Source organism: Conger conger, chromosome 14 (genome assembly GCF_963514075.1).
Source record: "Conger conger chromosome 14, fConCon1.1, whole genome shotgun sequence".
Taxonomy (NCBI): Eukaryota; Metazoa; Chordata; class Actinopteri; order Anguilliformes; family Congridae; genus Conger; species Conger conger.
The window spans coordinates 12,749,285-12,810,232 of NC_083773.1; the positions used below are offsets into that span (position 1 = coordinate 12,749,285).

General features: G+C 44.4%; 1 protein-coding gene across 1 annotated transcript; it reads left to right on the plus strand.

Annotated features, from left to right (window-relative positions):
• The first annotated feature begins 19,621 nt into the window (after positions 1-19,621).
• lrig1 (leucine-rich repeats and immunoglobulin-like domains 1) lies at positions 19,622-60,706 on the plus strand. Its single transcript, XM_061219420.1, has 18 exons — positions 19,622-20,841; positions 36,495-36,566; positions 37,757-37,831; positions 43,704-43,841; positions 44,290-44,433; positions 45,430-45,573; positions 47,123-47,266; positions 48,032-48,175; positions 49,973-50,053; positions 52,399-52,470; positions 52,933-53,004; positions 53,616-53,779; positions 54,093-54,413; positions 55,379-55,660; positions 57,894-58,331; positions 59,060-59,191; positions 59,685-59,966; positions 60,403-60,706. The coding sequence occupies exons 1-18, from the start codon at positions 20,639-20,641 to the stop codon at positions 60,630-60,632; spliced, it is 3,138 nt and encodes a 1,045-aa protein (XP_061075404.1). The 5' UTR covers positions 19,622-20,638; the 3' UTR covers positions 60,633-60,706.
• Positions 60,707-60,948: the final 242 nt, after the last annotated feature.

Genomic DNA, 60,948 nt, shown 5'->3' on the forward strand with positions numbered 1-60,948 from the left:
ATTGAATAGCGAAATACACAAGGACGAATTATTGTGTAATTGTAGCACGTCATTCTTCTGTTAGCATCTGTGACTAAATATGGAATACATATACAATCTTACCATTGGCTTGACAGGTCCCTTTCAAGATTCAGTGGTCATTTATTGTCTTGAACAATCTGATCGATAAAGAGACATGGCAATAGGAAGCAGGGGCATTAATTCTAACCCAACTTAATTGTTATATCTGCATTGGCCGTGATAGATAACTCTAAGCCTCTGCAAATAATACAAGGCTTATTCTTCTATTTAAGGACACAAGTATCACAAGTATCTCAAGTGACGCTCAACTCTGGAGTTTTAAAGCCTCAAAGCTGAACACTGGAAAATGGGGTTGCCAGATGGCAGAACTGGCAAGCGACATTCCCAGACCATAAGTATAGATACAACATCACTAAAGCACCAGTGCAACTTAACTATGCTAAACAAGAACCAAACTACACTTGTCATCATCGTTTAAAGCTTCCTATCTCTGCACTCTGTTTACGTGGGATTGTGGTCGGAACGTCGGCAATAACATATGACCATAATACAAATGTAGTGAGAGAACGGAATGTGAGGTTCACCACACATTCAGACCAGAGGAGTTCTGTCAGGGAATGACAACACCATCAATGGGCTGTAGTGCTGCTACACTGCATTTCATATCCACGCTGACATGCCTCAGATATGTATAGATCTGATTGGTCCATTGGCAGGGAAGATGTCTTATCTATTGGGAGCTCCCATGTAGTTTTTTGACAATGTTTTGATCGTGTACATACGATCTGGGTAGACCTGAGAGGACACATAATTGATTATTGTGGAATAAAGATTATTCAGATGTTCAACAACAACCAGCAGAGCTGAGGAATTCACCCAAACCTACACCTGCACCTATGCCAAGAGCTAGAACAAAGCTTTAAAAATATTTAGAGAAATACTGGCCAAACCCCACGCAGCAGGGTTTTTAGAAGCATAGATTGCTTATATTATGTACTTTCACTCATTCAGGCTAATTCAGATGTATACTTGCAAACTTAAGTCACTTAATTATTTACCTCTCCCCAGCCCACTACATTATTTATTCATGCAGTCATCCGACTGAACAAGTGAAACTAGCTGGGCTGTGATTTATTTTGGCTGTGGTTGCTAGGCTGGACCCCTACTGTGTACCACATTCATGGTAGAAAGCACTGTCATGTGAATTCAAAAAATGTGTGTGTGTGTGTGTGTGTGTGTGTGTGTGTATGCGTGTGCCTGGATGTGTGTGTATGTGTCTGTGTGTGTGTGTGTGTGTGTGCCTGGGTGTGTGTGTGTGTGTGTGTGCGTGCGTGTGCCTAGGTTTGTGTGTGTGTGTGTGTGTGTGTGTGTGGGTGTGTCGGTGTTTGTCTGTGCATCACGGGCTTGCATTGGCTGCATAGGTATGTTTTATTAATAGAATACCTGAATCTTCAAATTCTTTGAACATAAAGTGTTATAAAAGGATAATGCATTGTAGATATCATGGGATCCGTGATTATGATATCATGGGATAAACTGATTATGTTTTCCCATGGTTTCTCGCAGTGCTTCTCTAATCATGTCATGTTTTGCTTACAGGCATTGGAGATGCTTGTGTTTTGTTTGTCGTCATGTTTTTGGGCCTGTAATTGAAACAGCAATTGTGGACAGCCAGGCAGTGATGCAAGGGCTGGCAGGTCCAGTGTCCATGCTGCAAACCCTCAGGTAGGTAGCTCTTATCCAGCCTCTGAGAAACATGCTGGTCGGATTCCTTTCTGGTTGTTCGCTAATGTCATGATTTTCAAGGGCAATTATTATATTCCTAATGTCCTGTATGTGCTGAAATGTTAGAATTGTGGAACATTATTAATCAAATTTCTCGGTTAAAACTGACACAAGCCAGCAAACATTTTTAAATTCAAAGGACTTTTGAACTGAAAAAAAAGGATATTATTCTAGGGTAACATTCCTCTGCCCGTATTGTCTGGGAATCTTCTGCGAACCAGATATTGTTAGCAGGGTATAAAGTATCCACTTGTATCCTAGTATTCCTTCTTTGTTTAGATCTCATGTGTTTATTTCTTTTGTTTGTTTTTTACAATTATCATTTCATCTTATCAGTGCATGTTTATTGGACAATGCAAAAACAACTTCCATTAAAAAACAGAAAAAGAACAGAAAATGAAAGTATCCGTAAAAAATAAAATTTCCTGAATCAACTATGACAAATCAGGCCCTTGAAACAGAAGAAGCCATATCATATGAGCGCTTGCAGGAGCCGGTCCTCAGCATAGAGCAACACAAAAAGCAGGATGATTTGTGATGCAGGGGTGAGGAAGGTGAGAATTCCAGTTGAGTTTTAGCTGAAGGATTGACCCACAGGTGTTAAATCCATAAGCGTCTTAGTCGCTTATAGGAGGGTGTTATTGAACCAGAGTCTTCACAAATTCACTGCCTCTGCAGTCCGCCTGAAAGCAGGGGTCAGAGGTCGACTACAGCCCCGATTGTAGTGATTTGTTTTGCTGTCAGGGCTCAACAGGTGAGCCCAGGAGCCTTCTCAAAACATATCAGAGGGCAGAAAAAACAGGACGGGTCTCAATGTCAAGATCTCCCGCACCACAACGTCACTCACTCGCCAAGCTCATGACAGCAACCACTGTTGATCCTTTCAACATCAATGGAGTTCAGGCTTGTTTTGTGCCTTTGAAGCCAACATTACCCATAAGCTTTTAAAAAAATAAATAAAACAACCACCTCCATTTTGGGTCAGTGTTTGTTTTTCTTTGAATGTTAAGGATCTTTTTTGCGGGTGGGGGGAGGGGGAGGGGTTGGTTAAATTTGCACCTGTGGTGGACTGGGGAGACAAAGCAGTTTGTCAGAGATGAACAGATCCTGCTGGGTGTGGCTGTGAAAGCCACACACCGATCCAAGGCCAAGGTCACAAACACACTCCCCCTCTTCTGTCCAAATGGTACAGTCCAAAACACAATGGGACAAGAAAAAACAAATCAAGTGGAATGTACTACAATGCATCAAAATAGGATGGACTTTTTTGAAAATGTTATGGTAAATATATTTCACATACGGTATTATACTGCAATATATGAAAGCAGTTATTGTGTGTATAGATATTGTGAAGTGACGCAATCTTGATAATATACTTAATTTAAACATTTCAGCATATTTCCTTTCTGCAAGCAATTGCTAAGTAAAAAAGTTTGAGTAAAACTTTAGGTTCCATTAATTAAGTTAATTAGATAATGTAGTAACTAACCTGAACAAAGAATGAATGAATCTATTAACCAGGCATTTTCCTATGAACAAATTAACAAATAATTTATTTGAATTTCATCAAGTCATGTACCATTCTCTTTCATATTTCATATGTAATTTAAGTATAATGTGTTCCCTTTTTTGTCATCACAAATAATATTTAATGCTGATTTCAAATGATGTTAAGAAATACTTATTTCCCAACATTGACAAACTGTTCACTAATTTTACACATGCATGAATGCCTCATTATCTACACATACTATAAGAAACCTATTTCTTCAACATCTAGTTCCTATTTCACCTTTGCTTATGTTAGTTAATGGAACCTTATTGTAAAGTGTTACCTAAGCTAAGACTGTTTAATTTTCCTTCTGTTCTATCTATGGTACTTGTAGAGCAAGCGTCAAAAAATATCTCAGCTTGCTTATAATCTGTTTATTGTTCATGATTACTTTGTTGAACCATTTTTGCCTTTGATTTCTGAATGAACATGATTAAATAAACCATTGGTAGGTAAATATCTGTCACAGTCATTCATAGCACCGCTGGGACTTTAAGGTTAATGGGGTTGCTCTTATTGCTCCAGTGGTCTTGGGGTAAATATTGTTGCCTGTTGAGGTTTGAAACCACCAGTTGAAATCAGTTTCTTTCTTCTGTTCTTCTGCCTCATTTTTGGGCAATGTGCACATTTACAGCAATATCACAGCATTTGTCATACAACTTACATTTTGAATGGACTTTAATGACCAGCTCTAAAATCTTGGCTAGGTTATATGGCTTCTTAAGTAATAAATGGGCAGAACATTTAGCGTACTTGGCCTAACGATATTTAAACTGAAATCAGTTATTGAGAATGACTTTAAAATACCTGTAATGAGATGTGAGAATTGAGTCTACAGCATATCCTATAGGTGAATGGCTTTTACATTTGCTTAGGGCATATATACAGGTCCTTCACACATGGCCACACACAGATGTCCCATGTAATCCTAGCTCGCACAGCCATAAAGATAATTGCATTTAAATGCGACCGTTTAAACATAAATGAGTAATAATAAGTAATAATGACTTGTTTCCCATCTGCCTTTGTATGAAGATGAAGCTGCAGCTAACCACACTGAATGGAATGTGGTGTTCTGTCAGGCATGCATCTGCACTAGTGCAGGACGTCGTAGTTCAAACAGGACATTGCTTCAAACAGTGGAGGATTATTCAACTACATGTCATGTAGCCATCGTCATTCATTACAGTTTGCAAAAATTTTAGTTCCACTTTTAACAGGATATCTCTACAAGTTCACAAAAACACTATTCCAATTTTGTAGTGATATGTTGCTCTGTGTTCTAGCCAATACAATACTCCCCATATAAACACATAGGTATTATATTGTAATGGGGTGGGGATGAGTGACTATGCATCCCATAATTCTAAAGTCAGCATACTGTAAATAGAGGCAAGGTGACATCTTGTTTTCTTTTAACGTTGTGCACCTGGTGCACATAAAGCCGGTAAACTTCAAGTCGCCTGCTCGTGTTTGATTAAGAGTGCAATGCACGCAAGCGCTGAACTGCATTGCAGAGAGCCTCCATGCTGGTGGTTGTTGGTGGAGTAACACAGCCTCAAAACTCAAGAGAGCGTGCCTTTAGAAGATATCATGTGTTGAAGTGCAGTGGGACCTTTGTGTGTTGTTGTGCGGCACCTAACCTCTTTTTTATAGATTGCTGTGCAGCCTGGTTGCAGTGTGTGTCTCACTGTGTATGCACACTCTTCCCAACTCTCACTACTGAGTTGCATTGCTGACCTATCCCCCTCCGGTTTTTATTTTTTATTCACCTTTATTGAATGCAACCTTTAACCAGGCATCACAGGTTTGATACACTCGTGAGCAATTTATTAGGTAGACCTGTTCAACAACTTGTTAATACAAATATTTAATCAGCCAATCATGTGGCAGTAACTATATGCATAAAAGCTTGCAGACATGGTCTAGAGGTTTGGTTGTTGCTCAGACCAAATGTCAGAATGGGGAAGAAATATCTCAGATAATACCTCATACTGAGTTTTCGATGGGAATGCTTGTATCTTTTGTTTGCCTTTTTTACTTACTTATCTGTATCGTACATGTATCTTGCTGTATAGTCTGACTTGGGCCAATCTTTAGCAGGGTTTCTGGTGCTTCTGGAAAGGTCTTTTGAAGAGTAACTCCTGCTAAAGTCTGTTTTGTCCACAGGCCGAGCTGTAGAGATAAAAGGGATTTCATCATTGTCTGGCAAACTGATAAAAGGTTTTTCTTTTCAAAACTTGGGCACATCCAGTGCTTCTGCATTTCAGAAGGATGAGGAATCTGTGCTTATCCCTCTTTATTAGTCAAATGTGCAGAGAGTGGGTGAGAAGGTATCATTAGTATTGGTTGGAGGTTATTCACCTCTCACACTGCAGTGATGGAATCTCAGATATTGGTGCTATAGGGTGGAAATAAGGTAGCCTTTACTGCTACGTGTATGAGCTCAGAGCAAAGCAACTTTCTCCAGGATGCTGCCATCATCCTCCACATGGGGTTGGTGTCCCCAAAACAGGGAAAGGTGTGTGTATGTGTGTGCGTATGTGTGTGTGTGAGTGTGCGTGTGTGAGTGTGTTTGTGCTTGTGCACGCATGCGCATTTGTGTATATGAGAGCGTGGTTTTGTGTGTGTGTGTGTGTGTGTGTGTTTGTGTGTGCTTCACAGGCCCACATTGGTTGTATGAGTGTGCTTCAACTAACAAAATATCTGAATCTTCCAGTTCTACCCACTTTATACGAATACAAATTGTTTCAATTATATATGAACTTATAATGCATCTTATATGCATATCATATCTTGTGATCCTTTGAAGTTGATTATATTTTTCCATGGTTTCCATAGCGAGTGTATGATGTCATATTTGATTAACCTTTATTTATACAAGGTAAGTTGACTGAGCATACATGCTCTTTTGCAGCGACGGCCTGACTAAACCGACTAAACTGACTAAACTGACTAAACTGACTGAATTGACTAAACTGACTAAACTGACTGAACTGACTGAACTGACTGAACTGACTAAACTGACTAAACTGGTGAAACTCCTCACTTCACACAGCCGTGTTTCACACGGGGAGATGTCGCTGGCGTCGGCGGTGGGGAGGAGGGCGATTAGCTCTCGCCGGTGAAGAGTTAACGGCCTCGCAGCGGGGAGCGCATCATCGCCCCGCTCTGCCTCCGCGCCCTCTCCTCAAACAGCTGCCAGAATCTTCACTAATCTTCTCAATTAGTCAGGCATTTCCTGTCCGTTCTGCTCCTAGAGGACATCTGCCAAGCAACCGGGCATTGGGTGCATCGCCGCCTGGTCCGACTTACACAGGAACCGCACCACCTGACCGCCACATCAGCAGTAAGAACTCCGGGATGAGCGGAGGTCCAAGTCATCTACAGATTCTGGCACTGAATTGAAAGAACTTGCGCGGCAAGCAAAAAAAAGGTAACGGCAGAAAAGTACACAGTACTGCAAAATGGCTGGAGGCAGGTTATTGATACAGGATACCTATACACATATAAGCGCGTACTAGCACACACACAAACAAACACATATGCGCATACACACACACACATATGCGCACACACACATGCACACACACACATATGTGCACACACACGCGCATGTGCACATACACACACACAGACGCACACACACACGATGGCTGTTTACACTCAGAGAACTGGGTGTGCTCCCAGCCGGGCTGACTCAGGTGGTGCGCAGACAGCAGGGGCCTGTTGGAAACGCAGGCAGCAGCCTGTTGCAGTTAGACATGCGGAGCTGGAGCGCATCTGCTCTGTCACGCTTCCAAAAGCCGCGGCGCGGAGACACGGAGCGCCCTGCAGACCCTCCGGATAAGAGCCTGAACCAATCCCAGGATCCTGGCCCGCTCCTCAGCCTCCTGATGTCCCGCATTCGTTCCTCATCGCAGCACACAGATGATGAATAAGTTCTGCTCAGAAATCTCAACTCCCTGTCTGATTTTCTTTGCCGCCGTGAAGGATGCGTATAATGCGCTTTAATTCATAAGCTTAAAGATGACCTAGAAATGTGTGACTGGACATCTTTGTCTAGGGAAGCCTGTATTTAGCGCATTATCCATTTGTACCTGCGGATTTGTCCTGGACCAATTCAGGTCAGCCTGAATGGATGTGGCAGCAGCGTTCAAGCAGGAACTCGAACAACCCCCTTCATCGCAGAATGTGCGCGCTAACTAGGCTAATGCACAATTGATAAGCCAGCAGTGGTGTAAACGTCAATCAGAGTGAGCATGTTTTATTGCAATAGCTATGCTAAAGGCCACTGTTCAGGGGTATAGTAAGTTTTGTATTGAATGTAAAGTATAGCAAAGCAAAGCATGTTTTTTCTGTACTGCTAGATGCTAAATGATCCTATTTTGTGGCATGGTGAAGTTCAATTTAGGAAACATTTACACTGGAATTCAATTAATCTGAGTTAGTTTGGAATTGTAATTTGGGTGAGGAGGAGACTATCATGCATACTCATAAGGTATTCTGATTCAGGACATCTGAGTAGCTCAAAGCTTAACTTACAGTGCATGGATCGGGGTGAGGCCTTGTGGGTTTCTGTGAATCTGCCTGCCCCCTGTTATGTTGACTCTTCAGTGACTCTGAGTGTCAAACGATAGCATCGTATTTGATTTCTATATGTTCAGCATTGTTTGTGGTGCAGCTGCAAAGACCAAATCTGAATCTAAATGTAAAATATCCTGAGTATCCACAGCAGAATGCAGAACCAGAAACAGAAACCTGCAGCGCTTTCATTCCAGGGTAGAGCGTAGACTTGCTATACAATACCCAACGTATTTTTCAGAGATAAAATATTTCTCTTGACAGGATAAACTTTCAAGAGCCGGAATAATTACATTTGTGTTAGATTCCATCCCCCGGCACCCAACAAAGGCGGGCTTCTGCAGGAACGCTCGAAGCGACCTCGAGGCCATGAACACCTGTGAAAATGCAATCTTTGTATTTGCTTTAAAAGACTAATGGGCGTGTGCTGCAGGACAAAGTGCTCTCTGAAACACATCAATCATTTCAGCACAGCTCCTCTCCAGCTTGCCTCCTCATTACACTGCGCTATGTCTTTTCTTCCTATTTTCATTCCAGACAGGAATGGAAAAGTCTTTACCACCAGCAGTTAGGTATTTCTCCACTCATGTAGAATATGTCTGTCAGTCAAATCCCCTATTTTGGACAGCAAAGACTTTTATACTGGTACTAAGTCAGGCAACAACATGTTTGTAATTTTCATACATTATCTCTCTAGTAAAACTGTGCAATATGTTGTATTTTTATCTGAATAATTCATATGCAGACATAGAATGGTGGCTGTCTATTATTTAATGGCCACATCCTCCTTCATTGTTCTTTGAATATGAATTATTGATTATGTGCACACTTCCTGTGAAGCAGTTAAACACAGCAGTTAAATTTTTAAATGCAGCATTATAGACCAGCAACAGTTGTTGCTGTTGACTATCCAGTGACCAGATGTATTTGCTGCATCCATGAAGCTTAATCACTATTTAAATTTTTTTATTTTAATGTCAGAAAAGATATTGACTTACAACATGTTACTAGTGTCTATTTCCATATTCTCAGGTTATGGCATCACGATATGATGAAATATAATGCCATATAATATCTCATGATATTATAAAATATTAAAACTCTTTGTCCAGTGCTTATGTGTGTGTGTGTGTGTGCGTGTGTGTATGTGTGCGTGTGCATGTGCGAGTGTGTGTGTGTGTGTGCACGTGTGTGTGTCTGTGTGTGTGTGTGAGTGTGATAGAGCAACAGAGGAAGAGAGAGGGGGAAAGCATGTGTGTGAGCATGTTTCTCTGTTTTCATTTGTAAACGCAAACAGAGTCTGGGAAAAAGTGGAGCGTTTTTATCATTATTAAAAACAGAGGAGCCTTCATCTGTCCCGCACCACTGAAGATTGATGCCTCCGGTATACCTTCCTTTGTTTGCCAGTATTTATCACAGTGTTAAATGCTCTGGCAGGGCTCAAGTGCTTACAGCTGGCCCTAGTGCTCTGTGCCCCAGCCTTCCCTGTCTGAATTACCCCTCTGCATGGGCTTCAGACAAACCTGAGCAGTGTCTGCTTCTTTTGAGCTCCTGCTATGGGACACACATCCAAAACCCTAAAACCCAGCCACATCCGTCACCTTCTGCACACAATCACACTGACTTATCGTCATGCTCGCTTTCCTCGGGTTAGAAAGGGTGTCAGTACATGTTAACTGTGGTCTTACTTCAAGGAAACCACCGGAAGGAAAGCATAAAAACCTCATGAGAAGCATTGTACTATAGCATTTCAGAGGAACAAATCAAGACTAAGCCACAGTGGCTGACAGTGGAAGCGTCACCTGTAGGTACAAACACAAAGTAACACTAGCTCTTATTTTGAGCCACTGTCATTTAAACTGACTGAAATGGCTAAAGCAGAGATTCTGAAAGTAGTGATAAGAGATTAGACTTTACCTGAACGGGAAAGTTTGAAGTTTGAAATTTGAATTAAAAATTTCTTCCATAAATGTAGTATATTTGTTATTTGTTTTAGTTCACTGTACCACTGTAATAACTCAGGAAAACTGTAGCAGGTTTTACAAATTGCCTTGTATTAGGGAATTATATCAATAGTCTTTTTATAGTTGTGCTATTTTGACAAGTTAGCCTAACATACCAAATGAATAGCAATATTTAATTCATAACCTGAAAACAAATATCGAGTTGATTTCTATACACATTTTCTTTTCTTTGTCAGGAGTCTGGTCCCGGTCTCCCGGACCAGCATACCCCCATCATTTCCATAGGCCGTGTGCGTTCAGAAGGTGGCAGCCATTATCCCATTACCTCCCCCTGGGGCCCGAAGGCACACAGCCATAAGCTGCACAGCTGCAGCGGTGAGGGGTGAAATCACCGCAATTTTGGGGTGAGCAGCAATCCGGTGTCAGCAGGTTAGCTAGGTTTAACTAGGGATGAGGAAGGGGAGACAGGCCCCTTGTCTGTCAGATGAAGCCGATTATGAACCGCCAACCAAACTGGGAATTTAAGCCTTCAGCAGCAAACTGTCACCCTGAGAGCACATTCCAGTGAATGAAGATTACCGACAATCCATTACGGACAATGGGAAACATCTCTCAGACTTTTAAACAACGGTCACTGATAGGTAATTTATTTCATTAGATGCCATTTCATAAATGCACCGCATTTGTTTCAGAAGGAAGGAATTGTGAAGATACATGACATTTCATGACATTTTATGCATAGCTGTCATAACAGCGGTTGAGTGCAATTTCTGTTCACATACATAATTCAATTGGCTGGAAAATCACAGTATAATGAACATTCATATTTTTGAAGCTCTTGCCCCCTTGAACCCTATCCCCTTAGTCCAAACCCAAACCCAAACCCCCACACGCACTACCCCCTTCATAAATCAAACCCTGATCACTTCTATTCTGAGTGATTAACCGTGGCTCTCGCTCCTTGGCATGACTAACCTGATGAGCCCGGGTTTTGGCGAGAGCTCCAGTTCCCCCCCACACCCCCTCCATTCAGGGCTGGGGCATTCATCTGAGGGAACGGGCTCTGTAGCCGCAGCTGGCCCGCTTTACCTCGGGAGGACAAACTGTGAGGACGCTGCATGAGTGAACCCCAGCCATTGACTACCGGCTGCCTTTCTCACCCGCCATTCAGGGGCTGCTCTTTGTGAGCCCTGAGTGCAGAGAGAAAAGAAGGAGCAACTCTTTTTTCCCCCTATGGTTACGCAAGACAAGTTTTCCAGGCCAGAGCTCCCTGGAGCTTTCCGCACGGGCTTCAGATCCGCTGCTGTTCTCCCACAGGCCTTTTCGAGGCCTTCGCTTTTATGTTTGTTGGTGGAGCCACCTCCCTAACCCTACCCTTCAGATAGCAGCCTGCCATTTGCATTTGTAGAGGAAGGAACATTATATAGACTATGAGCTGAATGAGGAGATATAGAACACACAACAGATATGGGCTGTTTCAGCTCAGCACTTCTGTAGCAAAATATTCACACTCATCAGCGCTATGAATTAAAATGCAGAGAGATAGATTGATTGATAGAGAGAGAGAAGAGAGAGAAGAAAGATAGGGTAGAGAGAGATAGAGAGAAGAGAGAAAGGGAGATGGACTGGAGGGATAGAGAGAAGATAGAGAGAGAAAGGGGACAGAGATAGAGAGAAGAGAGAGAAGAGAGAAAGGGAGAGGGAATGGAGAGATAGAGAGAAAAGAGAGAAAGGGGAGAGGGAAGGAGAGACAGAGAGAGGCAGTAGGTTGCAGGTGTGGGATCTGTCTGTGTAGTCAATCTATTCCCCCAGGGTGGAAGGTGAATCACTCAAGTGCTGCAGGAGACTCACTTCAGCACATGTGCAGCAACGCAGACACACACACTAATTGCCCACTTTTCACCATTAATCATATGCTTGGATAATGCAATAAAGTGGGATTATTTGTCTATAAACATTCACAATACAGAGAGAAGCCATGCACCCTTTCATGGAGAGAGGGATCGCATTACTGCAAATAAATTGAATTTTCCACGGTGGGTTTGTATATTCATTGGCCTCTTTTGAAGATCTAATTCAATTTATACAAGCAGCTCACTCTGAATCAGTGTGTCTCATTAAGCACTTGGATGTTTTAAAAATACTCAGTATTTGTTTAGTCCTGGTTTGTTAGCATACCCACAATGGCTGAACGATTTTTAATTCCTGAAGAGAAGCAGAGGTATACCCCAGGTGAAAGAAACACAAAAAAAGAAATTCAATTTGAAACAAGTCAATATAAAGAGCCCATATAATCTAAATTATTTTTGAAAACAGAATTAGTTTTAACACTACATTTATTGAGGATCATTACCACCATATGCCTCTCAGTAATTAGCCGTAATTTAATGTAGTATAACTTTGATTGGACCGATCCTTTTTGGCAACCAATAGGGGAATTTGAAAATAAACTCACACGTAAAATAAACCCACTTGGTGGTGGACATTCTATTCAATGAACAGCACAACACATTAACGGTGTAGCTCCTATTATGCGCCATATACTTTCAGAAATAATAACATTTTCATTTATTTACTGTATGTGCCAGCCCCTTTACCAATCGGAATGCAGTGTTTGCCTGTGACTGTACTAATGGTTTACCTAATTGGTAAACCAACTAAAATTGGTTAAAATATAATCAATACTTTTTTGGATAAACAGACAGGCTTTTGGTTGTATGATAACTTTAAGTGATTTTTATGATTAACAGGGCTCAGATATAACAATGGTCAACTGTAACACCTTCAACATTCTCTAATCAGAGAACCCACCTCTCATTTTTTTTTAGTTTTTTTGTTAACACCATTTCATGAATTTGTCATACAGGCCATCAAGGACATAATTCACCCTTTGGCCAAAACCTAAAATGGAAACTGTTGAGTAAAAACACAAGCGTGTGGTATAACAGGTCGATTCCGGTTGTGTGCAGTGTGCTCCCCAGAAGAGAACGAAGCAGGCTGACCTGTGGGGAAGCTAATGCTCCAACGCTAATGCATTCACATTAAAAACACAGAACAAAGAATGCTGCCTGACAAAAAGCTGGCTCAATGATTCAGCCACGTTACAAAAGGCCCACCTTTCAAAGGAGAGGGCATTCCTCGGCTCGTAGGGAACAAAAACATTCCGAGCCATCGCTGTTTTTATGAAATATTCCACAGCCGAGGTTTATCAAAACAATCGCGGTCAAATAAACAGAGAGTCACCTGACTCAATCAATTTTTGTTTCATCGACTGAAGGTTGGTTTAACACGGCGAGTTGACTTTGTCTCTGGGTGAGGACGTGGGGCATGTACAAATTGGGTAAAAAGCTGAAAAGAAGTGGAAACAAACTGTTGACACAGCCTTCTTTCAACAATGCATGCCTTCAGCGCTGCCAATGTCTGAATGTGAATGTGTATAATAGGCCGGGAATAAAGAAATACAGCACCCACCTTTGGCTGAGAGGCAGAGAAGAAGCTTCTTTCAACATGCTCAGGTCGGACGCCCAACAGATAATGCTTAGAAGTGAAAGAAACTTGGCAAAAAAATGGTGAAAATCATTCACATTATGCAACAAACAATAACAACTCAAAGAAGTGTTAGAACACATGTTCAGCGAGTCGTTTTTATTTGGACACCTGGCAATACGGAATTGTAAGAAAATCAACACCCTTAACACCACACTAAAGCTTTCTTCTTTTTCTACTCAGCCATCATAACCAGGGTAGCCGTGTAAACCGCAGGCCTTGCCGAATCTAAACACAAGGCAGTTCTTCTTTCTCTGTAGACCGCAAATTCAAGTAATAAGCTTTTCACCGTGTTTGAACGTGCGAGGTAAAACAATTTGTACATTTTAATGAATTGATTGTTTTAAGTTGGAGACAAGCCACTGCAGTAGTGCATTCTCCTGTTGTGAGATTGATCTACCTGCAGTATGGATTTGGGCCAGTGTTTGGCAGGGAGGACTGAGGGCCTCTGCTTCCCATTAAGGTGGCATTTCCATGCTTCTCAGTGCACACCCGTTAGCCATTGAGCGCGAGGACGATGAGCTGAACTTATTTCACGCCTCTCCGTTTTACTGTTGATGAATGGCCCCAACAGATGGCTCGTTATCTTTGAAGATTCCAAGAAGACGACCGTGATGAATCGTCCGCGCCTCGCCCCGAAATAATCTGCGATGTGAAAAGTATGATTCTCTCTTCTGGATTTTCTTCCCCCCCCCGCCCAAGTCAAAGTCTCTATGCCCCATGCCTTCTTTTAACCAGACCAGCCACACTTTCATCCCTTTCTGTTCAGAAGAAGGAGGATTTGGTTTGCACTGAAAACTTCCAGGCTTAACTCATCTGGTGCAGTCATTAGCCCCTTCATAAAACCCTTACACACCAGCCCACGTCCACTTTCCCATCACTCAAACAACACTATACCTATTGGGGGGTCACTCTATAAAAATCCAGCAGTGGTAGCTCTTTATGCTGTCTTCACTCCACATCCTCTTATGAGCACCACCTGTCCATCAAAATGAATCATTTGAAGAGAAAGGACTTCAACTTGCTGATCTATAAGACAGGGATTTGAACCTTTGCCCAAATCTAAAGTAATTTGATAATTATATAATATATGTGCTATATTAGGTACATATACTGTTATGTATGCTATGTATTATGTACTGCTATGCCCATCTAATGATAATTAATATGACATTTATTAACTTGTTTGAAAAATGTTGGATAATAAACATGCACACCCTTATTTTTCTCCTTCTTTAATGAGAAAGTTTTTCGTTTTTTTGTGTTCCCATGTAAAGCCAGAGTGCAAAACAAAAAAAAGCATGTCATGTACAGTGATAAATGATAAGAAGAGTGACAAGGTTTGTGGGAATGCTGTCACAGTTTGGGGAACACACTTCTGCTCATAAGGGTGGCGCAAACACTTGAACAGACAACTATATGATTCTTGCTAGACTCTATGATTAAAACATTTTGTTAAATCTATATACACTCTCAGAAATAAAGTGACAGTGCAGTTACATTTTTCTTCTTTAAGGATCAAGTTTCCCAAATACAATAATATTCTCTTTGGGTACAAATGCATAGATTTTCCAAGCAAAAAAAGAACCTTTTTAGGCACTTTTTAAACCTTTAATTCTGAGAGTGTATTTATGAAAGTATATGCTCAGTGACCACTTTATTAGGTAAGCCAATCATGTGGCAGCAACTAAATGTATAAAAGCATGCAGACAAGAGGTTCAGCTGTTCAGACCAAATATCAGAATGGGGAAGAAATGTTATCTAAGTGACTTTGACCGTGGAATGATTTTTGGTGCCAGACAGGGTGGTTTGAGTACCTCAGAAACCACTGATCTACTGGGACTTTTTTCACAAGAGACTGGAGTGAAAAACAAAAAACATTCAGTAAGCAGCAGTTCTGCGGGAAAAAAACGCATTGTTAATAAGAGTGGTCAGAGGAGAACGGTGACAGTAATGCAAATAATCAAGATGTAGAAGAGCATATCTGAACATATAACGCATCAAACCTCTAAGTGGATAGGCTACAGCAGCAGAAGACCAATACGTGTAAATAATAAGTCTAATAAATACCTAATAAAGTGCTCACTGAGTTTATAAAATCTATTTGTAAAGCCATGGAATCAGAACGTCACATGACTGTTTTTCAGAAGCAGTGATCATGAAAAGAGTCTCAGCACAATCCTAGTACAAGTCAACCCTGTATTTCTCTGATTGGACAAATGAGCATACTGCAGGAGGTGATTGGTCTCTCAGCTGCCATAATTCCATGAACTCAAGGCCATTGTTCATAAAACTAAAACTCTCTGTTAGGCTTCTGAAATTATGTTCTATTCTGGCAAGCAGTAGGGAAACCATGCATCATTTTTCATTCTTCACCTTGTGTTTCTAGAGAAGAAACACATCAAACTGATGGAAAGGGGTTATTCTTCAGAAAATACTTCCCTACTATGGAATCATTATGCAATAAGACTAGGGAATGGTTTCAATGCCTCTGCACAAATCAGTAACCTCATTTAAGAAATAGCCTATTGGAAATGTATGTTGTAAAAATGAGTTTGGTGCATCTAACAAAATGTTATGTGAAAATAAATAACATGCATTTTTGTTAAAGAGAGATCTTAGAGCAAAGTTTAACAATTCTAATTTGCCTTTGTACACAAGTTAGAAGTCAGAAGTTAGAATTTACGCACGTAAAAAAAATGATTTCACTTTTTCAAAAAATAAATGTTTAAGTTTTAGCCTAATATAATCCCTAAATGTGTCATTCGTTATTTAGATAGGCTACAGCAGCAGAAGACCAATACGTGTAAATAATAAGTCTAATAAATACCTAATAAAGTGCTCACTGAGTTTATAAAATCTATTTGTAAAGCCAATACATGAAAAAAAGTTGAGGAAATCAATGGGATGAACACCAAATGGAATCAGAACGTCACATGACTGTTTTTCAGAAGCAGTGATCATGAAAAGAGTCTCAGCACAATCCTAGTACAAGTCAACCCTGTATTTCTCTGATTGGACAAATGAGCATACTGCAGGAGGTGATTGGTCTCTCAGCTGCCATAATTCCATGAACTCAAGGCCATTGTTCATAAAACTAAAACTCTCTGTTAGGCTTCTGAAATTATGTTCTATTCTGGCAAGCAGTAGGGAAACCATGCATCATTTTTCATTCTTCACCTTGTGTTTCTAGAGAAGAAACACATCAAAATTGTTTTGGTTTTCAACTCGGTAATCATTACAAGTGCAATATACTTTCATTTAATGGATGTAAATATGTGCAGACATATAAAAACTAATGTATAGTGCTAAAAGTCAGTTGGTAAATTTAAGATTTAAGCTGACATCACTGTTCTAAGAATACATTTAATGATGCTCCATTTGACACATTTTTATTACGTCCAAATGACTAATGTTTCTTTATGGCATTCTCCAGAAGGACTTGTGTTATTGATTCTAATCTTAAACTAGCATTTGACCCACTGTCACACAAAGGCATTTGGACAGCAAATTATTTACTGCTGGCCAATGTCCAGATAAATCACATTATAAGACATGTCAACAGCATTCTTAAAATAGAACTCCAAAATACCTGATCCAAATACCAATCTGTTAAAAGACCACGTAAATGCATGACCACATATTTTGGATAACAATGTTTTGTAGTCTCCCAAAACAGAGGCAATGATGCAAAGATGAGGATATTTTATGTAACTAATATGATACATGGAAACTTCTCATTTCTTATGATATTTTGTTCTTGAAGAAGAGTTATTTTCCCTTTGACTGATAACTCTTCAGTAATAAGTCACTGAAAGGTGACTTTGGGTTTGTTTTCCAAGAGTCAAAATAACTCCAAATATTACTATAACAATGTCACAGAAGCTTAAACACAATGAAAGTGGAAGCTTTTTTTCTCACTGAAAATATTTTCTGTTTTTGAGTGTATACATATTATTGTGGCTTTGGCTGGTGCGCTTAGAGACACAATGGAGCCACAGCTACAACACTGGACAAATCCCCTTTCAAATGTGATGATAGTATAACCAAAAAACAGCATTCTGCATTGTTTTTTCTAAGCTATGTCTAGACGGTTATCCAAAAAAAAAAACATTTGGAGACTCTAAAAGGACATGGAAACAAATTGATATTATGGGTCTTATGATGTGTAAAATACTGCATTTTGCTTACTAAATTATACAACACTTTGTATCCTGAAAAAAAAGTGTTTGCACTTCCCCCTGACTTTCACCCTCCTTGCATTCTCTCTCTCCTCAGATAGTAACAGGTTGAGATCATAGAAGATCATGAACATATATTTAATGACTAATATATTTATTGAGGTCCATTGATTTTGAAGTTTTTGTCAAATACCCAAGCCCCATCAACAAGTCAAACACATTCCACAATTTTTACTATTTATTATTCAAAAGTAGGCAGATACCTTATTTCTTCCTCAGAAATATTCACTCAGAAAAGAGATTCCTTTGAACTCCTCCAAAGGAAGTCCTATTTGGACGTAGACATCAAAAATAAATATTTTTTGTTGTAAAATTGAATTTTTTTGGGCATAAAATCTCTGTTTTTTCTTAAGCCCAACACTCTCAGTGTGCATATTGAAAATGATAAGGTTATGCAAGCCTAACTATACACTGTTGGAAACTGAATGTCATTAGTTAAAAATCTTTTCACTTGTCACTTCAGTAATATCCCCGTAGTCGGTTCTTTGTTGAGCAGAAGTTATACTTTTCTTACACACGGATGGGGTAACAAATTTTCTACGCAACTGCATAGCTGATAGTATCTTTCCCGAAAGTCATCCATTTTGTAAGCAGGCAAATTGCAAGATGTTTAAAGCAAGGACAAAGATGGCATGCGTGCCACCACCTGCAGACAACTTCTCTGAGAAAGTTTCTTCTCAATGGCAACAGAGAAAATGACGGTAATATGTTTTCATGTCCCTCTCAATAGATCCTGCCCTTCAGCCCGAGCAGAGATGATGCAATGACAAAGCTATTGCTATTCAGCGCAAACAGAACAGCACCCTCCAGATATACAGGTGCAGATGTGGACGTTTCCACCAATCATGTTTCTTTGCATAAGTAGTGTGACGCATCCTAAATTGCAGATATTAGCCTATATTAGTGTGTGAAATAAATATAATTATATCTTATTATCATATTTTCTATAATCTTGTGATTTTTAAATTTTAATTTAAACAATAAAAAATTTAATGAAAATTTTAATTGAAAGCTTAAAAATCTTTGTTTGGTAATCTGTCCCCTTGTAAACATTTATGTTTTGTCATGTAAAGACTTCAACTGATGGAAAGGGGTTATTCTTCAGAAAATACTTCCCTACTATGGAATCATTATGCAATAAGACTAGGGAATGGTTTCAATGCCTCTGCACAAATCAGTAACCTCATTTAAGAAATAGCCTATTGGAAATGTATGTTGTAAAAATGAGTTTGGTGCATCTAACAAAATGTTATGTGAAAATAAATAACATGCATTTTTGTTAAAGAGAGATCTTAGAGCAAAGTTTAACAATTCTAATTTGCCTTTGTACACAAGTTAGAAGTCAGAAGTTAGAATTTACGCACGTAAAAAAAATGATTTCACTTTTTCAAAAAATAAATGTTTAAGTTTTAGCCTAATATAATCCCTAAATGTGTCATTCGTTATTTAGAAAGGTAGGCTGAATACAAAACGTAATTGAGTTCTGTGTGGCGAGTCTCAAGGCGAGTCTCAACATTATTCAAACTAGCTTCACCCAAAATTCCTCTATTTTACTTTCAAAGTTACAAAGAAAGACTGGTGTCTCGATCTATACTTTTAGCTTTTAGCAAAAAATACTTTTTACTTTTGTTGTTGCACTTTAACGTTATTAGCTCTATGGATCAGCACACACTGTAGGCCAGCACTACTCAACTCAGCCGTTGTCGGCAATGTACGTTCATCAATAACTTGGGTTTAAGGTACTATCCCTTTAAGACGCGGTGAGAGTGAAAAGAGGTGGTGCGGTTTCACACCCGGGGTGGGAAACGTAGGTGGGGTCAACGAGTTGTGAGTGACAGCTGGTCATTGGCAGTCGAACCTTATGGCGCCTGAGGAATCCTCAATAGCCAGTGAGGATAGGAGTTTACACGTTCCTCAAATCTGGAAAACCAATTACAGCACTGGATGGGAGGTTCCCACAAGCTGTGGTGCACCCAACGTGGGGTTCATGAGCAATAGCTTTGGAAAAAAAGAAAGTGAGGCAAAAGGAAAAAAAATATCTTATGGTGGATACGATCTGAAGCGAGGACTGTATTTGTTAGTAACCGGATCACTGAGATTTCCAGGCCATAGACTGCATCTGATAAGCAGCTACGAGTTTCTTCTTTGCGACAACAGCGGAGGGAATCGGCGCTGACGACTGGTGTTTCATTTAGGTGTTTTGCAGTAGGCTACGACAGCTGAGAAATCAACTTCAGGGAAGAGATTTGCTGATCATCAACTCTCGGTCTGGTGAAACTTTGTAACAAAGTAAAAAGTGAATCAAGGAACCGAAAAGTTTGTTGCAATGTATGGAAACAGAAGAAGAAAAGTTTTGTAATCGAAGTTTGCCGTTAATGGCATTGCTACGATTGTTGTGCCAGGATATTACCAAAACATGTCAATTTGTTTTTCCAAGCAAAATGGTACAGCAAAACATGCGTCAGATAAACTTTAAATTATTGCATGTATTGTGAAGAGTTTTTTTCTGAAGAGCGTCAGATTTCCTTTTACTGGGGGATCTGGCCATTATATGTTTTTCAGTTGGAAATAAATAAATGCTAGGCAAAACGAAGGCTTAGCTTGCAGACGGACCCCCTTTTCAACCTTTTAAGGACAACTGCGGTAACTTGCATTTAGTTTTGGCTTCTGGACAAGTTTCTTGAATTGCTTTGTTAATCGTGATTCACCTTTGCTAGTTGCGCAGGGCACAGAGAGAAGCTCGAACGGGACTTTTTAAACTAGCTAGCTAACTTTCCTGAAATCTGGAAAAGCTCCCCAATAACCTACTGATACTTCCTTTACAATGTAACGTTAAATCCTAAATGTGCAACTGTAAATTATATAGTCCTGGAAAGCAAACGGTAAGATTAACAAAGTGGCAGTAACGAGAAATTAGTTGCCGCTCTATTAAAACTGGATACAAAATGGCGGCGTCGCAGGGACAAATCGGATCCGTCTCTTATTATGTTTTTTATTTAATTTTGTGCCTGGAACTGCTTATCGACTCCGGATTGAGCTCAGATTTGCCTTGTGCTCAGAACTGTACGTGCACTAGCAATTCGGTGGACTGCAGCAATTTGGATTTGACGAATACTCCACAGGATCTGCCCGTCCAAACTGTCTATCTGTAAGTATAACACTGCTATTCATTGAACCTTCGGATAACCAAGTTGCAGTAGCCTAGGCTATTGCCGAATAGAACGTAAAGCGCGGAATGATTTAGTACCGCAGAAGCGCAGTCTTTTTAAACCAAATCTGAATTCACGTGAAATTTGTTTTAAACTTTTTTTCAAAAAGTAATGTGTGTAAATACAGCTTTGCTAAGAGTTTCTAAACATTGATGAACTTGGAGCTGGCTGTGTTGTGGTGTTTGGGCTGACTGAAAACTAGTGAATTGTTCTTATGTGCTGCTATAGGTCTTTTTCTCCCAATATGTATGTTGTGCTCATTCCTTCTGTTTATATATATATATATATATATATATATATATATATATATATATATATATATATATATATATATAATGATATATTACATTACACACACATACACTAATATAGCCAAACCCTCACTAGAAAGCTGCAGTCTTATCTAGTATGGTCTGTTCTATTTATGAGTAAAAGTAATACCACTACTGAATGCAGATTTGAGCAGGGCATGCATAAACTGACTGCTTGAGGTTAGTTAGATGTTGGGTCAGTGTTGGTGGCAAAGGCCATCGCTGAAAACGAGATAAAAAAAAAATCAAAATAGGTTAAATGTGTTCACATGATGGTCTAGTGTGACAGCAGTAAGCAAAGGCCATGGAGGTTTTTTGGATTCTAAAGTTCCTCTGCTGAGGTAGTTGCTGTCCCCTGGGAGGAGAGGAATGCTGCTCTAAATGTCCTCTAAAGCATGAATAATGAGCTCTGTGTCCAGGTACTGTTTTTACTCCTAAGTACAACAGAAGTTCAAGTATGTATGTCGTTTCTGATGTGAAGGTTATTTGCCCAGTTTCTCGTCCAGTGCTTGATAGAGTTGAAGTCCACAAGACTGAAATGATTAATATCAAACTCATTGTTTGAGCTGTGGAGCTTGTATCTGGTGTAGTTATTGTTGTGTAATCTTTTTATTATCTCTATTTATGCACTTTATCAGTTAGGCTGTATAGCCCATAATCTTGTTGGGGGTAAGGGGGGTAAGGTGAGCAGGTTTTGGCACAAAATTGCTTACCCGTAGAGTATGTTTCTCATAACCATTTAACAACCTATTGTTCAGACCACCCAAAAAAACCCATAAAAAATGAATTTTGAATGCAAATGCAAAATTATCGAGAATCAGTGGATTTGCAAATTAACAGTTTTAGCAGACCAAGGCAACCAAATAGCCATATATATATATATATATATATATATATATATATATATATATATAAATAATTTACCTACCTGTGGTATTGGTCAAAAATATTTATATCTGTGTATTTTTTCTATCTGGTGTTTTCCCCTGTAATAATGTGTGTTCACAGGTGATTGGTGCAGTGTTCCATATTTATTGCTAAACCTTTATGTTTTTGGCCCTTAAAAAAAGCAGTGTATAAAAGTTTACTGTGCACATTGTGTAAGAATGAAGTTAACAAGTTGAATGGAGTGGGTCACTTTTTGGTTGCTTTCGATACTTCCAGCATTATCCTATAATTTACGATCGTACAATTTCGTATTTGAGTCACTGGTACCAAATGGCAAAAAACCAATGCAGATTTATTACATCGCAAATTGTACAGCTGTGTTTTTTTCTTTTCTTTTTTTCTTCTCCCCCTCCAAGATTGACACATTTGTTTACACCTGCTGCTGGAAATGTTAGAAATCTAAACCAATTACAACACACTCCAGTGTGTTTATTGTAAATTAATTTAGATAATTTCAGCAAAACTCTATTTTGAATCTAATGCATAGTCTTCTGATTATCCAGTCGTGTTGCAGTTATCACGCAAGCCCTGCTCGTATTTTACCGATCGGGAAGCCTGGTCTTTGTGCCAAGTGAATTATTGGAAGGATTGAAGTGTACATGTTTATGTTTAGCATCGGTCACCCTGTGGCTGAGGTGACATTTCTGCTTGGTGTCAAGAGGAAACGAGGATCTCTGTCATGGCACGCTGCTTCACAAAGAGTCCGTTTGCATAGTGTTTATGGCTTTCTCCTTCACATCCTGAGAATAAAACCAGAAGTAAACCCTACCTGCTTTCCCGGTTTTCAACTGAAAACTAGCATTAAAATTTAGGGAGCTATTGAATTGAGCCTTATTTCTATAGCTTTTTTTTTTTTACAGAGAGACCGTCACAGAGACGCTGCGATTTTTTGGACATAGATAGACTAACGGATATGAGTAATCATTTACACCATCATGGCAGAGTCCTGTCATTTTGCATGTTTTAAAGACTATTCATCCCTTATTGTTTCAAAATATTTAAATCATTTGCGTGTTCATGTTCACAAGATTATCTTAAAATTTGGCCAGGCCAGGCAAATGATTTATTTGTTGCTCTGTAGTGAATGGTTTAGTGAACAGGTTTTGAAAGTCTTGCTTGATTATGTGGCTGTTGATTCTGCTTGTACAGTTATAAATTTCAGCCCCCCGATGACTTGACACAAGCTCTGTCGTGCAAAATATACAGCAGCCTATTTGAAAATGTAGTAGAAAATGATTTCTAATTAAGCATATCAGTATATCCAATGTGAGTGCTAAATTGTATAAGGCATTAAATTGTAAGTTATGGGGAAATATCGCTATGCTCTTGGGGTCCAGTTTTAGATGCATTACTGTGTACAGTACATTTGTTGTGTCTTTGTACTGCATTCAAGGAAATCTGTGTAAAATAAAAAATAATAAAAAATTCTCAAATGAATAACAGTTGGGCACTTGGGTACTGAGAAATGTGTAATGTGCACAAAACACAAGCGTGGGGGGACACAAAATATATCGCTTGCGAGAATCCCACCTTTATATTTATCCCTGGCGAACACTAGAAAGCTGGTAGTGCTCGGGTGCGTTAGGAAGACCAGTGTGACCTACTTAGACACAGGCAGAGTATTTAGGGTTGAAGTCTCCAACAGTAGCTGGATAAGGGGCAACTTGGGTGCTCATCTGCAGTATATCAATGGAAGAAGGAAAAAGGTCTGAGGAAACTCTCTGGACACAGCCTGTGTGAAAAATCAGGCCCTAATGCCTTCCAGTTGTCAAAATATCTTCTGTACTCGGCCCTGTTTTTACAGCTCCCCTGCGACAGTGTGGCTGGACGGGGATAGTAGGCAGCAACAGTGTTAGCATATTCAACAAGAGGCTAACCGGAGAGAAGCGTGCTAACCGTGTGGCTTGAGAAATTAGAGTAAATAATGGGGAATGAGGCTTCTTGAGGGAGCATTCCTATTTCAACTGGGCTTGGAACATTAAGCTTACATCACGATGTGGGTTTTAACTTCTGTGTGAAAAAGGTTCACATTTAACCTTGTACCAGCTATGAAAAAAGCATGGTGCCTCCGTCTTCTTTGAACGTGGTTTTCTACAATTAAAAAAATTGAATGTTTCTTTCAGCAAACAGCTGTAGATCTTAGCCTTTAGTTTCTGTCATATTATTACGGTGTTCAAACATCTGAATTTCAACCACACCCAACTTTGGATTTGATTCTGTGTTTTCACATAAAAAATGTATACTTCCATTTAATACATTTTTTAATTTTATTTTTTAATTGTGTTGCATGCAAGTACACCTGGATACAAACCTGACAGGACTTTTTTTTTCATTTCCAAAAACTAATTTATTTACTAGAAATATTTTAAAAATAAATCTTCTACTTTGACAGATGTTACTGAATCTGTCAGGATATTGGGCAATTGTATATTCACAAAGGCATTTATATGGCAAATCTGTCTAAGTGCAACTTTGAGGTTGACCTGAAAAACAACATATGAATAACAATGTTCATTGAGCAGAGTTCCATGTGAGTGAGTTGGACAGTCTCAGACCTTAAAGGGACGGTTCACTTTTTGCTGTTTTTGATAATATTTCAGTTTTGGTATATGCTTTTGATTGGCTCAGAGGTTTTGGGTGTGTTGAAGGATATTTGAGATTTTTAGAAGAGTTGTTGATGACTTGTCAATGACCGTTAAAGGGAATTCAGTGGTTTGTGGTTTACAGAAAAAGAATATGCAGTCAAGTAACTCCATGGCAGCTTGTACTGTTGCATTATGCCTCCAGAGGTTGTATATACATATATAATGTTGATTATCTGAATAATTTCTCAAATCTTTAATATATTTGGTTGGAACATGCAACCTGAGACCACTGTGCTTAAGGGAAGAAGGGCGTGCATATTATTTAGTATGGTTTTTATTTGTGAGTAAATGCTGTAAAACTAACCTGCCTCTACAAACAGATCCCTGTACAAGTGACTGCTCTGGGGTTAGCCTATGAAGAGTATTTTCTTGCATTAGACTACAAACCCCTATTCCTGTCATTGCAAAGCCAACAGGTTGTCAAAAATGATATCTAAAATATTCTTCAGCACACCCAAACATTACCTGGGCTAATTAAGAACATATATTTAAAATATCACTATTCAAAGCTAATACTTTTCCTTGCATATTGTACTATATTGGAAAATTCTAAGTTTCTTTCTTGTCTCTAGCTTTGTAGTGGAGGAGGATGATTGCTCAGCTGTGCTTTGTTTGCTTCGAGACCAACTTGAGCAAACAAAAGTAGGTGGGTGTCATGTTTGTATGCAAAATCGGTGGGTTAAAAAGTCATTTGAAGTTAAAGGAATGGCATCAGTACAGGTTTTCAGCTTTCATCCTAGGGGAGGGAGGGGGGTCACCGTTATATGTGGAAAATGTACATATTTTTAAGAAGTAATTTTTTAAACGCATGCACAGTTTTTTTATTGATCTTATAAATTGCAAGTGGGAAGTTTTTGGCCTGTTCACATTTGTTTCGGAACCCTCAGCCCTCCTTGATTAGGGGATTGGTTGATTTATTTGTATAAATTCAAGAGATAAATCATCCCATGAAATGTGTAGGTAACCAGCTAGTAGGCCTAGTAGTTGTAGTGGTGGTGCATCACTGAAGTCTATTCCCGTACTTGACCATACTCTATTTAATTCAGATAGTAATTGCATGTAACACTGTTAAAATATGAGGACAACTGAGCTTGCTAGTGCTAGGCTTTTTTGGTTGGAAGGACAGGACTACTGTTCTATCTCTGCAGTATGTGCTCAGTGTTTTATACTAGGGGAATGTCTCTGTTTGAGAGATCTCCATAATGTTGCTTGGGAATTCTTTTTTTTACAAAATGCATGGAAGGATCTCATCTCTCTTCAGGATTATGTGCTTAAGAATCCAGTGACCTGGAAAGTGACACTTGAATGAGGAAGCTTACGGGAAAGTTGACTTGGTCAGGTGTCGACTTGTTTCAAGGTGTTATTTACTTAACCCACCAACAAGTTCAAGAAAACTAGTTTGCAATGTTGCATCGGGATTGAGTAAACATTCTGCTGCCATTGTCAAAACATATCCTCCTGTTTAGGTGAAGAAAGGCCTCTGACGCTCTTCCCAAGGTCACTATGGATGATGGGGCGACCTGGGATATATTGAATGATTGCTGCATTTTAATGCACTTCACTTTTATTTTCATCAGTAAGCAGTTCCTTTTAACTACAATGCTCTTGGGTAGTACTTTTCTTTTTGTGGACATGTCAAATAGTACTTGGTGTTTATATCTGTGCTGCCAATGCTGAAGGAATATTTAGCTTATCACAAAAGTGGGAAGTGTTTGTAATGAAAGCATAACAAATGTTTTTGAGCTTTGACAATACAATTGATGTGATTGACAGTTGTATGCACTACAGTTTTAAGCAGGAGGTAAAATTTCCTGAAAGAAAGCACCCAATAATTTGAATTGACCGCCATTAATTTATGTGCAAATAATCTTCTAGTTTTGAACTTCCTACTGGTGACTGTGCATAAATACCCCTGTTTTGACACATTAGATGATGGGGGATGGAGGAATTCCTGTGAAACATTGTTATTGTGCTGTCAAAGTATACTTGGCATTGCTTTCATTATAATAATCTTTAGAGTCAGCGAGAACCACATAGCATTGGGTGGCATGTTGAATTGCTCTGGAAACAAACACAAGTCTCTAAATGCATTCTCCTTTCCATCAGGACTGGCATTTTGCTGATGTCACAGAACACTCTTTTCGTTTGTAAGCAAGTTAGGGTAGAGACAGCTGGAAAATACTGGGATGCCTTCCAGTATCATCAACGGGCAACCAAAACAACGCACAAACCATATATTATCTCACGGGAACCCAAATTTGGCAGTCAAATGCCATTCCTTGAACAGTGATATTTTAACAAGAGTAGCTAAACACTTGCAAAACGATTCTGCTAAGTAACTAGCCTCAAAGTAGGTTGCTAGATTTCCTCCAGTATACAATTATTTTGAACAACCTAGAAATACAATTATTTATTGAGCTACAAGAAAGCATCTGCAGTACAGTAGGCCTTATTCTCTATGTGTGTTCGTGCGTGCGTGCGTGCGTGCGTGCGTGCGTGCGCACTATATCAATTTTGACCTCTTTCTATGCCGGTGTATTGGGACACAGCCAGTATTTCCAAACGGTTGATGTGTGAAGTATAATCTCTATTCGGGATCCAGTTGTGAGTGAAAGTACAGCCTTTAGTCATACTGGCGGCCCACAGCGCACTGCACACGCTATGGACGGCGGAAACTGGATCAATCCCATCAGCCCCCGAACACTTCCTGAGTGGCTTCCTGAAGGAGCTGGCTGCTGGTTTCCACCTCGGGCAGCCGCAGTGTGGTGTTTGTGGAGAGACGGGAGTCATAACTTACACAAGCCTGACCCGGGGGCTTGCCACTTCCATTCAGCCCTGGGTGTTTGGTGTTTGTAAACACCCCGACCAGGGTTTCCCCGACAGGAAATTGGTTTGTTGACGGCGCGCTGCAGTCGGGAGGCTGCGGCCACAAGCCTCTCTGTGCAGTGTCGTACTCTGGCTGCCGGGGAAGGCTCTCAGTCCACCGCCTGAAAGCGGTTTGTCAGTGTCACGCTCTCCCGACATGTTATGCATCTGCCTGCTATGAAGCTATGTGGCCAGACCGAATATCCACCTCAGCCTCACAGTGCCGAGGCAGTAAGAGAAGGAATTATGACTAAAAATACTGCCTCTATTTTCAGTCCATCTGAAATCACTCTTGGACATTGTAAACAAGAGGTAATTGTTACGATTAGTTACAATTTAAATTGGCAAATCATACCTTTTTCACTTGTATCTGGAATGGAAATTGTACAAGCTGTTCTGTGAAATTGTGCTCTGGAATGCTTGGGATGGGTAGATTGGCAGAAAACGTGGAGTTTTTCCACTTATTTGATCCGTGTTGCCCAGATGCTGTGCAGATGCATGGATCCATATAGTTTGTGGATGGGCTGATATATTTGAGGTAGTGGAAGGGATGTTGGACTGATCCAGTGAGTATGCAGTGTTAATTTAAACACAAAACAAAGACCAATACAGGCCAGTGTCACTGCACATTTGGGGCAGACACAACTTGTGTCCGTTTGCTCTGTAAAGGCAAAGTGCCAGCCACTCTCACCAAGCACCAGTACGGAGCAGCGCTGTTGCAGGCGTGTGCACTGCGTGTGGTTTCTCTCACTTTTATTGGGAGGCTGGGTTGTAATCTCGCGGTGATGAGAGAGCTTTTAATGTTTCGTTTATTTTCTGAACTTCTCGGGTTTATTAGTGCAAGAAAACGTCAAAATGTCTTCTGGGTCTTTTTCGGTTGTGTTTTCCTTCTCTGACACGATGGGTCCCCATATACGAATTCCACACCGTTTTCTAAGCCAGCTGTTTTTCTTGGAATTACATTGGACATTGCTGCAGTCAGAACTCTGCTCTCGTCAAACAATATTTTTAAAGCGTATTCTTTCGTCAGATGTATTTTGAAGTGAACATGTTAAACGCAGTTACTCATGGTAAAGTGTAGGCTGGCCTGAAAGTTATTGAAGAATTAGCAGAATTGCAAAAGACGGAACCAAATGTCTTGAATGTCTGCATGCATACAAAAGCACCATTATTCATGAAATAAGTATTTATATGGAAGCTGTCATTTGCATACATAGATAACAATGAATAGAATTGTGTGTAAATGTTCAGGTCTAATTTTCAACATTTGAAAGTGGTGATCAACCAGAAGATTATATATTCGTGCATCTATTCAATATGAATAATGTAGTTTCGTGATTATTCATTATTCATGAGTTTGTTTGCCATTTGGGCCCCTTGGAGTTCCAGACATTTCTTGCTTGAGCATGTGTGTGCAAAGTGCCCTGATGGATGAATCATCTGTGGATTCTCTACATCTGGTTAGAGTTTGGAAATCTGGGAAAGCCATTAGAAAAACACAAAGGCTTGGAGAGTTAGAGAAGCGCACACACGGCAGACCGGAGTTAGACTGCAGTCTGAGGGGCTGACGATTTAGGTTTAATCACAGTCGGACATTCATTCTGCTCTAAAGCACGGCTTTTAAACCTTATTGACCTCGGCTGTCTTCGTGAAACCACAATTCTTTTGAAAAGGAAAACGTCTGCACAGCAATACGCTGGCTCCACGCAGCAGCAAAGTTATAGTTTACTCTTTTACAAATCAGTCCCCCCCCCCGTCCTGAGGCTCAATTATCATATAATTAGTCTTGAGTGTTTTCCGGTTTACAAAAATACTATATATTATGAAGAAGAATAACATGAAAAGATTACTAATCCTATAGCCTTTTTGAAGTACATGCTTCAACAAACAAAAAGAATGAGAACTTGGAAAGAAGTATTTAAAAAGAAAAAAAAAATGAAATGTTCTTTCTCAGAAGAACAATGCAGGTTTCTGATAATCAGGGGGCTAATCGCTGTGGTGAAGTGGGGGTCATGTGTCAGTGGAGAAATGCGGGTTCCTTGCCCGTTCCCTGAGCGTTCTCGGGGGTCTGGAGAAGTCGGCCTCCCTCTCCTTCCTGTCTCTGGGCACTTGGCAGCTGTTGCTGCACTCCGGTTCATGTCGTGCCTGGGGCCTGTGTTTTTTCTGTGCCGAGACCATCACCCCCAGCTTTGAAGCACTCATTTAAACATGGACATCGAACCAGGGGTGATTTCGAAGGGTCAGACATGGGTGTAGCTGCTCCAGGCTCTCTCTTTTCCCCAGCCTCTGACAAATATTCTCTAAACGCTTGTGAGCTGTCCTGATTTATTTGGAAGTTAATGGGGAGGATGATTCTTTGAGCCCGCGGTACAATATTGGAATTTGATTATTTTACGTGAACCAAACGTTTTTTTTATTGCTTTTATTATTTCTCCTGTGTGGGCATGAAAACATCTCCTCTAATGTACTTCATATTGGATGTACCCTTGGTCTAGCATGTGTTTGTGTGCGATTAGCCTCAGTGTTTGAGTGGTGTGAGCACCTTGGAGAATCATGGTTTTTTTTTACTCCTCTGGTGATTGGGCTGTAGTGCGTCTCCTGGCCTTTCTGCTAGCACTGTTGCTTGGCTGTAAATGACAGTTTACGACAGGAAGAGGCTAAAATACACCGCTCAGTGCCAGGATCTGTTTGAGCTGGGCTGGGTTATCTCTGTCAGTCGCTGTTTTTAACAGAAGGTTATTCTTTGACTAGTTTATTACTGTTTGGACTGAGAAGCATTAAAGTATCTCCTCATCTCCAAGCTGCATCATAAATGGCCATCACTGCCATCATTTCACACTTCGAAAGACTGAGGTTCGCACTCTGCTTATCAGTAAGGGTAGGCAGGCTGTCACAGAAGGCTTCTTTCTTTACCTATAAATCATTAAGGTCTTATCGTAAGTATGATTTTATATCCCAACTTTCCGATGCGAAGAGAAACAAGCTTGTATAGTGAAAATTGTAATGAGTAATGTGGGAAGTGAAAGTCTGCTAAGTTGGAGAAATTTTGCTGAATCATGTCAGCTTTTAGTACCCATTTTCACTCAAGGCCAAGTTGATGCGTTCTCTGTGGTGTCCTGTGTTCTTGCTGGGGTTGTGCGCTGAAAGAATCAAGTTTATGGGTTTATGAAAATGCACCCCAGGTTAAAAGGGAGGATGGTACTCCACACAAGAAGCTAGGCCAGACTTTTAGATAACACACCATAAGTGGATCTTCATCTGCTCTACTGGGTTGCTGGGTCAAGTGCCCTCTTGACTGGACTTTAGTCCAGATTCAGTAAGTTTCTGTAGTTGAAGCTGGTTTTGGGCCTATCTGCATTTCCACCTTATCATGCGTTTATTGACTGTTCAATTGAACCAATAGCATTCCATGACACATTTTCACTGTGATATGATCAGTCTTCATTACCTTTAATTACTCAGTAACTCAACCAGCCATAAAAAAACCTTGACAGGAAAATGATTGCATCAGAACTTTTGAAAACATGACAAACCTATGCAACTGCACAGCTGTTGGATTCCAAATGTAAATTTCCACCGTTACTCTGCCCTCAGTTGGGCTATTTTGAAGTTCAACCTGTGGCTGAAAAAAATCTGTCGCTTTCTCAGGCCGCTTTTAAAACGTGGCGCGGGTGCGGTTATACACAACGTAGGGTGCAATAAATAATTTCTGTCGGCGAAAAGTATGTCGGTAAGGGGGGGGAAGTACAGCGTGTGTGTCGAAAGATACAACAAGTGGCGGCATGGGTTTGCACATTCAGCACTGAATCCGTGCTTTGGAGGAGGAAAACATAATTGTCTCATTGTTGTCAAGTGAAAAAAAAAATTGGGCATGTTTCTGAAGTGGGTTTTGAGAGACCAACGGGCTGGAAATATTTGTCTGACCTCGCTACACTAACGGTTTGCAGTTCTTTTGACTGGATTTATCAGAATGTTTCTGAAGTCCGCTTCACTACAGCGGGAGGGCCTGACGGGCTCTGGGAGAGTGGCAGGCCACAGCCTATAAATTAAGTGAGAATCTGTAAAACAGGCTTATCCATCCAGAGAGGGGGGAGTGATTGCTCCGGACAGGTTTACAGTGGGATGGTGTGAAACGCCCGCTGTCTGTCTGAGAGAGGTGGCGGGGCAGGGCGGGTCAAGTGGGTGGGCGAGGCGAGGGGAGGGGAGGGGGAGGGGGGCAGTGCTAGGCCTCGTCAGCTGAAGCGGCCATGGCGGTAAAGGGCGAAGAATCCTCCCTGAGGACTGCAGTCCGGCCGTGGAGAGGACGGAATGAAGCACGTTCTGTGGAAAACTCTCTCGGGAAGGACAATGAGAAACACATGACTGCCTTTCAGTTCAGCCATTCGTCTGCTCATTTGTAGCAGTGGCATTTATTTCCACTCAATTTAAAGCGCAGACTTCTACATTTTAGCAGAGGAGTAGCCTAAATGTTGGCTAAAGAAATTGATTTAAAAATAATCTCCTCAATACAATAAAACTAAAGCATTTTAACTGAAACTAGCAATCAAAATGTTCTTGTTTTTTGTTCTACAAAGGGGAATTCCATTTATTCTAAGATAAAGTAGTCTTGCGGTAGACCGTTAAGGTGTATTTATTTTCTCATTTATCATAATGTCAATACTAGATTGAGACTGAGAGAACAAAAAAACAAAGGTCTGGGCCTTCAGAAGCTATGCGTCCTCCATTTTTATTCAGACTCCATTTTGCATGTGATTGACAGATTGCACAGTCTGCCAATTATCAGCTAAAATCCCATATTTCTCCTCACCTGCCTTAGTTTGGAGTCTGTGTGTTTTGGCTTCATGTAATCAGATTTGAGCACTCATGTCACTTTGATTATGGCCATACACACTGCTTCCATCCCTTGAGTAAAAAGTGTGAAATAGTAAAAAACCTAAACCTTGAAAAATGTGATGCGAGTTATGGTCACAAGTTCACAGCACGTATCCCTCCCCATCCCATTTGTAATGCCTCCAGCCGCGAAGCCCGTGGTTCTGTACAGAGTACAGTCCGGTTCAGTACCTGTAATCTCCGGCCCCACCCACCCGCGCAGGAAGGAGCTGCGTTATCGCCGCGGGTTCCTACAGTAGGCGCTAACCGCACGATAAGCGAGGCGAAGCAAACCGACTGTGAGAAAAATCTGCGTTGCGTAAACAGGGGCCCCTGGAGACGGCCCCGAGTGTAGCCGCGCCCCGCCTCGCTCCACCTGATAACAGGGCTGGCGTGTGTGCTTTAATGGGCCGTAATCGCCATCTCTGGCACCAGCTCTGCGGCGCTGCGATCCCTTCATTCACAAAGCGCGTTTCCCTCTCCGCTTCCTCCTCAGCCTTCAGAGCCCGACAGAGATCAGAGGCGGTTCCGAGCGATGGAGAAGAGATTCTGACGCACGCTTTTACAGATGTGCGATACGGCACTCTGAGCATTTCCTTCATGGTCTTGACTGTCAAACATAGTGGAAGCCACTATAACTATAGATATGAGATTTAAAAAAAAATCAAAATAATTATTGTTTTAGTGATCAAAGCAGCCATTCAGGAAAAAGCGGTTGCCTTATCAGCACTAACACAATTGCGGGTGTTTGCTCCTAGATTTTAGCCACAGTGTGACCTCTTACTAGTAGATTTTACTGTGCTAACCTCAGGAGAATTCCTCTTAATGGAGCTGCCATCCAGGCAGGGCATTACTTCCCCCTCATTACTCTTGTGTGTTGGTCATTGCACACTGACTGCAGTGTCATGGTAATGGAGGCTTTTATGATGAAGCGGCCGGAGCAGTAGCAGGGCTGGTGGGTTTGCGACGAGCACGGCGTACATCAGAATATCTCATTCCCCTCCTTGTTGGCCTAAAGCTACGCTCTTCACTGCTTTTACGGGGAGCCCGTGCCGCTTTTAATGAGGAGCGGCACGGTTTGCTTTGGTCGTTTGCGGCAGTCTGCAGGCTGTTAAACACTGGCATGATTACTGTAACAGATTAGCCTGGCGTGGCTGTTTTCTCAGCGCGGTGAGACGCGACATTCTGTTTTCCGCCCTCCGGCTCAGCCCATTTTACAAAACCCTGCAATTTTTCACTTTGCTTCAGTGTAATTTGGTAATTGCCTCCTGTAAGAAGGACGGCAATTTAGCAATCCGCAGCACAATGGCACGGCAGAGCCAAGCGCTCAATCACACCGTGCCGGCGTGTCAAAGTCTTACCTCCAGGGAGAACAGACCGGGCCATTATCTGTGCCTCACCGCGAGAGGGGCGGACCGGGGGGGGGAATTGGCGGTTACCGAGGCCTCGCATCTTCCGCTCAGCCGTCAGTCATCCCGCACCGTCATGTTCTCGTCAGCACTTTGCACGCAGAAACGTTAGCCTAGCTGACTGCTCGCTCGACACGGTCTGCCACGTAGCGCTTATGTATCCCCAGAAACGTTAGCCTAGCCGACCGCTCGCTCGACGCGGTCTGCCACATAGCGCTTATGTATCCCCAGAAACGTTAGCCTAGCTGACCGCTCGTTCGACGCGGTCTGCCACATAGCGCTTATGTATCCCGAGAAACGTTAGCCTAGCCGACCACTTGCTCGACGCGGTCCGCCGCATAGCGCTTACGCACCCTCAGAAACGTAGGCGCTCCCTCTCGCCCGTCTGAAGCGAGGCAGGCGGGGTTTTTTTTCCCGTGTGAGAACGCTTAGGGGGCGTTCTAGCGTGCGGAAGCGTGGAATGCGGCGCGGCTGGTAGCTCGCTCTGCCCTGACCTGGGAAAGCGGGAGCCGTCTTTCGACAGGCCGGCCCAAGAATGTGTGCCGCCGCGCTCTGGTCCGAGGCCGCTCTGTGAGGTGCCTTTGTGTGCGTCGGTGAAAAAGCCGTGTTATGACAACGGCGGAGAAAGCGGCCGGTGAAAGGTAGGGGCGGCTGAGGAATGGGTCGCCGGGGCTGGTCTGCTGAAGAGACGCTCCGACGCGCCGGCCTCCCGGCCCTGGCGCGGTCTCAACTTGTCCAAAAATGTCGCCTGTAGGGTTTTCTTTTCATGGCAGTGGTACATTACTGACTGAAAACTGGCCGATTCGCACCCCTGCGTTTACCACTTTCAGCTTTCCTGCTCTTATTAGTGAGCTCAAGGGCTGTTATTGACATTTTGGCGAATTGCTGTTAGTAAAATTTTATTGGTCATTTGTTGAAGTATTTACTGATGTGCTATGAATAAGACCAGCATGAAGTCTTGCAAAGTGAGAAGAATGAGAGATGGCTTTTTAAAATATAAATAATATAATTGGATAAATATACAATGTCAGGGTTGACTTTTCATTTTCATGTCACACCACACCACATCTTAGGGCGGCCTGTAGCGTAGTGGTTAAGGTACATGACTAGGACCCGCAAGGTTTGTGGTTCAATCCCCAGTGTAGATCCATACAGCCGTTGGGCCCTTGAGCAAGGCCCTTAACCCTGCATTGCTCCAGTGGAGAATTGTCTCCTGCTTAGTCTAATCAACTGTACGCTCTGGATAAGAGCGTCTGCCAAATGCCTGTAATGTAATGTAATGTAATCTTGCAGGAAGTAAGATTAATTCCGATGCTGTTGCCTTTACATGAAAAATATAGCACAATTGTAAACCATCAATAAGAGAAAATACTTCTGTATCATGCTCTTAATGACCGTTTCATCACAAGTGTGTGTCTGTGTGTGTGTCTGTATACGCACGTGTGCGAGTGCCTATCTGTGTGTGCGTGCCTATTTGTGTGTGTGTGTGCATCAATCTGTGTGTGTGTGCATATCTGTGTGTGCATGTGTGTGTGTGTGGATGGATATCCAATCCCCGGTGCTCCGGCCTCAGAGTGGCAGCTGTGAGAGAGCAGAGGAAGGGCGGACTCTGACAGAAACACAATCTGCAGACGAATTGCACTTTAATTCCAGTTAGGGTATGGATATAGACTGGGCTGTTAACTGCGCTGTTAGTCTAAACTGCCACTTGACTTTTATACAGATGAATAGCTGGGAGTCGGGCGGAAAGCCATACCTACTGCAGCCTGGTATTGATCTGAGCCCCCTCTCCCTGAGCACAGCCAGCAGAATGTGTGGGTCAGGTGTAGGGTAGAGGAGGTGTGTGTGTGTGTGTGTGTGTGTGTGTGTGTGTGTGTGGGGAATGTGTAGTTGTCTGGGTGTGTGTGTGTGTGTGTGTGTGAGGGAATATGTAGTTGTGTGTGTGTGTGTGTGGGAATGTGTAGTTGTCTGGGTGTGTGAGAGGGAATGTGTAGTTGTCTGGGTGTGTGTGTGCATGTGAGAGAGAGAGAATATGCAGGTGTGAGTGAGAAGCTTTGTTTTTGTGTGCGGCCATTTGTAACTGTGTCTTCGTGTGCATGTACCAGCATGCATGTTTTTTCCATTGCCATTGTCAAAATACGTGATTGTTCAGAGGCCGTATGCCAACATATTGGTTTTTGGGTTCATGTATTGCTAATTTTGTGCTGCTAATCTTGACTCAGTAATGGAGTTCCTTACTCAGAAAGTGACAGGCAGGTTATTTTGAAGGCTATTGATTTTAAGGGGTGATGGGTTTGTTGTGCTGTTCAAGGAATCTGGTCTCTATGGGCTTTGGCCAGTGCTCATTGAGGTACAGTGTAATCCGTCTTTCAGAAATGTCGTAGGAAGTTTGGGCAGGTGGGAACAGAGAGGCACTTCCTCTTTCTTCTTGGTGCTTGTAGGCCTACACTTGTCTCTCTTACTCAGAGGAGGAGGATATTGAGGGACGAACAAGCAGTCTTCACTCGTTCTTTAATTCTTTCTCTCTCACTCTCTCTCTCTACAGAAATCTGAGCCACAACAAACTGACTGCGATCGATACTGCTGTTCTGGCTAACCTCCCGAACCTGCAAGAAGTGTGAGTATCCTAAATGAACAGAGACCTCTGCACGGATAGACCAAGGAGCACCGCATCGTACACATGAGCATACATACACACTCATACACAAAGACCTTCTGCATGCAGGTAGCCACTAAATGTGTATACACACACACACGCACACACGGTCTCAGGTGTCTCTATCCATTGGCATCAGCAGTGTGTCACCTCCTACCTGCCTGTGTTCATAACAGGATCCATCAGGAATAGACAACTAATCCATTAACACGGCGCTTCGCAAAGTGCCCCTCTTTGTTCCTAATGGACTGCGCCTCTGCGTCCGTCCTAATGAAACGCTTTTCAAATGAATATGATGTTCATTAGCTCTTCAATGCGTCCGCCCCCGTCAGTACCAGCACACGGGCCACCCAGGGGAGTCCCCTTATACTTAATGTGGGCGTTCAGGCTGTTATTAAAAGCTGCACCGCGGAGAACACGATGCGCTTAACGTCTGGCCAAAAGGACAGGTAGTGTGCGGCGTTTACGAGGGTGTTTTCCTACCCTCTCTCGCCTGGCCCGACCGTGTCCTGTCCTTTTATTGCACACTGCTTTTGTGTGAAAGGCGGGGGCGACATGGCTCAGGCAATAAGAGCAGTCATCTGGCAGTCGGTGGGTTGCTGGTTCGATCCCCCGCCCGGGCTGTGTCGAAGTGTCCCTGAGCATGACACCTAACCCCCATTTGCTCCTGATGAGCTGGTCGGTACCTTGCATGGCAGCCAATCGCTGTTGGTGTATGAATGGGTGAATGAGAAGCATCAATTGTACAGCGCTTTGGATAAAGGCGCTATATAAATGCCAACCATTTACCATTTACCACAGAGAGCAGACTGGTAGACTAAAACTGTAAATATTTTATACAGAGAGAAGACCTATCAGGGTCTTAATTGCTAGATAATAACTTTCTCTCTTTCTCTCAGCTATTACACATCCCCCTGCATAATTACTTCATAGGTTATTTATCAGGTTTTTATTGGGAATACTATTTATAATCGAGCGAGCCATTTTTGTTTGCCAAGGGTCTTGTGACCCTTCTTTGAGAATGGTGCTATGCTAAAATAAATCCAGTGACTGACTTCTGTGCATGCTAAGACCGATGGCGGTTTAATTTAATGTGATATGGATACAGTGCACAATTACTGTACCGGCCTCATGTTTCTTTTCCTCTCTAGACGGTTGGGTCATAACGGGATGACTTCCTTTCCATCGTTGGGAGAAGCCTCCTCGAAGATCGTTTCCCTTTATCTGTAAGTAAACTCTCACTTGTTTATTATTGAGACTCTATCAGTACTTTTTTGTGTGCATATTATCGATGTTATCCGGTCGTGTATTTTGCTGAAGGAATTTTTTCCGCCTGGGATACAGTGGCTAGGCCCCATTCTGGATTCCACTGCGCTGAAATTCTGTCCAGAGGTGCTAGATAAATTTGAGAAAGCTGTCTGCTGAGAACTGCTCTGTGCGGTGGTTGCATTGGCACTGTAGCCTGTGTCCTTGCACGTTTAATTACAGACAGAAGACCGTTGTGTTCCTTGCACAATACTGGTTCTCAGTTCTGGCCCTTCCTCTCCCATCAGTAGGCGATCATGACAGCAAACAGAAACAGGGAGCTCGCAGGAAATTCTGACACTTTAGTCCGGCTAGAAGAAATAAGCCACTCCCCTGCATTCGCCCGAATATTTCTGAGTCATAAACTTTGACAAGCAGACCTTTAAACTGCTGCCTTTTCCCGGATTTAAAAATGTTTGGATAGGTCTGAGTACACATGAAAATAATGGATAACTGATGGCTCCCCGAAACAGGTTCTGAACGGCTCTGCAAACAGGAGAGCGGTCTTAAACCAGTTCCAGCGTCACAGATAAACCCCCCCCTCCTCTTCCTCCCTGGGCACACAGCCATTTTGCAGGCAGAGCTGAAACCAATCAGCGAACAGTATCAAGTTTGCGGTTCTTTTGTCGGTTAAAGCTTGGGAAATTCCGTTCCTAGCGACGCAGTCTGGAGACCTATAGGGGAATGAAAGTGCAGGTCAGGGAGACCTGCTCTGACCCTGTGAGAGATGACTACAGCAGCCCTCCAAACAAAAGAATGCAAAATAAAAAGGGAAAAAGAAACATTCCTCTTTTTTTTCTCTTCTGGATGAACTATCGCTGGCATGAAATTTCGCATGAATTGACTTTATCTGTTCCAGACTTAAATGAAAGCGCATGGTTTGTTTAAACAACTGTTTTATGGCTTTATAACTGTGTTTTTCCTTTGAATGTGGATATGGTGCGCATTAAAGCGCCCTGGTCTTCGGGTGAAGGGGGCATGGAAAAGTGCGCCGAAAGGTTTGACCTGATTTTAGCTGTAGAGTTCTAGCGGGGTCCCTTTGCGCTCTGTGGAGGTCTGTGTTTGTCTGGGTCCTGGTAACAGGGAGCCTGTGGGGACTGCCTCTGCTGGCATCTCGCAAGATATTTATTGCCCCATTTGGTTTGTATGTGCACGCGTGTGCTTATGTGTGCACGCTTGCTTTTGCCTGTGAGTCTGCGTGTGTGTGTGTGCGCATGTGGACACAAACCCTTGAACACACACAATCACAGTGCTGTCCTGCCTGTGGGCCTGTTTGGTAAGTGAAGTCTTGTTCTCTGAAGCTGGCCTACTCCCCGTGAGTTTCTGGAGAATTCTAGGTTCTCACTCGAGCAGAACAGAGAAGAGCCACAGGCTGTTTCCCCCCATTTTGGCTCCATGAGCCGGGCCTGCTTGTTTGTTTCTGCTTCACTCCTTGGTAATCCACAGAGCCGGCGTGTACTCTGGTATCCTTTTCTCCCCTGTGGCAGCAGTTTCACGCTGTAATTCTGCTTAACTTTTTCATGATCAGTAACTGACTTCTTTTTCAGTTATACTGATAGCCTCATGAGTATTCATATAAGATATATGTATTTTTTTATTTATAAAAAAAAAAAAAAAAAAAAAAGATACATCATTTGCTAAAGAAAAGTTTATCTTTTGCATGATGCATATTTTATTATACAACCCTTGAATGCGTGTACCGGTATATTTAAAAGGGTTTGCACAAACATCAATGTAAGACATTTACTTTTTTGGGACTGGTTGGATGCCTGTTGCTGTGGAGCGGTGTTGCATGATGGGAAGGCATAGCTTTACAAAGCTGCACAGCTGAAGGGTGTAGAACCCACAGCCGCCGCTGTCAATCAGAGGGCCTTACAGTATACAGGCCTGGGGGGGGGGGGGGGGGGGGAGGAGCTGGGGCAGGATGACATCATCGACACTAGAGACACTGGCCAGGAGCAGCGGTCTCTGTTTCCGTGAGCCGGTTCCCATCTCTGCTGTCGATCCACTGGGGTCACACTGTTCGCACAATTCTGTCGGCCCGGATTCACCAGCTGTAAGGCTGTCAAACGGCCGGGTCCTCCGATACCGAGGAACGGGAGGTTCACTGTAGCAGAAAAGCATTTGTCGCAAACATGAAAGCCGGCTCCCCTTTCAGATTTCTGTTGAAACGGGAGATTTAACGTCCGTAATGAAACTCTGTTCCCCGTCGTGGCATATGCCAGCTAGTTAGCTGTTGCGCTCCGGAGCAGCTGTCGATTGCCTCATGCGTGTACCTTCCGCCAAGTTCGGTTGGGCCGCAAGGAATTGGTTTCCACACTGCATGCCGGTGTGAGCAGAGCGCTTCAAGATGACTGCTGTAGGGGACGGCGCAATCTAAACGCAAAGGCATAATGGAATTTGACCTTCAGTAACAGATTTCAAATGGTGCTGGGTTTTTGTGGCTTTGATTTATTCTTAATGCTGTTTGATTAGCCTGTACCCTCAGTCAGAGGTGCTTGTCTGTGCATTTGACATTTGAGCAGTTGCAGTAGTAGCCATACTGGGACTCCATGTTGTGCCAGAGACTGTGCTGGGGTCTGTATGAGATTGGTGGGGACCCTGCTGACCGCACAGATGAGAAGCTTTTCAGCAGGTCATGGTCTGAGGACAGGAACATACTGTCCAGGTCTTGGTGCTGGGGATCTCAGCCTGTACACCCTCCCACGGGAGGAACTCCCATTTTACTGAGAAGCAAGAGTGAGAAAATATTACTAAATCACCTTGTGCAATGTTCAGTTAAGCTCAACTAGCAAATGAAAAATGCTATATTTGGCAGAGCAGGAGACAAACAAACATTGACATCACATTTAATGGAAGAAAAAAATGCCACTAAAGATAGCCTGTTCTGATCATTACGTTACATATGAACATTATAAACATAATGTATGCAAACGCAATGAAGGAATGAGTTGCAAGTGACATACTTTATAACCTCGTGTAACGGAAGGAAAATGTGCTTGTAAAAAGCATGAATGCGGAAACACGGCTGTTTTAATTAGCTATTTTTGAAAAACGATACACTACAAATTCTAGAAATGATCGTAAGACCCTTTCCTAGCAGCTTTCCTGCAGAAAACACTGCGCTGTTTTCTATTGTGCTGTATGGTGTTGTCGTCTCATTTCACCAATAAGGCTCTATCAGGTTCAGGCTTCAAATTTGGCGGGCCCCATTTTATGAGCTGTATAGACAGATCAGGCCTCTTCATAAAGGTTACAGAAAGTCCCTCTCTGGCCTGCGGGTGGATTGTGTTTGTTCCATGAGCTTCTGGCCCCTAGATGGTGGTCACTTTGTATTTCATCGAGCAGACAAGCTAATCGTGGCCTAGACCAACTACCCTGCTAATCTCCCCACCATGGGGCTTTAGCGGGATTAATGAGTGTGCCTGGATCAAACGTACCCCGATAACTCCCACAGTCCAGGCCACTGAAGAGCGATTATGGCAAAAATCACACGCCGACCCATTCCCGCCTGAGTTCTTAGGTTATTTGTTTTATCCGTTATAGTCCACTGGCTCTGCCTAATGTAGATGCCAAAACCAGGATGGCATGCCGTTCTTTGTATTTCAGTGGAGAGATGAGCGTTGTGTAAACCATTCTGCCGTTAATGTGTTGGGGGTGAAACGGGAGAGACATTGTGTTGCAGGGGCCGTTTGGCCTTTAAGATGGAACATAGGGTCAGCAGCTGTTGGTTTCACCCACCCGCCCCCCTCCCCCTGCCCGGCTGAGACTCCATCAGCATGCCCCCCCGCTGGGCAGCAGCAATGGACTTCCTGCCGAGCCTGGAAGTTTCTCCTGGCTCCCATCACCCACACCCGTGCCCTGCCCTGCCCCGACACGTCCCTTTACATCACTGTTTACTCAGGTGGGAGGGGGTCCCTCCCCTTACCCTCCTCCCCATGCTCCCAACCTGGAGCAGAGTAAATGGCTAACGGTACATTTCTCTTCGGCTTGCATTGTGCAGTCAAATGTCCGTGTGTCCGACATTTTTGCAGTATAGCACTGTATTGCACAATTGTAAGATACTTACTTGAATAAAAAAGGAATTAAATTTCTTGTATTGCTTGAAGCATGAGAGGAAAGTAGAATTTCCCCCTTGGTTTTGAGGAATGCTGATGGTTTTCAGTGGAGTAGGCCTTTGGAGATTGCTGCTGCAGTGTTGTTCTTCAACATGGCTGGCTCTCACTCGGTTTGGCTTGTCTGGCTGCCGACCAGGCCGAGAGCTGGGGATTGTGGGAGGTAGATGAGCCGCTCCTGACGCTGAACGGCGGCTTGGAAGAGGAGAGCGCGCTGTAACGCCAGCCGAGGGCTCGGGGAAGAGCCGGCTCAGGAATGTGCCGTACGTGTCACACACCGCTGGCTTTGATCTCGGCTCGTGTGACAGTGTCCCTTAGTGACTGTGCGCTGTAACAGAGCTGTGTGTGTGTGTGTGTGTGTGTGTGTGTGTGTGTGTGTGTGTGTGTGTGTGAGTGTGTGAGTGTGTGAGTGTGTGAGTGTGTGAGTGTGTGTGTGTGTGTGAGACTGGGTGAGTGTGTGTGAGAGACTGGGTGAGTGTGTGCGAGTACGTTTGTGTACACACACACACACACTCTCACACACACACTCTCACACACACACACACACACACACACACGTATACGTCTTCCACAGTGGGAAACCAAAGGAAGTGACCGGAATTCCAAGGAGGGGAAAAGATCAAGTGCTTCCCATTCCATCCTTGGAGGTGGATTTGCACCGACGCCAAAATAAATGGCAGATGTGAACCTTGTTCCCTGTCATTCCTTCTGCACAAACCAAAATAAAAGTGCAGTATTTTTACCCTCCCTGGTTTTCATGCTTAGATACAGCTATGATACAGCGAACAGTCCTTCTCCAGTAAATATTGAAGCCCGATAGGCCAGTAATGCTACACCATTTGTTCGTGTGTCCTGCCTGTCCTAATCTAATCCCCCAGTTTTGTGTGTGTTGTCTTATCTGGAAAATGTATACAATGCTTTTTTTCCCCCATGGTGTGTGACCATAGCTGTTCCCGTGTTATCCCGAAACATCAAATGATGTTAACAGCTTGGCTTTATGGAGCTGAGGCTTTCTCTCAGCCCGACAGCTCTGGAGACGTGTTATGTGTCTACCGTTGGCCGAGGGTTCCTCTGGGAAGCCTGTGCACTGGCGGTCAGTGTGGAGTGTCTGGTGACAAATGGCCGTTCGTCCAGACCGCTGCTCCTCTCCTCTCCTCTCCTTCTCCTTCACCCTGGAGTGCTTATTGACACAAGATCCCCCCCCCCCCCCTCCTTCCCAGCAACAAAAGGCCCATTGACACATTCCCATGAGAGAAGCCTTTGATTGGCCCAAGAGGGGACCCCCTGTGTCGTGGCTGGGCTGGTTAATGCAGAACGCAGCCCTGTTGTCATGGTCTCTCATGCATCGTCATGGTTTAAGAGTCCGCCTGATTTCCCTCCTTCAGTGCAGGCTCAGTGGGCTGTCTGCAAAAACTATTTCTGCTCCACTGTCAGATCTCACCTTCCTGTAAAAATCATCTTGGAACAGTCACACTTAAAAATACTGATGGAATGCCTGACATAGCGGTTAAAAGTGTACTCAATGCTCAATGTCCATCCCATCTTTTTGTGATACTGTAATTTGACCCACAGCGTTCAGATTTCCCTTTTTGAGACCGTCCGACCATGTCCATTGTGTTCAGATGTGACGGACCAGCCTGGTTGTGCCTAGTTAAAATGGGTTCTTGTATTTTAACAGAGACCACAACAAGATCCGCAGCATTGACGGGAAAGTGCTGAAGGACTTCAGCTCCTTGGAGACGCTCGACCTGAACAACAACGACATCTCTGAGATCCGGAGTCACAGTTTCTCCCCTGGCCTTCCCATCAAATACCTGTAAATACCCTTTGTCATCTCCATTATAGCATTTTGCGCATAGATCCGATTCATACGCATGCTATGATTTTTGGGTTTCATAATATTCTTCTTCCTAGTCTTCTTCTTTTATTTTATCATATCTCAATTTTCTTGTTATTGATTTATTGTGTTATCAACATGACACTGAATTAACAGAGCGGAACTGGATCAAACACGTTGTTGTTTTGGTTTCAAATAAGTCTCTACGCTTTACTGAGCTTTGTATTGAGGTGCACTCAAGATGACCCCTTTGGTCATATTGGTTGGCTCAGTTGCACCAGGCAAGACAAATTGAGCACAGAAATGTATTTTAGTCAAAAGCAATGACATATTTGACTGGAACTGAGAATGAGAGTTAGTCCACTTAGCATTTGCTGATAATGCTGTGGGAATGTGTGCGTGTGCGTGTGCGTGCGGGTGACTGCAGGTACTTGGGAAGTAACAGGATCAGCCACGTGGAGTCGGGCGCATTCCACAGCCTGTCCCCGACCCTGCAAGTGCTGCGTCTGAGCCGGAACAGGATCTCCCAGCTTCCTGTCAAAGCCTTCCAGCTGCCCCGACTGACACAGCTGTGAGTATCGCCCTCATACTGCTCTCACTCCCCTGCCCTTTCGTACGGCGAGCGGGGAGGGGGGGGGGGTTGTCGGGAACCCGAGATTCCCGCACCGGAAAAAACCACCACCGTCCTCCCCCGCGAGAGGCCCCACTCTTTCGTTCGCCCGCTCTTCGGTTCCCCCTCCCTTCGGGCGACGTGTATTTGTAAACACCCGGCCGCAATAAAGGGTGATTTATGAGCCCCAAACTGCACGTCTCTCAGGGGAGCTGCGCTTTTCCTCCCCAACATCGCAGCCCCTCCAGCGCGCTGATCTCACGGACACATCTGTATCTCAACACGTGCGCACGTGATAAAAGACGCCTGTAATGGAAATCTCCTTCGCCCAAACAGGGCTCTCATCTCTCCAGAGTCTTCGGTTTCTCTCCCGGTCGTTTTTTATTTTGTTACACTTAAAAAAATAATAAATAAAAAGAAACGTTATCGCTATCGCTCCCAACTCGGTACAACACGGCGGCCTACACAAAGGCTACCTAGCAGCATTTACAGGACTGGTGCTTTGTGGCTTTGATACCAAACCTCTTATGCACCAGGTGCCGATAGCTCCCATGATGGTCGTGAGGAGAGCGAGCTCGCATTGTGAGGGTGAATGGATGAAGAGGTAGACACAATAGACAGCGCGGAGGCGCTTAATAGAATACCCTAGATAAGGTGCATATACCGGGCCTCCTGTGATACCTAAGTACACGTGTTCACTTTTGGGCAGTAATGATAATGTACTGTAGCAGCCCTGGCCCCTACCTCAACCCTCTTCTGAAACCCTACCCCCTCGTTCCAACCTTAGAGGTCACGCCACGGTCCCTGGAAGAACAGACACCGTGGAGGAATTCCTGTACGGCCTGCTCTCGGGAGTCTGATGGCGTAATGGCGCGGCCGGTCGCGCCGTAGAACCGCGCGGCTGCGTGGGTGGTCGCAGCGCTTGACCGCGCGTCCCCGCTTGCTTTGCTTTGGCAGGGAGCTGAACAGGAACAGGCTGAGGCTCATCGAGGGGCTCACCTTCCAGGGCCTGAGCAGCCTGGAGGTGCTGAAGCTCCAGAGGAACAACATCAGCAAGCTGACCGACGGCGCCTTCTGGGGGCTGGCCAAGATGAAGGCTCTGTGAGTGTCTCCTCTGCTTATGTACCTACTCTTCTGAGCTCATTTACTGTCAATTCAATTCAAATGTGCTTTATTTGCATGACAAGTGATGTTGTGTTGCAAATGCATTGTGATACATCAAGCCCTTACTTACAGCATCAATGAACTCAGTGTGGATAACGCCATTCTTTACACTGCAATATTTAGCCTCGTCTTCACCAGGAAACATTTTATGTGATATTTTATTAATGAAATTATCCAATGCTTTTTGATCTACACACCCCTTATTTTTACATAAAGGCTGACAATTCATGGGTGTTTTTTCAGGTAGTGTATTGTACTATAGTTGGCTCAAAGAAGATTAGTAGATGAGCAGATCTTTCCAAAACAAAACAAAAAAAAAAATCATGCATACCGTAAATCCTCAAATTGTGTCCGGGATTCTATTTGAAGCCGGGCCTCGGATAATAGCCGGGGGCGTGGCCGAATAAAGGCCGGCCCCCAAATACAAGCCGGGGTAATATTGCCTACCAGTAGGGCTATCAGTCCATGAGTCCAAGACATTGTTTCGATTTAACTCAATGAAATAAAAGAGCTCTTCTTAATATTTTATATTGTTGGTTGGTTTAATACTGTTGCCAATGAAAAGTCGTTGTCCTACACCATGGGTCTCCAACACGTTGCTCTCAAGCTACCAGTCACCCCCCTTCTGAGTAGCTTGCCAAAGGCTGAAGCACAATTGTTGCCGCAAGGCATTCCAGCCTACGAATTTAATAAAAAGTAAATCAGGCAAAATGAAAAATTTACTCAATTTAAGCTACTTGGCTACACAATAAGGTTTCCATGTATTTACAGCACAGCGCACGTTCAATGAATGAATGAAAGCGGCTGCCTTGGCTCACAATAAACAGACGGGTGGAAATCCCGACACTCTTTCAACTGCATAAAACTTAACAGTGAACCATCAAATACCCCCCAGATTTCAGTGCCCATCAGTCCCAACATTTAACAATAGAATCAAACGGTCCAAAAGTAAATTAAATCCCAAACCAAAGCGAAAATCTTTATTTTATTATTCTAGACTTGCATGTGATTGAGAATATTTGCAATAAACTAAGTCTGTTAAGACTGACACTATGACTTACCAAACGGTGTTCCTGATTAGCCTACACCAATTGATTTCTGAACGATTACAGGAAGTGTTGAACAGTGTTGGCCCACTTTAAGTGTAGCCTTTTACTTTATTTCTAAGAATAAAATTCTACAACAGTAGCCTAATAAGAAATAAAGGCCTGCCTCGAATACAAGCCTGCCCCAAATAAAGGCCTGTGCTTTGTGCAGCCTAAGTAAATAAAACAATTTGAGGATTTACGGTATATTAAATCGATACTAAGAACACATTGGGAAAATGACTACACAAAACTGTTTCTCAGCATATCCACTGCAATTTCTATATGATCCAATGCATCAGCGCTTTCCATCTGTTTTATTCATTTAAAAAAAACAAAAAAAAAAACAACTAAGTTTCCCATAGTTCCACACGGACTGACATGCTGCTCTTCCTCCGCAGTCACCTGGACTTCAACAGCCTGACGGAGGTGAACAGCGGCTCTTTGTACGGCCTCTCCGCTCTCCTGCAGCTCTTCCTCAGCAACAACTCCATCTCCCACATCAACCCTGACGGGTGGCAGTTCTGCCAGAGGCTGCGGGAGCTGTGAGTTCCGCCCCGCCCTGACCCACTTGCCCTGCGTCGACCAGGCCGCTCCCTCGCAGATAATGAGGCCAAATTAGTCACTAGAAGTACAATATCGGGTGCCTTTCTCAAGATAAGCCTCCTTTATCCCATAATGACAGGTTGGATTGAAAACGCTTAAGTACTCGCAGAGTCTCATTCACATGTCAAAACATATACGCCGAAACATGTAATCTTGTGTTGGTGCGATTGTGGATATTACACGGGTCCTCTGAGGGAAGAGATATGCGAGTGTACATATCTCTGCACGTTGTCCAGGTCTGCTGAGTCACAGAGGGGATACATGAGCCTGCCCAGCTTTCCTTACCGTTGTTTTTATGCATCAGCGTATGACGTAACAACCTTCTCACCTTCTCTAATTGTACTTTTACGTGAGTTGGGGATTAGCTTTGAATGCGGTTGTGGAGCAGTTACACTGTATGGCCTGGTTTTACTGTAACTGCAGTAGTCTTGCTTTCCAGCATGGCTGCTTAACCAATCCCCACTGTGATACTGAGAATAGGAGGCTCTGACTGACACCTGGAGAGAGAAGTAGGGCTGGGACACAGGACGTTCTTCCACAAGAGAGAATGGGCATTTGAGCAGTGTTTGAGAGAGTGTAAAATGGATATAGCTACAGGCTTCCTTGATTCTGTGTCACACCGAGCAGTGTTTTTTTTTTTTTTTTTCTTTTTTTTTTTTTTGCGGAAAGCCTTCAATCTATGTTTGTTTTGTGTATTCCTGCAGGAGTCTGTCCTATAACAACCTGACCAGGCTAGATGAGGGCAGCCTGGCGTATCTGGGGGACCTGCACACCCTGCGTCTAGGACACAACTCCATCAGCCACATTATGGAGGGGGCCTTTCGAGGCCTAAAGGCCCTGCGCAACCTGTAAGTCATCCTGCATGCCACACACAACCCCAAATGCAAGGTTCCACATCAGCAAGAAAGGCTTATGTCAGACCTGGAGGGGGGGGGGGGGGTTTGAATGAGGTTTGGATTAAATCAATATTTGTGCTTAAGTTGGATTTGCATCCAGTGCACTTTTATTTATTTCCAAGTCAAAGTTACAGACAGATGTTGATGAAATCCAGGCCTAAACGTCTGCAAACATTAGGCTGATTTGCAAATGGATGTAAATTCATACCAAAGGCAGTGGTTAGATTTGCATTGTGTGCCCGCGTCAGCGTGCAGTCTGATGCTTTTCCCAGTCCTGTCACATAATCCTTGGAGAACAGCTCTTTTTATTTTTTTGGGTGAATGAGTGGGGTGTGGATCTGTTCCCACCAAACTTGGATGTGTAGAGTGTTCCTGGTCGGGAAGGTCCCGGGAGAGCGGGTCCTTTTTAAACCCAGCCGTGACAGGCCGAACCGGTGGGGGTCTGGACCCAGTGAAAAGAATGAGCCCTGCGCTAAGCACATTTTCTCAGAGGGGTGACAACCCAAAAGCTTGCATACATCTCCTCCCTCTAGCTCAGGGGCGGAGGTTCACTCGGGGGGGGGGTGGGGGGTTGGGAGAGGGGGCTATTGTGGTGTGAAAGACCCTCTGTTTTACCCCTCTCCTACCCCCCCCCCGCCCCCCATTCCTGTGTCATTTTCCCCTTTCTCTCTCTCAATCCTTCCTTTTCTCCTTCCCTTGTTTGTCCTTCGCTCCGGGTCTTTCCGCGGCGGCCTGGCTTCGCGGGCGCTCTCGGGGCCCGCTCTAATCTAATAACGGGGCGAGCGGTCGGCCCCGGGCCCCGCTGAAAGGGAGCCGGGCCAGCTTTAATTGGGGGCCCCGGCCGGCCGGGCGCGGGAGCCTGGCGGAGGGTGTGAAAGCTCGGGAACAGCGGGCCTTTCAGGCGGGGGTCAGGCCTGCGGGGGGGGCCTCGCGGCGCGCTGATTAACAAGCCGCCGGCCTTTCACGCCCAGCCAGCCAGAAAGAACAGGAGCCTCGCAGAAGAAGGGCCGGCCCAGCACTGAAAGGGACAGAGAGAGAGAGAGAGAGAGGGAGAGAGGGGGAAGAAAATGGGCACACACTCAAAGGGTTTCCAACGCTTTCCCAAAGCACTCTTTTGACGGCGCGGAAAACAAAGCGCGCCACCAAGCAACGGCTCCCGTTTTTTTTGTGCATTATTGTGCCGTTTTTATTCAAATGCTCGGTTTGCTCAGATTGCCTGGCAGAGTGGTGGAAGGCCGTTAAGAAAAACAAAACCGAACAAAAAAAAGCCTCATCGCGCAGTCCGTTCACGCTGTGTGTTTGGCGACTTGTGAAACTTCAATCGGAATGTTTTTTATTATTCCCCCATTTGATGCTACCTGCATGGTTTTCCGGGTTTGTATGCTATGATGCGAGCAATTTGTCGCATACCGAATTTTACTCAATGACCACCAGTTTCACAGTGCTTACCCCATCCATTGGATGGAATTTAAGCAATGCCTTAAACACGGCTTATAGCACAGCCTGTCCTTTCTGCTTTTGAAAAGTTATGCTTGAATTATGCTGCACATCTTGTTTTTCCCTGGGGGGGAGGAATGTTCTTCACAGGCAGAGTTGCAGAGGAGCAGTTCGGGTTATGTCCCAGGTGTGTGTGTGTGTGAGGAGAGGTTGAGACGTTGGTAGTCCCAGCCCATCCCCACCGGGGGCTAAAGGGAGCTGTCCAAGCCTGGCAGGCAGCTCCTTCAGCTCCTTTCTTCTCTGTCTCCGCAGGGAGCTGGACCATAACGACATCTCGGGCACAATAGAGGACACCAACGGGGCCTTCTCCGGCCTGGACAGCCTGAACAAGCTGTGAGTGCCCCGCTGTTCCCCTCCTCTTTCAGCCTTTCAGCCCCGCGGCTCTCCCGCCTGCGCCGGTGATTTACTGTGCCGAGTCAGAGGGTAGGATCCACTTCAGTCTGGGGCCTGAAAGGCTTTTCAGCCGCCCCGCCATTGTTGGCATTTCCACGGCCGACGGGGACGTGTTGGCCCAGCGCAGGCTGGACGTCTCGCTCCATTTCCCTTACAGTGGGACCACAGTTCTGTCCCTCCTTTTAATGTGGATGCATACCTCAACCAGGGAAGATATAGTAGTTATAGACAGAGATAACAGATTTTAACAGATATAATGAAATGCCGCGATTTGTGCCACAGTAGAAATAATACAGTTGTTATTAATAGTGGTCAGATATTCCAGAGTGAAAATGCGGGGGGCGGGCCTTTGATCTGCTGGAGGTTAGCCAATGAAAGGGGCAGCCGTGAACCCGGGCCGGACCCGACCGCGGTGTCCGGGGAGGGGAGGTGCGAAACGGGAGGGCGGGCAGCGCAGCGCAGCGGACATCAAACGCCCTCGCCCCGCCCCCCCTGGCCCCGCCCGGGAGCGGCTGGAAGAGGGCCAGGCCGAGCCTGCAGGGCGGGGCCGTTCGGCCGCCCTGGGAACGGCCGAGGCACCACATCAAAGCGCGTCTCGCCTGCTTTGTTCCCCTCCAAAAACCCATTCCCCATTGTGGGGAGAGTATGACCCAGAAGTGATCTGTTCGGATTTGGTGCGCTCACACGACCCGATATCGGTCTGGGAAACCCGGTACCGCTCCCATATTTGCCCTCTATTTAGCCAAATTAGCCCTTATGTAAAAACAATTTCACAATATCCCATACGCAATAGGGTCATGCAGGGTAAATATGTCAACCTGCATTCAAACCCTTTCATTGAATCAAATTTTTGGCCAGCATTTTGGACTTATCTCACCAACAGGTTGGGTTTTACTCCTGCTGTTGTAGCCCTTAGCCAAGCCCTTGAACTGAACTTTGTTTTACTTCAGTGAATATCCATTTAGTATGTATAATGTTAGCGTGCACATTGCTGCCTGCAAACAAAATAAATCTAATATTGTGCGGTAATGTGGAAGCGTGCCCCAGTAGATGAGGAGCACATTGTGCCTGGCTGAACCTCAGGGCGGGTCAGACGCTTTCCTCTGTGAGGCTAGCCAGCCGCGGCCCCCAGCGAGGCACAGGCGTGGCAGAGACGGGATTTACTGTCCTACTGCGGGATGTTGCTCATTTGCTTTCGATTTAAAACCCGAGGCTGGGACTCTTCCCGGAGCAGTGTTGGGAAGCACTGAGAGTGACGTCTCTCTCAGGATGACAGGCCTTTTTCGGGCTGCCCACCCCCCTGGTGTGGCTCTTTGTAGGCTCCTTAGACATAATTTCATGACTAAATTAATTTACATCCACAAGTCAAGGACTCACATCAATTTAAGTTACACACATACATTTTCCATTCTGGTCTGATTTTTTTTATATGCATTATATCAACTGGCCCTGATTAGTGTTATTGTTTCCACTTTTAGCGAGGATTAAAGTCTGGGTTGAACATCCACGCTTAAATCTCTTCAGGTCTACTGACCTGGACCGTCCTCCTACAAACCTCTGCATCTGTCAGAAAGATGCGTTCCCTGGTATTGCTGTGTTTATCTGTCCTTTAACGTAATTAGGGTGTTTCAGTGAGCGTGGGTCACTGAGCACGCGGTGGTGGGTGGAGGATGAATGGAGGGATTTGTAGGGGACGGAAGATGACAGTGCTCAGCCCCTTAATCCTCCTGGAGGAAGAGTGGCATTGGGACCGGCTCCTGACAGGCTAGTTTGTGCGGGGAGTGAAGTCTTCCGATGCGGGGTGCTGAATTTGGGGGCCTGTTCGGTTGCCTGGTGAAGGGGGGGCTTTTGAAGAGCAGCCTGGATTAGACCCCACGAAAGGGGCAAGCCGCTTGTTCTCTGTGTGAGCCCGCTGCGCTGTCCGAACGCGAGACCCCTCCCTTTCCACCGGACCCTGAGCTCAGGGCTCCACCCTGTCATCGCTATTAAATTCTAATAAAGATAAAAGTCTGCTTTGAAGAACTGCGCAAGGCCTGAATCCTTCACCCTCCTAATCTCTACACAGTTCGGATTTCCAATACTTCAAACCCTCTCTCTTATCAGATTCAGCCAAACTAATTGTGCTTTCTCTCACTCTCTCTCTCTCTCTCTCTCTCTCTCTCTCTCTCTCTTTCTCTCTTTCTCTCTCAACCCCACCTCCCCTCCCTTCTCCCTTCTCCCTTCTCTCTCCCTCCTTGCCTACACGCTCCCTTTTTTTTGGGGACCTACATGTTTGGAAACTGCAGAACTCTGTTTGGAAACAAGATCAAATCGGTGGCCAAGAAAGCGTTCTCAGGCCTGGAGGCCCTAGAGCACCTGTGAGTATCCCAGCATGCTCTGCGATCCGAGTGTGGCTGCCAAAAGTGGCTGCTTGAGAGGGCTGCTAGCAATTTAATAGCGTCTTTGTAAAAGGAGAAGACAGGCAGTTTGTGGGGCCAGCTGCTTCCCCCTCGTTAGTCGGCTTCAACTTTGGCCTTTTTTCCTTGTGCAGGGAACAAAGTTACTGAGCATATGGTCAGTTTCGTAGAAGAAATGGAATTTGTATACGATTTTTCACAGACCGTGTACATTTTCGGTTTCATCGTAAAGAAAAATGTAAAAGCTATTGAAAACTTCAGCACGTCCGTGGTCAAACGGTATTTGTTTTTTTTCACCTCATTTAAACTGAGTGCTCAGTTAAGCCTCCCAGAGTGCGTCAGAGCGGTACGGTTTTGAAATGCGTTCCTGTGTTCCCGCTCTGCCATGGCTGACAGCCCTCTCTCTGTTCAACCTCTCAACAGGAATCTGGGCGAGAACGCCATCCGCTCCATTCAACCTGAGGCCTTTGTGAAGATGCGGAGCATTAAGGAGCTGTGAGTTCTTTATGTCCTTCCTGCTTTTCTCTCTCTCCCTCCCTCTCTCCCCCTTTCTCAAACACACTCGTTCTGCAGAGTTAGCAGAGCTCGCTCACAATGGAACAGTGGCAGTATGCCATCACACCATTGTTTTTCAATCGCACACTCTTCTGTTACTCTATTCATTGTTTTTGTCATACCAAACCACAGAATGTGCAGTCCTGTACTTCTGTATTTCGAGTAGGCGAGTAATGTAATATAATAAAATAATAATAGAATTGTAATATAATGATGAAATATTGGTGACAGTCGACTGGGTGTAAAATGGCAAGTGTTCCTTATTGGCTTGGTACTTGCTGGCTATTGCAATGTAGAAAACGATTCATTCCTGATTATATGATTACATAGTGACAATCTAGTTGCCAGTAGTTTTTTGAGCAAAATATTGTTTAAAGATTTTTTAAATTGACTTCTCAAAAGCTTCCCATTTAAAAATGTCATGAAGTATATGAATGCATGCATGTAAAATAGAAAGTATATACTAAAAAAGGGAATAATAACTTTGTATTTGTCACAGAACAGTGTGCAGAATGGCTGTCTGACTGGTGTCTTGTCGTCTCTTCCCTCAGGCACATCCAGAGTGACAGTCTCCTGTGTGACTGTCAGCTGCGCTGGTTTCCTGAGTGGCTGGTGGCCCGGGGGCTGCAGGCAGGTGTAGGGGCCACCTGTGCCCACCCAGAGAGCCTGAAGGGCACCAGCATCTTCAAGGCCCCGGCCGAGAGCTTTGTGTGTGGTGAGTACGGCCCCAAGTCCATCCATCACGGCTGTAATGTCCCTAAGGTGGGATTACAAGTGAACACACTTGTTAGACTTTTTCTTCACAAAGTCAGCTTGGCAAAAAGTATTATTATTATTATTTTTTTGTGATTCTGACCTCTCCAAACTTTCTGAATTTAAAAAAGATACTGCTTTTAATTCCTCATAGAAAAGTTTGTGCAAGTGGGTGCACTCATGTGCGAGGGGAATGGATAAATACACCATCAGACAGACTGGTGTGTAGATAGACAGGCACGCACACGTCTGACGGCGCGTGTCACTCTTCCCAGACGACCTGCCCAAGCCCCAGATCACGGTGCAGCCGGAGACCACGGTGGCGGTGCTGGGGAAGGACGTGCGCTTCACCTGCATGGCGGCCAGCAGCAGCAGCTCCCCCATGAGCTTCGCCTGGCGCAAGGACCAGGAGAACCTGAGGGACCCCGAGGTGGAGAACTTCGCCCACGTGCGCGCCCGTGACGGGGAGGTGATGGAATACACCACCATTCTCCACCTGCGCCACGTCACCTTCGCCCACGAGGGCCGCTACCAGTGCGTCATCACCAACCACTTCGGCTCCTCGTACTCAAGCAAGGCCCGCCTCACCGTCAACGGTAGAGAATGAGCTCACCCACGCACCGCTACACACGCCGTCACGGCAACGCACACCACAGTCATGTGTAAAAATGAACCATGTGTGTACTATACGAGTTTGTGTGTATATATATATATATATATATATATATATTTTTTTTTTTTTAAAGATATTTTTTAGGCCTTTTTCAGCTTTATTGGACAGTATAGTATAGAGAGACAGGAAGAATGAGGGCGAGAGAGAGGGAAAGACATGCGACAAATTCGAACCGCCGACGTCGCGGCTCGCAATGAGCATGCGGTCAGTGCTCTACAGGCTGCGCCACCGAGACACCCACGTGTTTGTATATTTGATGATTTCTTGACACGTGGGATTACTTGTATATGTACAAAAATTGTTATGTACGTATAGAAGTACAAGTGAATTTAAGTACATAGATTGAGGAAACTGCTATTCTGCGGGTAAACACAGAAGGGAAAGCGAGTTTCAGTCTGCTGTGGGCTAAGGCCAGATAAGAGTTTGGTTTTCCCCTTGTGGTCACACTCACTGACACATTTCCTCATCTATTCCTATTCGTTTCTGTGGCGTCTTTATGTGGGTGGAATTCGGAACAAATCAATTTAACCGCATCATTTTTGTTTACCACCCTTTTTCCAGTCAGTGCAGCACATGCAGAACTACTGTTTTCGCATGAAGGTGAACGGAATCCTAATTTGCTTTCGCCCCTTCACATTCATACATAGGGCCAGACTGGTTGGAGCTGACAGGAAGGTGACAGTAACGCGAATAAACCTGCATAAATTCTGCTATGCAGAAGAGCATCTCTGAACACACGTGCCAAACCTCTTAGTGGATAGGCTACACCTGTAAAAAAGAAGTCTAATAAATGCCTAATAAGCTGTTCACTGATTGTGTAGTGTGTGTAGTGTGTGTAATGTGTGTGGAACCCTGTCAGAGCTAACGGTGGTGCTCTCTCCTCTGCAGTGCTGCCCTCCTTTGTGAAGACCCCACGTGACATCACCATCCGCACGGGCACCACGGCGCGTCTGGAGTGCGCGGCCGAGGGCCACCCGGGGCCCCAGATCGCCTGGCAGAAGGACGGGGGGACGGATTTCCCCGCCGCACGCGAGCGACGCATGCACGTGATGCCGGACGATGACGTGTTCTTCATCATGGACGTGAAGCCGGAGGACATGGGCGTGTACAGCTGCACTGCCCAGAACACGGCCGGGACCATCTCCGCCAACGCCACGCTGATGGTGCTGGGTAAGACCGCTTACAGCTACACTGCTGCTACGTCCAACTTCTACACCGCTGCAACGTTCAACATCTACAGCTATCCTGCTGCAATGTTTAACATCTACACTGCTACACAAATCAACATCTACACCCATCTACATCTTCACTTCTGCAACGTTCAACGTCTACACCCACCTACATCTACACCGCTGCAATGTTCAACATCTACACCCATCTACAGCTATATCCCGCTGCAACGTTCAACATCTACACCCACCTACATCTACACTACTGCAACGTTCAACATCTACACCCATCTACATCTACACTACTGCAACGTTCAACATCTACACCCATCTACAGCTATCCTGCTGCAATGTTTAACATCTACACCCATCTACAGCTATCCTGCTGCAATGTTTAACATCTACACCCATCTACAGCTATCCTGCTGCAATGGTTAACAACTACACCCATCTACAGCTATCCTGCTGCAATGTTTAACATCTACACTGCTACACAAATCAACATCTACACCCATCTACATCTTCACTTCTGCAACGTTCAACGTCTACACTTCGTCTACAACATCTACACTGCTGCAGCTTTCTACATCTATTCTTCAACATCTACACTAAACAGCTTTCTATATCTACACCACTCCCCCCACCCACCCACCCACCCACAGCACCTCCGTCATGCTCGGTAAAGAGGCGCTCTGGGATTTGGTCAGCATTATTTCCATCATGGGATGTTTTTTGTTCGAGCAGCTGTGGCCTGTTCTGGCGGGTCAGAGGTCAGGGTTTATAGGTCAGGTCACATGGGGGCTGGGACAGAGGATCTCACAGAAGGGTGTTTGTTACCATTTCTGTGGCTCTCAGCTGCAGCAGTGGGGTGGGACAGACACATGTGCCTCGGACCCAGGCTCTGTGTTCCCAACTTCTGTTTAGTTAACTGTTTCTCAGACCCTCAAGCCCTTAAACAGAAAGAGGGGAAGCCGACCTTTGCTTCGACAATTCCTGCTCATTTTTCCACGGAATTCTTTCCGGCTTTTCCAGCGAGGAGCCGTGTAGTTTAGGAACTTTCAAAGATTTCATTCAATTTGGATCAATAGAACACGTTGGCCCTTCTTCTCTTAGTGAACCTACTTTGTTTCATAGTCCAACTTCTTAATCAGCTTTGACCCTTTTTCCCCATTTGTGTTCAGACTTTCTAACTAGGGTAGCTTTCTTTATTTTTATTTAATAAAATACTGAGGGATTATGGTTCTGATTCTCTAGTGGTTTATGCTTTTTGACGCTTCGGTTACATTTTTTGCTAAATATTTTGCTTGATTCAAGTCATATTTACTATTCCAATTAAATCTTGAGAGGAACAGAAAAGCGCTCATCCTGAATCATCCTTACTTTGAGAACAAGGTTATAAAGTACATTCACTTATTGGTGCCAAATAGGAAGTAAACTAGCTATGGGAACACGTGCAGTGGCTTAGTTCAGGTTTGGCACCAATGTGTCAAAACATCAATCTGTCCGAGTAGAGGGCCCGCAGATGTCCGTGTGTGCCCTCAGACTGAGTGTGTTAGTGAGGATACTGACTGTTTGTGTGTAGGGAGGGGTGTTCTGACCGTGACTGTGTGCTCACAGACCCAGTGTGTTAGTGAGGATACTGACTGTTTGTGTGTAGGGGGGGGTGTTCTGACCGTGAGTGTGTTCTGACAGTGTGTTAGTGAGGGTTGTGATGGTGAGTGTTTAGCGTGGTGCTCTGACTCCATGTTGGTTAAGTGCAGACTGTGTAAGTAGTTCTCTACTGTGTTTGTCTGTTTGTTTGTGAATGCACTGACTGAGCGTACAGGGGGGTATTCTGACTGAGTGTGTTAGTGCGGGTTGTGAGTATGTAGTGCGGCCTGTAGCATAGTGGTTAAGGTAAATGACTGGGACACGCAAGGTCAGTGGTTCTAATCCCGGTGTAGCCACAATAAGATCCGCACAGCCGTTGGGCCCTTGAGCAAGGCCCTTAACCCTGCATTGCTCCAGGGGAGGATTGTCTCCTGCTTAGTCTAATTAACTGTACGTCGCTCTGGATAAGAGCGTCTGCCAAATGCCAGTAATGTAATGTAATGTATGTAGGAGTCAGTCTGACGGTCAGTGTGTATGTTCTGAATGTGGGGAGTGGAGTGAGTGCGTATGAGGGATGCGCTCCATGTTGGAGTTCTCTGACCACGTTCATCGGTGCTAACCGCGAGCGCCCGTCCCGTCCACAGAAACGCCACACCTGGCCCAGGAGCTGGAGGACCGCAGCGTGGTGGTGGGGGAGACGGTGGCTCTGCAGTGCAAGGCCCTGGGGAGCCCCCCGCCCCGCATCACCTGGCTGAAGGGCGAGGAGCCCCTCACGGTGACCGAGCGCCACCACTTCACCCCCGACAGCCAGCTGCTGATCATCCGCAGCGTCTCCCTGGGCGACGCCGGCCGCTACACCTGCGTCATGTCCAACCGGCTGGGCACGGAGCGCGCCCACAGCCAGCTGACCGTGCGCCGCTCGGCGTCCTGCAGCGCCCCCGGGGGCCGCCCCGACGGCACCATCACCGTGGGCATCATCGTCATCGCCGTGGTCACCAGCATCGTCATCACCTCGCTGGTGTGGGTGTGCATCATCTACCAGACCCGCAAGAAGAGCGAGGAGTGCAGCGTCACCAACACCGGTGAGACGGCAGGGCCGGGCCTTCGCCCCTTTTCTATTCGCCCCTTCTGTTACTCTGTAGAGCAGGGGTCTCCAACCCTGGTCCTGGAGGGCTACTGGGTCTGCTGGTTTTTGTTTTCACCTTAAAATCAGCACCCTTTGACACCCAGGTAACCAGGTGAGGTGAGTTAATTCATCAATTAGAGCAGTTGATCACAGTTAAGTGCAGGGTAACAAGAAAAACCAGCAGACCCAGTAGCCCTCCAGGACCAGGGTTGGAGACCCCTGCTGTAGAGAGTCTTTGTGTTGGTCGTCTGTAAAAAGCTCTCTGAATAAAACTGAATTGAATTGAGATGGTTAATGTGAGCTCCGTGCCTCGCTTAACTGTGTTAGAGTAGAGAAGGGTTCTTATCTACTGTAAGTACATGTCAATTAGCATGTGCTTTTTTAGGGCTGCAGGATATATCGAATGAAGATTTTTTTTATTAAATATACTCCGAATAACCACTGCTATGAGGCATATAGGCTATCATGGTTTTTTTTCTTCATACCTGAAAAAAATGTAGGCTTCATACCTGATTTGATGTATCGTGCAGCCTTGGTGAATTTATAATGTCAGTTCTGCACATCGATCCTCTTAGATGGTTAGAGCTTATAGTTTCACTAAAACTGAAACGGCAAGTACTAGCACCACCGCACTGCCTCAGCTTTGCACGTCTCACGGCTCTAACTGGTGTCTTCAACGTGCAGATGAGACCATCGTGCCCCCTGACGTGCCCAGCTACCTGTCCTCCCAGGGCACTCTGTCGGACCGACAGGAGGTGTGCATTCGGGTGGAGTCCAGCGGTGGACCCCAGCCCAACGGGCACATCGACAGCAACGGTAGGAGGGCGGGGGGTGTCCCTTTCTGTGGTGTATATATAGTGCTGTTTGGGGTGGGAGGTCTCCGTCTCCCGTCTGTGGAAACAGTGTGCCATTCTGCTTCTGTACAGCATGTGAGGAGAGGAGTGTGTGGGGGGAAAGGGAACATGTAAAAATGCAGACCTTACATTTGTATTCGATTGAAATGGCACCAAAATCAACACACCGTACCGCCATGTAATGGAGACTTTAGGTTGGCTGCTGTGGGGGACTCGCTAATGGCTGAAAAGTGATCACATGTAATTTTTTGTCTGAAAGCATAATGATTCTGGACCAAATTCAGTTTTGTAGCGAATGGCATTGTGAGCAAACATCTGGACATTTTCACAAAAATGAAAAGGGATGAGGTCAACTAGCTATTGACTTAGTAGGGAATTGCCCCTTTTTGTATTTGTGCAGTTACCTAGCCATGTAAGGAAATGACAGCAGTGTTTTTCCCCCCCTACTGGAATAGGTTTTGATGGTCCGGTGATCTGCACGGACTGCTTGGAGAACGGAAGCGGTTACTCTAAAGACTCGGACTACGTTCCTCACGGGATTCGGCCCCCGGATGTGGACTACCAGCAGAACCACCGAGGCCTGGAGTACAGCAGACCCAGAGGAGAGGACCTGGGCCCCGCCGGCATCCCACACTGCAACGGGACGCCCAACGGGGTCAAAAGGGACATTCAGGCACCCGTGTTTCCCAGCAACCACGACAGGGTGACGTCACCAAAAAGACATTGTGATAGAAAAGGTGAGAACTCTATTAATACATAGGGTTGAGCACTGTTTAATTCATACTTGACCCGAAAGATTTAAATTGTATACTGATAAAAATTTGGTTAAGGATATTTACTGTACGATGCATTGCCATTTAGACTTCCTTGACCTGTTGATAGGAATCAGTAAATGAGCCATAATAAGGCTTCTGGATGTTGGTTCACTGCAAAAAAAATGAAGGAATAAGTATTTTAGTCTTATATTTAGACTTTTTTGCAAAATAACACAAAAGTATTGGCGATGAAGTGAGACGAAATAGTGACTTATAACAAGCTAATATTTAGCATTTAAGATTGAGACCTTTTAAAGTGTCATTAGGAGACTGGAACACGTGTTGAGAGAGCGCTCTGTGGCAGTGCGGTGTTGTAAGCCTGTTGGCTGATCTCAGACCTGCTCCTCTCCTGCTCCAGGTTCCTATGTGAAGAACGCGGAGACGTCCTTACCCCTGAGCTCCGTGTGCGGGCCCTCTTTAGAGGAGTCCTTTCACAAGCCCGTCAAGCTGCCCGTCCCCGGGCGGGAGGCGGAGGACAGTGACTGCGGCTCGGACGCCAGGCACACCCTGCTGGCCAACGGGCACCCTCCCAGGTCATGTGACCTGGTGACGGGCGAGGGCACCCCGCTGCGGCGGGCGAGTGACTAGGGAGACCGGGCCACGGACGCTAAAGCACCGTCTCTTCTTTGCACTGAGAAACTGCTACCTCAACCCCGGAAGGAGAGGCCAGGGGCGGGGCGGGGGGGGGGGAGAGGGGTATTAAGAGGTTTGAGGAGGAAGCTTGTGTGGGCTGCGGTCCCTCCCGAGCGTTTCAGCTGTACATACTTTAAATCTTCCCGTGGGAAGCGTCATCACTAGTTCAAAAACATGACTTGCATTTGAAGCATGCAAATGTAGGGAATATTGTACAGTGACAGAGACTAAAGAAATACTATTGGATATAACTGTACATAAGAGTTTTCAT

What these genes read in the sequence shown, in the direction of transcription:
- lrig1 (XM_061219420.1), top strand. Translation starts at nt 20,639, where the DNA reads ATGGCGGCGTCGCAGGGACAAATCGGATCCGTCTCTTATTATGTTTTT. An exon ending in TGCCAGAGGCTGCGGGAGCT is followed by an intron (nt 47,267 to 48,031) that starts GTGAGTTCCGCC and finishes GTATTCCTGCAG; the next exon opens with GAGTCTGTCCTATAACAACC. An exon ending in CTGGAGGCCCTAGAGCACCT is followed by an intron (nt 52,471 to 52,932) that starts GTGAGTATCCCA and finishes ACCTCTCAACAG; the next exon opens with GAATCTGGGCGAGAACGCCA.